Below are 72089 nucleotides of genomic sequence, written 5' to 3'. Positions count from 1 at the left end.
CCATCTGCAGTGATTTTGGAGCCCCCCAAAATAAAGTCAACCACTGTTTCCACTGTTTCCCCATCTATTTGCCATGAAGTGATGGAACCGGATGCCATGATCTTAGTATTCTGAATGTTGAGCTTTAAGCCAACTTTTTCACTCTCCTCTTTCACTTTCATCAAGAGGCTCTTTAGTTCTTCTTCACTTTCTGCCATAAGGGTGGTGTCATCTGCATATCTGAGGTTATTGATATTTCTCCTGGCAATCTTGATTGTAGCTGGTGCTTCCTTCAGCCCAGCATTTCTCATGATGTACTCATGATGGACACATATGTTTATGTATACATAAATTTTTGTAATAAAATATAAATGTACATATACATATATTTTTAATCACCTTGCATGATTATTTCTCTATGATTATGGATATTTTTGTATAATTATATATATACACACACACTCTGCATCATATACAGTGGTATGGGAAAACATATGAGCAACCAGATCTACTAATAACATTGTAAGTGGGCTGAGGGGAAGTTAACATCTCAGATAAAGAGAAGTGATAATTTAAGTTGACTTTTGAAGACTGGATAAGACAGTGCCAGATTGATTGCCAACAGAAGAAATAACATCAAGATCCTGGATGCAGTATTTCTAGCTATGTCTCCAAATTCTGAGCAAGATCTGGGTCTGCCTTGATCCCTAAACATATATATTGAATATAAAAAATTGAGATCCTGCAGTGAGCCATCATCACTGTTCTGTCATGGTAAGATAACATTTACTGAGCAAGTATGTAATGAACAACTATATAACTAGCATACAAAACTGAACAAATAAGAAGATTCATTTTCATAGAGCTTACTGTAGTAGGAAAGTCAAGCAATAAAATAAAAAACTAGTAAACATACAATGTATTCAGGGTTTTTTTAATTTTCTGTTTTACAGATGTATTGATACAAAATTAACATATAATATTACTCTGTACAACATAAGTTTTGACATATATATAGCTATAAAATAAAATCATCATCAAAATCAAGGTAGTGACATTAACCATCATCCCCCAAACTTTCCTCCTGCCCCTCTGTCATTCTTTTCTCCCATCCCTAAGTAATCGCTGATCTGCTTTGTTATTATAGACTAGTTTGCATTTTCTAGAAATCTTACAGAAATAGAATCCTGCTCCATCTACACTTTTTTCATCTAGCTTCTTTCAGTCAACACAATTGTTGTGAGATTCATCCATATTGCTTACTGTATCAATAGTTTGTCTTTATTTATCTGAGTTATTGTACAGAAGAACCATAATGTATCTATTTACAAATTCATGGACATTTAGTTTTTTTTATCCAGGTTTTGTTATTGCAAATAAAGCTGCTATGAATATTTATGCACTAGTGTTTCCATAGACACATGATTTCATTTCTCTTAAATAAATACCTTGGAATGGAACGGATATATCATTTTGTAACTGTATATTTAACTGTTTAAGAAGCCATTAAGTTAAAATAGTTGAATCATTTTACTCTCCTATCAGCAGTGTACCAGTCTTTTTCAATTTTAGCCTTTCTAGAGAGTTTGTAGTGATATCTCACTGTGATTTTAATTTTTATTCTCTTAATGACAAATGATTTTGGATATCATTTTATGAGTTTAGTTACCATCGGTATACTTTCTTGATTAAGGTATATTGTTCAAATTTTGTGTCCATCTTTAAAATTGAGTTATTTGGTTATTCTTACAAATTGGAAGTGTTCTTCATGTATTCTGGTAACAAGCCCTCTGTTAGATACTGTCTGAATCTGACTAATTATGAAGTCATAGTAACACTAAGGTGTTTTCATAAAGATAGGTAACTTGATCATTGGAACACGATAGAGAGTCCTTAAATAAAAGTGGCACATTGTTTGTGTTTTTTCTAATGCAGTCACTTTTTCATAATTTTTTTGCAATTATTTTTTCACAACATCATTTACTTGGAGCTGTCTCTAACATTTTTAAAGGGAGAAACAGTTTCTACCATAGAACATAACACGTTAACATCTTTGAACAATATTATGATGCATAGAATATTTATGGTAAGACTTTTCTTTTTACACTAGACCAAGACAACAAGTTATTCAAGTTAAATGATAATAAAATGAATGAAATGAAAATTCTCATGGAAGTTATCTGAAGATAGTGGAGACAGTCCATTTGCTATTTTTTTTCCACAAAAGTTGATGTGAATCGTGTGTGTGTGTGCCTGCTCAGTCATGTCCGACTCTTAGCAAGTCTATGGACTGTATCCCGCCAGATATTGGGATATCTGTGGAATTCTCTAGGCAAGAATACTTGAGTGAGTTGCCATTTTCTTCTCCAGGGGATCTTGCTGACTCAGGGATGGACTGCTATGGCTCCTGCATTGCAGGCAGATTCTTTACTGCGAGCCATCAGAAAAGCCCCAGTAATGATGGATAAGAAAATATAATACAGTAAGTTTTATAGAATATTTAAGAAGAATAATTCATTCATTGGTGAAAAGGAAAATTAAATTATGTATATGTAATTCTCTTTAATGTCTTAGTCTCCTAATTTGTTAACTATATATATAATTATTAATACATCATATTAATAGTGTATAGAATATAGATAATGTATAGAACATAGATGAGTAATGATGTATAGAATACATATAGAATAAAATGTGTTTATTAATCTATTTTATGTATTTATTTTCATATATTATAAATTCCCTTTGTCATAAACATATAGAAATAGAAAACTTTTAAGAAATCTATGATATCTGAATAAGAAATATCTTTATTTCATAACAGAAAGAGCTGTGGTCACTAAGTATATATTACAATTATGGTACATACCCATCTGCTCCCACTCTAGTTGGAGAGAAATCGGATCTGTCTAGACTCGTTTCTTGTTTGTTATGAAAAGCAAAAAGACTGTGTTTTGGTTAATAATTATCTTTTAAGTGTTTATAATAAGTGAGGTGAAAAAACAGTGGGACAGAGAGGCACAGCATGTTTAATTGACAAAGCTGCATGATCGACAATATTGTGTTATAACCGAAGAAGACTAAAATCAATTAGCAGAAAATTGTCTTCAGTCTGACTGTTCGCAATAAACAATGCAAAAGACTAATATCATAGTAAATAGCATTTCTCAGAAGATGGGAAACAGAATGTTCATCTTTTCATTTCTGTAAAGTTCATAGATGATGAAAATAGGAGCAACAAATGATAAATTATAAAAAAGAAAGCATCACAATGATATTATCAATTTTCTTATTAAAGTGAGAAAAGTCATCTGAATAATACAAATTCATAGGTCTTGGATGCGAAGTTGTTTTTTTTTTTTTTTTTAATGAGACCTTGTCAGGTAATGATCCCTAGCCGATCTTTTTTAGTTAGTCTAAGAATGGTGAAGAAAAATACATGTTGAATGGTGTGTAAGAGTCTATGTGTTGAAGAGTATGGGGAGAAAAGAAAGAGCTTTAAAAAATGACTAAAGTATCACTGAAAACCTATTTTGTACTCATCATTTTTATTTAGGTTCTAGATGAATTAAAACATGTACATTTGCAATGATGATCAGTAAGTAGATAAAGCTGTACATATCCTGTGCAATAACTTATGATTCAGACACATGATAAATTTATGGTTTATAATTGATTTTCCTTTGATATATACAGAACCCAAATTATGACATAATGTGTTGTAATCTTATTTTATAGACAAAGTGAGATTTGAGATTAACTTACTTATAAAAACAGGTATAAGTGGCCTAGTTTTTTATTAATTGTTTTCAAATTATGATGTTTTCTGATCAAGAACTAGCATAGTTATTTCAGAAAACATTATGTTAGACTTCATGAGTTCTTATATTTTAATTTTTATTTTGGTTTGGCTGTTCATTTTGACTAGCATAATCTTATCATTTTGGATAGTACACACACAAACCATATACCCACATACATGCATACACAGTAGTTTATATCTAGTTTTACTAAAGTATTTCATGTTTATTAGAATGTATAATTTAAAGTACTACATATTTTTATTTTAGTTAAAATGACATAACAGCAGTTCAGATTTAAATTTCAAGTATATCAAGAAGAAGTTATTTGACTTAGCATGTGTTTCAATTAAATAAGATAATATGTTTTACAGCTGTATGAGTTCAAGTTATTCTTCCTCTCATTTTCACTGGATTAATCTACCAAATCTAAAAGTATTATAGTCTCTAAACACAAAAATTTTCAACAATGTGTTTATTTTATTTTATTTTTGGCCACACCCTGGGGTTCATGGCATGTTAATTCCCTGACCAGGGGTTGAACCTGTGTCCTCAGCAGTGAAAGAGCCAAGTTCTAACCACTGGACAACTAGGGAATTCCCTTTTTTAGAAAAATAAAATATATTTTAAAGAGAAGCAGTAAGTTCCATGAGGTCAAGAATACTTGTTTCATTTGGCTCTAAATACTGCTGTCATCTGCTCATTTTTTAAATTTTTTTAAATTTTATTATGCATTTATTTTTATTGACATACAGTTATAGTGTTTCAGATGTAAAGTAGTTCAGCTATATATATATATATACATATATATATAGGCTTCCATGGTGGCTCAACAGTAAGGAATCCTAAGGAATCCACTGTTTCAGGTGTACAACAAAGTGATTTAGATATAGATAGATACACATATACAAATATGTATTTATATCTATTCTTCAGAATTTTTCATAGGTTATTACAAGATACTTAATATAGTTCCTTGTGCTATACAATAGGTCATTGCTGTTTATTTTATTCATCTATTCCCTATTGAACTTTCCCTTCCCAATAGGGTAGCAACCATTTAAATCACATATTGGTCTAATTCCATTATTTTCACATAATTTCTGGCAGTCAGAACTGTTTGTTTTTCGTTATTATTGTTCAATTGCTCAGTCATGTCTGACTCTTTGTGACACCATGGACTGCAGGGTGCCAGGGTTCCCTATATTTCACTATCTCCTGGAGTTTGCTCAGACTCATGTCCATTGAGTCAGTGATGCCATCCAACCATTTCTTCCTCCATTGCCCTCTTCTCCTCCTGCCTTCAGTCTTTCCCAGCATCAGGGTCTTTTCCAGTGAGTCGGCTCTTCCATCCGTTTGGCTAAGTTATTGGGGATTCAACTTGAGAATCAGTTCTTCCAATGAATAGCCAGGGTTTATTTCCTTTAAGATTAACTGGTTTGTTCTCCTTGCAGTCCAAGAGACTCTCAAGATTCTTCTCTAGCACCATAATTTGAAAGCATCAATTCTTCAGTGCTCAGCCTTCTTTATGGTCTAAGTCTCACATCCATTGATGACTACTGCAAAAATGCTTTGATAATACAGACTTTTGTCAGCAAAGTGATGTCTCTACTTTTTAATATGTTGTCTAGGTTTTTAATATCTTTTCTTCTTATACAATAATATTGTTCAAGAATACACAAAAGAACAAATTTAGATTATTATGACATATTCTGGTTTATTTTCAAAGTGTAAGTTTTCAAATCATTTCAGGGCTTTATCTTTTCCCTTCTTTCAGCAAAGACTCAAACAGCTTAAAGGAGAGTATATGTGTTGGGAGTAGGGTGTGTGTGGGTGTGGGGTGGGAGTAGGGTTTTGGAAAATGGAATGTGCCTTGTTCTGAGCCTATATTCTATGTTGCTTTTCTCCAACCTGATTTATCTTGAGTGGGAAGCAGGAAAGAAACACGAAGAGAGCAGCAGGTTCCCTTTGAGAATTGTGATTATGAGATAAAGTCACCTTGGCTTGGCTCTGGTCCTGCCTGGTACCTTCTGAGGCTGATAGCCTCTGCATATGTCTTTTTCTTCATCAACATTGCCCCAGAAAGAATACATAATGGGCCCTCTTAAAATACGCACAAAAATCAATTTCTCATCTTCCCTCCCTAATCCACTTTTTATCCAGAGTTCATTATCAGTAGGACAATCTTTATAGTTGTTTTAGCTAGGAAACCTGGGCTATATTCTGCCGCCCACTCACTTATTTTCTCTCAATCTTATACAGGTCTAACAAATCAAGTCATATCTATTGTAATGCATATCACTTAAATTTGTTTATGCTTCTCCATCTCTCTTTTTCTTTTCAAAGTTAGATGTTGTTCTGTATCCAAGTTGTGTCCTATTCTTTGTGTGTATCAGATAAAATGTGTCAAAGTCAGAGAGTTATCATCTCAAATTTTCACAACTTTTCAACCTGAATCCCTGACATCAGAGTAGATCATTTCCTTTCCCTTTTTTGAACTGCAGCCAAAATAATTTTAATAAAATATTTGCATGTCTCAGTTTTTAACACTTCAGGGGGTGTGCTCTCTAGCAGAAGTACAAAAGTAATAAATATAATTTTGTCCCTTATGATCTAGTTCATCTTATTCTCCAACTTCTTATTTTCCCATGTGTGCATGAAAGCTAAGTAACTTCAGTCATGTCTAACTCTTTGTGACTATGTGGACCATAGCCCACCAGGCTTCTCTGTCCATAGGATTCTCCAGGCAAGAATGCTGGATTGAGTTACCATGCCCTCTCCAGGGGATCTTCCTGACCCACGGATCAAATGTGCGTCTCTAACATCTCCTCTTACTGGGTCCCATTGGTTCCCTTTAGTCTCATAAAAGGAAGTCAAGGTTCAATTTTTCCCTCTTGGCCAGATTTTATTTACCCTGGGCTTTGGCTCTGCAGTTTCTTTGCTATGCTGGAAATACTTGATCCTCTCACTTTGTCTAGTTAACATTTACTTCTAGTCAAGTCTTAATTTAGAAATGATTTTCATCAGGTGGTGTTGTTCCGTCGCTGTCGTGTCTGACTCTTTGTGAACCCATGGACTGTAGCACGCCAGGCTTCCCTGTCATTCATTATCTCCCAGAGTTTGCTCAAACTCGTGTCCGTTGAGTCGGTGATGCCATCCAACCATCTCATCCTCTGTTGCCCTTCTCCTGCTGACCTCAAACTTTCACAGCATCAGGGTCTTTTCCAGTGAGTTGGCTCTTTACAGCAGGTGGCCAAAGTATTGGAGCTTCAGTATCAGATTTTCATCAGGGAATATCCTTAACCCTCCCCCTACCACTTGAATCCTGGGTGGATGAGCCCATTGCTCTTCCAGCACCCCATAATCTCCTTTTATTTATCCTTCTTGGCCATAATTTATAGTTTATTTTCTGTAACAATCACTGGACTGCAAGTTCACTGTGGCAGGGCAGAATCAGTTTTGTTCACCACTAAGCCCAGGTATCTAAGTATTTCTTATGTCTTAGGAACTCCTTAAATATTAGTTAAGTGAATGAATAAGTAAATGATTAAATTATACTCATTTGTTTTCTAAATTATTAATATAGTATTTCCTTTGAAGTTTCTTAAAACACGCACACAAACACACACCTTTCCTAACTATATTTTATTTTTACCTGGTTCTGACATATTATGATTTCTAGTTATTATCCTTTCCAGATGCAACTTAGCATTTAATGCTTTAGTGATGATGTACATTTACCTTGAGTGTCTTCTCCAATGCAAATTTGTTTTATATATAATAAAAATATTCTGAAGTGAGATCACTTAATAAATGAATTGAAATATAACATTACAAGGTACAAGTTAAATATGATAATCTACCAAGGAAACAATGTCGCTTGTCTTCTGTTGTATACCTCTTCTGTGAGCTGTTTGTGGAAACGCACTGATAGAAGCTTTAGTGACTGTACATCACAAACTTCTCACACAGCATTGTCAGTTCAATTTTTCATCTTTCTATTTTCATCTACCTTCATTTCAGTGAAATTGCCATAGGCTACTGATCTTGAATCAAATTTGTCTGAAAATAAAATATAATGAAAAAGGGAATTGATAAATGGAAATTAGTCTCAGCCATCAATTTAAATCTTCAGCAAATAAATTCTTCAGGTTATGGAACATCAGCACTTAATGCCTATAGTAACAGGAACAACAAGATAAATGAACATAGTTGTGATTTTCAACTAATTAATATCAATATTGTATTCATTTACTATAGTATTATTTAAATATCGACTGAATTAAGTTGTTGTTATCATTTGGAGTCCTATTTTACCTACTGAAGATTTCAAGTAAATGTCATTGACTCATCTTCAGTGTTTATTATAAACCTAGATTGCAAGATATATGTTATAAATGGGAATCAGTTTGTAAGTATCAAATCAGAGTCACATAAATTAGTGTATATTTTTCTCCCTTTTGGGAGATAGAATGTATATACATTTCTGAATGAGAATGAAAATAAAGAAAAAAAAGAATCACATTTTTCTCAGCCTCTTCTTGGGTCCTAGTCAAGATAAATTCTGAGAGGACCTCTTAAAAGCTGTAATCAGAGGATATAATTTCCAATGAAGACAAATAGCTACAAATATTTTCAAACGTGATGATGGATTTCTTGATTGAATGTACAGGTTTCATAGATACTAAACAAAGTGGGATTATTCCAAATTAAGCTGACACTTATTCAGATCAGAGAAGGTTTATATACAGATGTGATCAATATCATTGAATTCTTTATTATTTACTGATATTGAAAGATGTACTAAGAATTTTGCTAAGATTTTAAACCTTAATTTTCTTATTTAGTACTCCAAAGTACATCTTTACTAGCAAAGTTCATTCATACCAGGTTTTAATGCCAGCTTGCCTGATAGCTCAGCTGGTAAGAATCTGCCTGCAATGCGGGAGACCCTGGTTCGATTCCTGGGTTGGGAAGATCCGCTAGAGAAGAGATGGGCTACCCACTCCAGTATTCTTTCCTGGAGAATTCCATGGGCTGTATAGTTCATGAGGTCACAAAGAGTCAGACACAACAGAGCAACTTTCACTTACATATCATCAGTTTCCATTTAAGAACATACCAGAGGCTTTGATTAACTAATGTGGAAATGTCTTTTAAATCTCTGTTCTTAAATCACTGATTAAGTTAAAAACAGAAATCTCAGAATAGATCATTGGAAAATAGAATTTCCTACTTTATTTTCAAACATTCTCTGAGTCACATCACTCTAGATTTAGGTAGCTATGGAAATACACCAGTATATACCAGCCATTATGTTTAATAATATTTTTGTTGTTTTAAGGTATGTCCACATATCCACATATCCACTAAAACTGTTTGATAAGAAAATTCTAATCTTTAACACTGCTCAAAATTGACTATTAAACAAATCCCAAATTTAATAAATTAATACAATAAAAAGTAAAATAGGGCTTATGTGTTAAACAGAAATAAAACATTTTAATTGTGTGCCTTTTAATGCTCAAAGTTCTTCTCTTCAGCATTTTAAATTACTATTTTCTCAAGTGTATGCCAATTAATAATGTTTTCTGTTCATTGTGGATGCTTTTTGATGGGCTATCAATTTTCAAAAGTACTTTAAAACCTTAGCAAATTTGTGTAATGTTTTGAAGGAACTAATAAAGTTGAGGTTATAAATACAATCCAGCTATTAAATTCCCAAATAAATTAAACAAGGGCAATTTATTTTGATGTGGGCCAAAATTTTAGCATCTTTTATCTCTCTACTTGAAATGATGTTATCATAAGCAGATTTCAGAAAGTAAACATATTTGCTAATTTTCTCTAAAATCAAGAAGATGCTAGCCTTTGTATTTTCTTAAAATAAAATAGTAGTATTTTAAATTGACCTTGCTTACCAATACTCTTATAATAATCTTAGTATAAATTAGTCTCCACTTCTAAATAAACTACCAAACAAAACATTGCATAACTCTTTGAACTTCATCCTGTTAATGTTGAGTTATTTAACACTTTAATTTTTGGCTTATTTTAAACTATGGAAATATGATAAGATCAAAAAATTTCCAAACTTTAAAATCATAAAATGCAGGCCTTGCATTTACTTTATGAATTTGCAATCTAGTAGGTATTAGAAGTGGAGAAGACAATGGCAACCCACTCCAGTACTCTTGCCTGGAAAATCCCATGGATGGAAGAGCCTGGTGGGCTGCAGTCCATGGGGTCCAAAGAGTCAGACACCACTGAGTGACTTCACTTTCACTTTTCACTTTCATGCATTGGAGAAGGAAATGGCAACCCATTCCAGTGTTCTTGCCTGGAGAATCCCAGGGACGGGGGAGCCTGGTGGGCTGCCGTCTGTGGGGTCGCACAGTCGGATATGACTGAAGCAACTTAGCAGCAGCAGCAGCAGGTATTAGAAGAAACCACCTGCAATTCAGGAGACCCTGGTTTGATTCCTAGGTTGGAAAGATCCACTGGAGAAGGGGTAGGCTACCCACTGGAGAAGGAGTAGGCTACCCACTGCGGTATTCTTGGGCTTCCCTTATGGCTCAGCTGGTAAAGAATCCACCTGCAATGTGGGAGACCTGGGTTCAATCCCTGGATTGGAAAAATCCCCTGGAGAAGGGAAAGGCTACCCACTCCAGTATTCTGGCCTGGAGAATTCCATGGATTGTATAGTCCATGGGGTTGCAAAGAGTTGGACACAACTGGGTGACTTTCACTTTCAGGTAAAGAAAATAGTTAAAGACTGTCTACAACAAATCACACGCATGCTTTTAGGGCAAAATTCTGCTTCCTGTGAATATGTATATGTGAATATGTGAACAATTGGTTTGATTACTTGTATTCAGACAGATTAGGGATAAAGAAGCAGGTGCCCTGCCTTATGCAGATTCCAACAGAGAATAATAAATTTACCTTTTCCAGTGGGCTCACCTAAACCAAAGAAGTTTTTTTTTTTTTTGAACGTCTGTCTTCTCATGACTTCAGTGAGGATAATCTGTGAGACAGGGCAGAAAAAGACTTATCATCAACAATGCTAGCAAAGTTTGACACCCTCTCTATTTCTCAGTTTTGTTTAAACTCTGAGAAGATTCTTCAGGGCAGTGGTAGACCATCACAATAGTACTCTGTGCTACTATTCTAAGCTGCTTCAGTCATGTCTGACTCTTTGCAGCCCTATGGTACTACTTCTTTATAGACTATAGAAGAAACATCTAATTCCAATTGTTAGACAGCTTTCTTCAAATACCCCTTAGGAAGATAGGAGTGTTTGTTATCTTCTCATCTCCAAATCTGGGCCCTGGTGTTCAATTGTGGAACAGTATTGTGCTACTTTTTTTATACCTTTTGAGTTGTCCCTTCTATTTTGGTCATGATACACTCTAAGCTGCTATCACCAACCAACCAAAGACACTAAAAAATGTCAGTGATTTAAACAAAATAGAAATTTATTTTTCTATCATGTCATAGAGTGAACAGAAAATAAACCTAGATGTGATGTATCTGACTCCAAAGCTAAATTCCTTTTTCAAACATTTCTCCATTTCTACTAAGAATAGTCATCAGAATTCAGAGTCTGTGAGATATAGTTCAGATACTAGAAAACATACCAAGAGCTTTAATATAATGAATATACTATTGTATTTATTGGAAAAGTCAATTTTGGAAAATTAGAATATGATAGATAAATATGTTTGTCTCAATTTCTGTAATTTCTTTCTCTACTGATATTGAATGTTTATTTAACTCAGAAATAAATATTTATATTAATAATACAAAATTTATATATTCAGTGTATTAATTATCTTTTTATCTTAGTGTTTTATCTTTTTTTTGTATTGCACTAGTCCTAAGAATTCAATTATGAAGGAAGTGAACAAAGTTGTAGCAATTGTGAAGTTTACGGTTAGTGAGGAACTAATAGAAGGACCATCAGGAAGGAGGGAGACAGACATTATAAGAAATATAGGAATAAGGCATCTTTAGACAGTGTTAAGTGATATTTAAAACAATAAAATAAAAATAGAGGGGACTTCCCTGACATTTCAGTGGTTAAGACTCTGAGCTTCTAATGCAGGACCACAGGGCAACTCAGATCCCACACAACATGTAGTATGGCCAAAAAGGAAATTAAAAGAAAAATGAGAAAAATAGCATGATAGAATAGAAATACTGAGGAAAGCATTCAGATTGGGTGGTCAGGAAAAGTCTTTCTGAAGAGGTGACATTTATTTAAGATTCTGGAGCACAAGAGAAATATCTGGGCTTGAGATAAATACCATTTGGAAATACCCATCTGAAGAAAATATGGGCATATATGAATAAAAGAGATAAGAGTTGAAGATTCCAGTTTCTGGTTCAGCAGGAAAAAATACATTTTGCAAAACAACACAAAGGAGTGGCCACTGAAAAGGGGAACAACAATAACTAAAGATTATGAGAACAAGGAAACAAACAAACAAGCAAAACTACTTCCAGAAGGAGGGAGAAGTCAACAGTGAAAAATGCTGCTCAGCAAAAGAATGCAGTAAGGACAGAAACCATACCTCTAGGACCCATACCTTTAGGACAGATGCAAGTTACTCATTGTTGTTCAGTTGCTCAGTCGTGTCCAACTTTGTGACCCCATAGACTGCAGCATGCCAGGCTTCCCTATCCTTCACCATCTCCCGGAGCTTGATCAAACTCATGTCCATTGAGTCAGTGATGCCATCCAACCATCTCATCCTCTGTCATCCCCTTTTCCTCCTGCCTTCAATCTTTCCCAGCTTCAGGGTCTTTTCTAATGAGTTGCCTCTTCACACCAGGTGACCAAAGTATTGGAGCTTCAGCTTCAGCATCAGTCCTTCCAGTGAATATTCAGGACTGATTTCCTTTAGGATGGACTGGTTTGATATCCTTGCTGTCCAAGGGACTCTCAGGGGACTCTTTTTGCAGTCCAAGGGTCAAGTCCAAGTTACTCATGCCATAGATAAAGTTTACTGTAATAACGAGAAGGTTCTCTACTAGAGAAAGTTAAAAAACAAATGGGAGATGAAGACATTGACATAGTGATTTATGGGCAACTCTTCCAGAACTTGTGCTATAAAGAGACTCAGGAAGAGACCTGATATAAAAAAAAGGGATACTTTGCCTCCCCGAACCTCTTTCCTCTCTCTCTGTCTTGTTTTTCTTCCTTTCTGCCACCTTCCCTCCCTCCTGCCTTCCTTTCCTTCCCTCTTTCCTTCGTTTCTTCCTTCCTTTTAAAGAATTATATTTTACTTCATTTTTTTAAGTTTTATATTTACAGAAAAATGGATAAAATTATAGAAAGAGAAAAGTTTTTATACCCCATACAGTTTTTCATGTTAGTAAATCATAGGGACCTTCTCCAATCAATAGAAATCAACTGGAGGCCAGACAAGAAATTCAGGCAAGGTTTTATTAGGATCCCTGTTTCCCTGTTGGTTTAGTGGTAAAGAATCTGTCTGCCAGGTTTGATCCCTGGGTCAGGAAGATCCCCTGGAAAAGGAAATATCAACCCACTTTCAGTATTCTTGCCTGGAAAATCCCATGGACAGAGGATCCTGGAAGGCTATACTCTATGGGGTTGCAAAAGATTTGGACACCACAGTAACTAAACAACCGCGTGGTAGGGAGGAGTGAAAGTACACCACAGATTCCCTTGCTGCTCACTCCCTGGGGGTTGGAAGTTGGTCTTTTTATATTGTCCAGTGTTTGCCCCAACCTCCCATGTATACAGTTATTTTTAATCCCTGATGGTGTTTTTGTATTTTGTTGCTGGAGGAGAGCTTTGTCCAGGTGTAAGCATTTCAATTCTGCAGCAAAGGGTCCCAGTTCCCAGCCTGTCTCATTAGTACGAAAATTTGTTACAATTAATGAGGCAATTATTATTGACTATAGTCAGTACTTTTTACAGATTTTCACATTTTTAATCATCTTATTTCTACTCCAGGATCCTAGGCAGAATACTTTACATGTAGTAGTCTAGTCTCCTTAGGTTTTACTTGGCTGTATTATTTCTCAGTCTTTCCTAGTTTTTAATGACCTTGAATGTTTTGGGATATTGGTCAGGTATATTGTACACTTTCCTTCTGTTGAGATTTGTCTGCTATTTATCTCATGATTCAGATTGGGGGTGGTGGTGGTGGGGTGTGGGTTTTGGGAAGGAGTTTCACAGAAGTAAAGTGCCATTTCCAACACAATCACAGCAAGTACACATAGTGTCAACATGACGTCACTGTGGATGTTAACCTTGAACTCCTGGTTGACGTGATAATTGTCAGGTTTTCTAGTCTAAATTTTCTCCTTTTACCCTGTTTTTATCTGTAGTCTGTGGAATAAATTCACTATGTACAGTCATTTGTATGAACCGCAAGTATGTTCTCTTTGAGAGTGAAACGTCTATATATTTTTAGGGGGAGATGATTTTCCACAAGATTTTTGTCTCTTCTTCTTCATTTGTTTATTCATTTATTCAGTATTTATTTATACTGAATAATAAAATATGTGTTATTTGAATACATGCTGAATATTTATTCAGTATTATTCACTATATAGAATTATGTTTTCTTATATGCTTTTTATAATTATGTTATAAAATTGTGATTTATATTTTTAAGTATAATTATGGATTCAGGGATGTTTTTATTGTGTTTTATAATCCAATTATATTTATTTGGTTGCTTAAATTTTTCCAGCCTTGGCCACTGGAAGCTCTTTTATTTAGATCCTGGGACCATTTGATACCTTCTCGTCATTAAGGGTTGTTTTTGTTTGTTTGTTTGTTTGAGCACTTTCTTACTTTCTGCTCCTGAAAAATATTCTGGCCTCAAATTGTGTATTTCTTGCCCCATTTTTAGAATCAGCCACATTTCCAAATAGCCCTGGCTTCTTTTATTGAAGATGGGATTCTCCAGGCAAGAATACTGGAGTGGGTTGCCATGCCCTTCTCCAGAGTATTTTCCTGACCCAGAGATTGAACCCTGGCATTGAAGGCAGATTCTTTACTGTTTGAGCCATGAGGGAAGCCCACTGAAGAATACCTACTAGAAACCAAAATCTGGTTGCCAAGGATATTCAATGCTAATGATGTAATGTTGCTTCTGCATCCCTTCAGCTAACAGATAGGGGATATACATATATATATATATAGTATCTGTAAGTATTTTTTATATATCACCTACTGTGTCTATATTAACTTAAATATGAGTTTGCCTGAGGTCTCTAACTCTAATCTGTTACTACATGGATCATTCTTTTTTTCTCCCCTTGCTTATCTGTACACTCCCCTCCCCAATAGTAAGAAACCTGGTTCCCATCATTCACCATTTACTTAATTATTCAATTCCAGTATATATAGAGAGTGGTATCAGAATTAAGATAAATCCTCACAGAAAATAGTTTTTCAACCAGAATACAATGTTTATATACATCTTTGGCATTTAAACTTAATTTCCTAACATACTTACTTCAGCACTTTTCCCACCAGCATCACCTATAGTGACATTACTTCACATATTTGTAATACAGTTAAAATATTTTGAAAAAGAAAATGAAAGTGTTAGTCACTCAGTTGTGTCAGACTCTTTTTGTGACCCCATGGACTGTAACTCACCAGGCTCCTCTGTCCATGGAGTTCCCCAAGTAAGAATACTAGTGTGGGTAGCCATTCCCTTCTCCAAGGGATCTTCCCGACCCAACGGTCAAACCCAGGTCACCCACACTGCAGGCAAATTCTTTACTGTAAATTTGATCCTGTAATCCTTCAAATTCCTAATTTTTTTAATTGAGATACAGGAAAGTTATATATGAAATCTAAAATAGTCAAAGCCATAGAAACAGAGAGTAGAATGGTGGTTGCCAGGAGCTGGGGGAGAGGAGGAAATGGTGAGTTAAATCATCTGAAAGTACAGTCAATTGTGCAGCATAGAAAAGTTCTGGATATCTGCTATACAAAATAGTGTCTATAGCTAAAAATACTTGATTACACATAAAATTTCTCAAGAAAATATAATCTTATGTTAAGTGTTTTTAATGCAAAATAATAAGAGAAGGAGAAAAAGGGAATGGGGGAAGGAGAAGAAGAAAATGGGTGGTGGGCATCTTTGGGAAGCACTGGATATGTTTGGGTCCTTAATGATGGTGGTGATTTCATGGATGTATACTTATCCCCAAATTCATCACTAGTATACATGAAATAGTTTTACATATCAATCATTTATTTATAAAATATTTTTGAAGAGATATTTCAGAAGGTTTCTGATTTAGAAAAGAAACCAAGACTTCAAATATAGCCGTGTGTATTATTCTGACCTAATTTTACTTAACTTTAAATGTACAATTGTTTACATGTTCCATTAAAAAAAAGACAGGCAATGGTGCCGTTTGTTTAGAGGCAGAACTGATCACTTACTTATTAAGAATTTGTCTTTATTTTGTCAATTTCTTAAGTATAATTAATGAAATGATACTGAGTTAACATACATAGTATGATCTAGTTCTACAGTTAAACATTATTGGAAAGTAAAGTGCATTTTGGATCTTTGCCTACAAGACTATTCTTTTGCATATACTGCTTTATTGTATAAAAAATGTGAAATATAGAGTCTGACATTGTTCAAATAAAATATTTGGTGCTGATATTTAATGGCTATAGACATAAATGTACTTAACATTCTTGAATTTTGGATTTCTTCTCTATAAGTTATTGAAAATACAAAGTTAGTATACTTTTTATGAGCATTAAATGCAGTAACAGGAACAACTTGAATATGGAAGAATTTCTTATTAATCTCTTTTAAAACTGTAAACATTTTTGAGGTGTAGTTGATTTATAGTATATGTATATAAGTTTCAATTGTACATCATACATTTTTTTAAAGGTTATACTCTATTTAAAAGTTATAAAATATTGGCTCTATCTATTTTCTGTGCTGTGCAATGTACACTTGTAGCTTATATATTTTATATATAGCAGTTTGCAGCTTTTAACACCCCACCCCATGGGGCCCCTTTCCATTTCTCGCTCCCCAATGGTAACCACTAGTTGGTTCTCTATATCTGTAAGTTTGTTTCTTTTTATTATATTCACTCATTTAGATTTTTTAGATAGAGGTGATATCATACAGTATTTGACTCTCTCTGACTTATTTTACTAAGCTACTAAGCATAATAACCTCTAAGTCCATCCATGTTGTTGTAAATGGCAAAATTTCTTTATTTTTATGGCTCAGTAGTATTCCATTCCAAAATAACTGCAGATGGTGATTGCAGCCATGAAATTAAAAGACACTTACTCCTTGGAAGGAAAGTTATGACCAACCTAGACAGCATATTAAAAAGCAGAGATATTACTTTGCCAACAAAGATCCATCTAGTCAAGGCTATGGTTTTTCCAGTGGTCATGTATGGATGTGAGAGTTGGACTATAAAGAAAGCTGAGCACAGAAGAATAGATGTTTTTGAACTGTGATGTTGGAGGAGACTCTTGAGAGTCCCTTGGACTGCAAGGAGATCCAACCAGTCCATGCTAAAGGAGATCAGTCCTGGGTGTTCATTGAAAGGACTGATGTTGAAGCTGAAATTCTAATACTTTGGCCACCAGATGTGAAGAGCTGACTCATTTGAAAAGACCCTGATGTTGGGAAGGATTGAGGGCAGGAGGAGAAGGGGACCACAGAGGATGAGATGGTTGGATGGCATCACCAAATTGATGGACATGGGTTTGGGTGAACTCCGGGGAGTTGGTGATGGACAGGGAGGCCTGGCGTGCTGTGTTTCATAGGGTTGCAAAGAGTCAGACATGACTGAGCAGCTGAACTGACTGAGTATTCTATTATTAATATGTGTGTGTATGTTTGTTTATATGTATATATGTATATGTTTGTTTATGTGTTTGCTTTTCTTTATCAATTGATCTGTTGATGGGCACTTTCATATCTTGACTATTATAAATAATACTGCTATGAACATTGGGGTGTGTATATTTTCTCAAATTAATGTTTTACTTTTCTTAATACATACATATATATATATATATATATATATATATATATATACACACACACACACAGAGGAATGGAATTGCTAGATCATATGGAACTGCTAGTTCTAGGGCTTCCCTGGTGGCTCAGATGGTAAAGAGTCTGCCTGCAATGCAGGATATCCAGGTTTAAACCCTAGGTTGGGAAGATTCCCTGGAGAAGGAAATGGCTACCCACTCCAATATTCTTGCCTGGAAAATTCCGTAGACAGAGTTGTCTGGTGTCCTAAATTGAGTCCATTGAGTTGCAAAGAGTCAGACACAACTGAGCAACTAATGCTTCCACTTTTTCACATGGTAATTATATTTTTAGACTTTTGAAGAAACTTCATACTGTTTTCCACACTGGCTGAACCAATTTATAATCCCACTAGCAGTGTATGAGGGTTTCCTTTTCTCCACATCTTTGTCAACACTTGTTATTTGTGGTCTTTTTGATGATAGCCATTCCGACAGATGTGAGATGATAACCCATTGTGGTTTTGATTTGTATTTCCCTGATGATTAATGATGTTGAGCATCTTATCATGTGCCTGATGCCTTTTGGTATGTCTTCTTTGGAAAAATGTCTCTTCAACTCTTCTGCATATTTCTTAATCTATTTGTTTTATTGGTATTGAGTTGTATGAGCTGTTTGTATATTTTGGATTAATTGCTTATTGGCTGTATTGGCAAGTACATTTTTTTCCCATTCAATAGATTGCCTTTCCATTTTGGCATTGGTTTCTTTCACTGAACAAAAGCTTATAAGTTTAATCCCATTTGTTTAAGTGATGGAAGAATCTATTATTCATTTTGAAAGTATGTTTTTTGCTACCATATATGAAATTCTGTATCATTGTCTTTCTTGCCTTTAGTTTGTTCTGGTACCAGGTGGTAGCTATTTGTGGAGCATCTGTGAGCAGGCAGTGATTGTCACTCTGACTAGGAATCCACTTTGGCCCTTATCTTTACTGACTTTCATCATCACCAATTCCTCCCTTAGGTGATGGTGACAAACAATGTCCCTTTGCTGTCTCTCCCCAACTAGTCAGTCTTCTCCAGATCTTCAACACCAGCCTGCTTTGGTTTTCACACTATTTTTAAGTTATAGGTTAAGTAAATCTGAGAAAATATGTAAAGTCTACAAAAAAAAAAATAAGATGTTATATCACCTTAATCAATTCCTCCGTCTTGTACCCCAACCATTTCTTCCTTCAGAAGATGCTTCTACTCTCCATTTTCAGAGATGTTTTCACATATATATCCTTTTCAGTGTCATGTTAAAAAAGAATGTCCCTCATCTTTGTTCTTCTTCCTTCAGTTGTGTTTAGATTCTTAGAAAGAGTAGATTCAAGATCTATTAGTGTTTTTTAATATAATCCTCTTAGTTTATATATATTGGATAAAATGCATATATAAAATGTTTATATATATTGAGAAAAATCACTATGTGTATAGAATATTTGAGCAATGTCAGTGAACTAGTGAATTTTGTAACATATTACATACAAAGTTCATAAAGTGCAGACTATTTTAAAGCATACCTGGACATTTAATAAGATAGGTCATAAACATGTCCATAATATAATCCTCAATAAATCAAATATTTAAAAATATTGAAATATTAGATAATATATCCTCTGCTGACAAAAAATTAAAGTAGAATTTACAAAATGGTACACTATATAAGAACTTCCCATGTTTTTAGTGTATCCGCCTGCCAGTGCAGCAGACATCAGAGATGTGGCTTCCATCCCTGGGACAGAGGGTTGAGAAGATCCCCTGAAAGAGGGCATGGCATCCCACTGCAGTGTTCTTGCTGGGAAAATCTCATGGACAGAGGAGCCTGGCAGGCTGCAGGCCATAGGGTCACACAGAGTTGGACATGACTGAAGTAACTTAGCATACACACACACCCACCATATAAGCAGTAAGTATAAGAAAGCTTAAATAATATATTAATTTTAGATAAAAAAATATTTCAAATTAAAAAGTATTATTAGAGGACAATAGGAGAACTTCATAATGTTGTAAGGGTTAATTCAACAGGTAGACACAGCAATACTAAATAAACATTTGCCAAAAACATCACTGCAAATTTTACAGACCTGAAAAATATATTAAGGCAATATTATCAGCATCTTTTTGTTACTCTGATCCCCCAAATTTATACACTAATCTTAAGGAGAAAACTATAAGCTAATATCCTTATACAAAAATGCAATAATGTGAAAGTACAATATGAAATCAAGTTGAACAATGTGTGAAAATGATAATATATAATGAGCAAGTAAACTTTATTTTAGAAAGAAATACTGGCTTTATATCTATAATATCAGTCATTGGAATTTGCCATACTAATAGATTCAAAGATCAAAAACTACATAAGAATTTATTTTATGTATATGACTTTTGATAAAAGGCAGAATCCATTAATGATAAAAATTCTCAAAAAGCTAATAATAAATGAGATTTGTGCCTCTTGATAAAAGGCTACTATGAAAAATTGTAGCCAACATTATGATCAGTGGAAAAAGACTGCTTTCTAAGATGAGGATCAAAGCATAGTTGACTAGTCTCATTATTTGATGCAACATTGTACTGCAGGTCTTGTCAGTGAACAATACAAGAAAATTAAGTAAAGTTTAGACACATGAGGAAAAATAGCCTTTATTTATAAATGATGATTGTATATTTAGAAAACTGTAAAACTATAAAATCACTGATAAATCTTAAAAGTGAAATTAGTAAATTTTCAGGATACATGGTCAATATCTAAATTTCTATTATATTTCTCTATATATTAACAATTATGGATACAAGAATTCCATTTATATTATCAACATAAACTAGGCATGAATTTATGGAAAATATGCAAGATGTGTGCACTTAATATATCAAAACCTTGTCAAGAAAAAGTAAAGAAAACTAATAATTCAAAAGATGCACCATGTTCATGCTTTTAAAAAATTCAATATTATTTGTCAGTTTTCCTCAAAATCATCCATAAATTTAATATAAAGCTAATCAAATCTTAAGCTTTTTTAAGAAATTAATCTGCTAACTCTAAAATTTATTTGATGAGGCACAGGAATTGAAGTAATCAAAACTGGATCAAAATTTGAAGATTGGCCTTACCTGATTTCAAGACATATTATAAAGCTATAGTAATCAATATAGTGTGTTCCAGATGTAAGTTAGAAATATAAGGGAGTAAAGGGCTCAATGGCATCATCAACTCGATGGACATGAGTTTGAGCAACTTCCAAGAGATAGCACAGGGTAGGCAAGCCTGGCATGCTGCAGTCTATGGGGTCACAAAGAATCAGACATGACTGAAACTATGGCGCATACAAAGAAAAGTCATGTGAGGATACAGTGAGAAGCCACCATCTGTAAGCCAAGGAGAGAGGCCTGACCAGAAGCCATCTCTCCTGGTACCATGATCATGGCCTTCCGGCTTCCAGAACTATGAGGAAAAAGAAGTGCTAAAGTAGATTTACTTTGTTCAATATTCATAAAGCTGGCTGCAGCCAATTTGAAATCATGAACTTTTGGATCTTGTTCTTTAAACTGACTACCAAGTGATTAATGAAACACAATTTTAACTCACTTGATCATGTGAGTTGCTGAGAACTTCAAAAGCTTAACACAAACCTTACAGTGACCTTGTGGTGAGTGAACCTTGACATTATATCTTGCTAGAACAACAGCAACAAAAACCTTCTCCTGAGCTTCCCAAAATATGATTATATCAATCACAGGTAGAAGACAATAATACCTGTACAGTTTACCAATGTAAATGGAGAAGAAGACTGCATGTAGGTGAGACAAGTAATTCCAGAGCTTGCCTCAGACCTTCTCCAGAGGCCTTAGTGTCCGAAGGAATCAGTATCTCGATACACCCTTCTGCAGGTGTTCATGCATGCATGCTCAGTTGTGTCCAACCCTTTGTGACCCCATGGACTAACCTGGGACAAAATTTAGTGAGTCATGCCTCTTTGGACTGAATTTACTTGTGAGTAGACCAACTGCTATTAGGCAGAACGTTAAGAGCGAGGTTAAGTGTACTTTGTGGAAAAATAAAATTATGCTTTTGCCTACTTGAATTTTTTGAACCTCATTGTTTGTGAAATCAAAATTCAACCCTTGCCTACCATTAGTGATGCAGTCAAAGCAACTGGCCACGATATGGTTGAAATTTGAACTCTACCCTTAGGACAAAAGCTAAGACATCCCTTTCCAAAGACCAAAGTAGTTTCCTGGCTGTGCTGTCAACTTCAGCTTTTCACTGTGAGATTAATTCTTAGTTTTCGTCTTCTATCTGTTTGCAATTATTTATTGCAGTGCATTAGAGAACAATTAAGATAAGAGTAGGAGTCCAAAGAATAAGCATTCAAGGACATGGAAAAAAAAAAAGAGTAATTCAGTGTGAAACAATGCAAATTGACAGGGGAGTTGCACAGTCATTTTGTACTCCGAGAAGAGGAATGGTAGCTAAGTGTGACATGACTTTCAGGATCCTAAAATTTTAAATGTGTTTTGCTGTATCACATTTCTCTTATTGGACAGATTTTAAGTTGATTAGGGTCAAAGGCTAGTGAGCAGCAATGTGGCCTTTAGTTACTGCTTACTTAACACATTGTCAAATTGGCAATTTTTCAAACCAAAATCTGCCATGCAGAAAACAATTTAAATATTTAAACCACTCATTCTTTTCTATTTTTCTGTTCCATCTCAGAACTTAAGTTCTTTTCTTGTCCCTACCAAAATACTTTTTCTGAAGCAGCCCAAGGACATGTACGTTGAAAGCTTGATTCTGATGTTCCAAATATGATTGGTTGGTATGAGACAACCACAGATGTGAGAGAAGCACATATATCTGTGACAATACTTCTTTCCCCTGGCACAAATAAACAATTTATCTCAAGGATTTGGGATTTGTGTTATAATGGAATAATTGCAGCATCACATGAGATGAATTCTGAGTTCTAAGAAGTAATTAAGTGAGGAAATGCATATTATTGGCATTTTGATGTGTGTGTGTGTGTGTGTGTGTGTGTGTGTGTGTGTGTGCTCAGTTGTGTCTGACTCTTTGAAACCCCAAGCACTGTAGCCCACTGGGCTCTTCTGTCCATGGGATTTCCTTGGGGTGGGTTGCTATGCTCTCCTCCAGGGGATCTTCCCAACCCAGGGATTGAACCCATGTCTCTCAAGTCTACTACATTGGCAGTCAGGTGCTTTACCATTAGCACCACCTGGGAAGCCTGGCATTTTGATTGATGATTTATTCACCTTTCATTCACTACATGTGGACTATCTAATGTTTGTTACCTGAAATTGCATTTCTTTCATGTTTGCATTATTAGTGAAAAATAGATGTTTTTCAATCACCCTGGACTCTCCTAAGCTGTCTTTCCCTACCCTTGATAATTATGCTCAGGGAATTAACCTAATTTGAATATTAGCCTGAGCAAAACATAATTAAGAATGTAAATGTGAGGAAAAGCAAAAACTAATGGAATTCAAAATCAAATATACATGCTGTTATCTTATTACTGCTTTTTTTTCACCTCAAAAACTGACTCTGTACTAAAAAGATTGTGTATGAATGTATCCCTTGGTGAATAAACACCAGATATTATAAAGTGTGACCTGAAAACCTGAAGCAATGAAAAATAATATGTTCTTATTGCATATTCACTAAATTCCAGGCAAAAGAAAGAACTGCTTACTTCTGGGGTTTAGTAAACTGAAACAAGTGACTACGAATGAGTGTAAACATCCCCTGGGAGTCTCTAAAGCTATAATGGGCATGGAATAGCCTACCCTACACTGCTTTGAAATTGAGACAAATTAAAGAATCCTTTACCATTTTCATATAATTTTAAGTCAAGGGAAAAGATGATGGAACTTTTACTAGCTATTTACTGAGCATAAAAAGCTTTATACACTTATATTTTATGGCCACCCATGTGGTGAGTACATTTTCATTAGCTTTTATTACAGATGTAGGAAATGAGGCTCAAAGAAATTAAACAGATTATCAAAGATCATACAACTGGTAAGGGAAGAGCTTGGACTTTGATTTATTTTTTTATCCAAATATTATGATTTTTTCCATAATGTTGGGAAAAATTATGAGAATTTTAAAAACTTGTATGCAGTTCTAAGTGTTATTTTTCTACAGAATATTTCAGATGCTTCAAAATGCATTTAAAAATTTATTTCCATGCCACTTTATTGAATTTTCATACAGTTCCTATGGAGCAACTAGAAGCTGATATTGTTCCCATTATCCTTCAAAAGTGAAATCAAAAAAAAAAAAAAAAGGGAAGAGGGGCTTTTATTTAAAATCATCCACGAGGTCTACAGGAGAACGATCAGTTTTCCCAGGACCCTGGAATAACATCTTAGACCAATATCATGCCTTTGACTGCACTAAGCACATAAGAAGTTATAAATTAGCACTTGCTCAATTGAATGACCTTCCTAGATCCATGAAACAAACTGTTTATTCATCCTGGAATCGTTACTTTTCCATTTCTCTTTAAGCAGCAAGAATATATAGGATATATTTTATTTGTTCAGGTTTTTTGGTCTTCTGAAGAAAAGTAAATTTATGATTTTCAGGAATATGGAGACCATGTGACCAAGTCCTATTTTTCAGATAAAATTGCACGAGTTAGTGAAGTAGCCCTATATCTGGAATTCATATCTTATGATTTCATCTTTTTTCTTCCTCTTGTATTCCATTGACTCTCACTTGCCCATGCCATTAATTATTAGCTAGAAAACCTTTTTAATGTTTAAGAGTTTCTTAGGGAAATTCTGTTGTTGTCAAAAGTTTGCAAAAGTGTTCAAAATGCCACCATACTGTGTACACTGCTGAGATAAAAGGCTATATAGTAGAAGTCCTTTATTGTCAATAAAGCAGAACTTTATTGTGAATTTTAAAAACCAGCAGCACAGCCAAATGCAACGAGCTCTGAAATCATGTCATGGAACAAATGGACTACTTAAATGGTTCTCATTATTCCTCCTTGATAGCTTGTAAGAGAGAATTTTGGTATTTCATTTTGTCTTTATTTTACACTTGCAAGATCAGTTCATAGACATTTTACAATTAGTGTATATAAGAAAGTTGGCCACATTCTAAGTAACAGAGAAGTTTATCAGAGAAATGCCCATTTCAATAAAAATTCTACCTAATCTTATACCATGGTTCCTATAGAAAGTTATCAAATAAAAAAAAGAAATTACAAAACTAATCAAAGTACATGTACAGAATGTACAATTTACTATGACAGCAAATACTTCAGGGTTATTTGAAAAAACATCCATGGTGCAGAATTTAAATAGTACAATTTGTGGTAAATGTCAAGGAACATTATTCTGATAAATGTCATTGTAATAATCAGGTGAAAATTGTTCTGAATATTACACACTATATAATCAGTTTTGATAAAAGGATCAAAGGGGTAAATTTCATGAACACTCAGTGAAGGCATTTATCAGAAGCCTTACCAGGGAGGACAGAAGTAGGGAGGATAACAATTTATGGTGAAATCATCCTATTCAGCATATTGGTATGTAGGTTTATTTGAATACAGACTTAATCTGCTCTTAAGAGTACATAAAGCCAAAAATAGAATTCATTAAATTATATTTTCCAATTATGATATAAAACAAGCACAAAAATATGATTTCTAAATTTATAGTGCAGGTACTAACTATGGGGAGCAATGAACGTTTATAATTTGCCCATGAAGCAGAACTGGTTATAGTTACTAAAGGAGTTCATTTAATCTCTCTCTGTTTACTATGGAACCAGCAGTGTATAGGTGAATATGGGAAAAAAACAAAATATGGAGGATGTTCTCAAAAAATATATTGGAGCACTATGTATGAAATAATCTATGCATATTTTGCATTTTTTTAAATCATTTTTCTAAGTCAGAGTTTCTCAAAGTGTGAGATAGTAATCTCTAAGCATCAGAAAAGCCAGGGGACCTCCATTTACCCTACATTTGTTCCGTATGCATAATACGTGTTTTTTGATAGTACAAATGTTGAGAAGGATAGGCCTGGCAACAAATACGGAAAGTCCAAAAAAGGAAACATCATTATGGATTTCAGGACAGAAGGAAGATAGAAGAGGTTTTTGGCAAGACTAGCATAGTATTCAGGAGATATATCTTCTCTCTCTGCTTAGCTCAAAAGAGCCATGGCTGGCTGACATCCTGCGTCTGGCTTCTCAAGGTGTACTTTCTAGCTGCCTGTGTATATGTGGGCGTAAACAAGAGAGAAAGGAAGATTGGGTGGGACGGAGCCAAGGTGATTTTGAAGCACTATAATTGATTCGTCTATTCAGGAGTCCTATAGAAATCAAGGCCAATCTAAATCTAAGGCAGAAAACCCTGATCTATTGTGTAGTGACTGAATGCTTGCACAGTCCAGGCTCATCCACACCCACGTGGGAGAATCTGTGAGATGAGTGAGTTTAGTTTTTGAATCAAGTATATCTTTTAATGTGCACAAAATAACATTTTACTTTTCCCAGAGGTGACAAAATGTGGTTTAATTGAAAATATAAAAAAAAGGTACTTGTCAGTAACTATTCAAAAATGGAAATAAACACAAGACCATCCTTGTTTTAATTCAAAGGTTTTTGCAAACTTATGTTTCATCCTTCATAGAAATTCTAATTTTATTATATTCATTTTAAAAATCCAGTATACAAAAATTAAAATAAATAAGTAAACAAACAAAAATCCAGTATATTTCTAGGTCATAGTTAATAAATTCACACTCCATGATTTTAGGTGATCTAGCCAAATTTATTTTAACTACAAGAAACATAAAGTAGAAGTAAAAATTATACTACTTTGTGTTAGCTGGAATTCAATTAGTTCATCTTACTATTACCTTTGCAACATAAAAAGTTCTTTATTCCAGATCTATTTGATTTATTTATTCAAGAATAAATCAAATTTAAGGAAATGCTCTCATATAAAAAACCTGTAGTGTATTTTTATTTTAATAAAATTGAAACCTTATTTAAAATAAGCTTAAGGAATGTGAAATTTATTATCATACAGTCTCATGTGCAAAGCAGTTACCTATACGCATTTCACAGGAGTCTTTTATATTTAAAATCCTTTTATTTCTCTGAGGCCACTGTTCAAATGGTTGACAGGGGATAATTTGTTTTGTTCAGTGGATTCCTGATTGTTGTACAAGGAAAAGTTCTTTCACCTTTCATTCAACAATTCATCTTCCTGTGGTGATTTATTTTACTATTTCCAGACATGCTTTATAGACATGCACTTTTTTTCTTCCTTTCTGGGAACCAGCTGAGTCTTAAATGAGTATGTAGGTTATAACAAGTTGTAAGTTCCTTGAATTTTACATTATTGTAGATAATTTGTTGTCTTGTTTTGCACATTTTTACAAATATGCCAACATGGTATTGCCTAAAGTTGTGAGGAACATTTAGATCAATTATTTAGAATTATCTTCAGTAAATGAGATGCAATTATAATACATATGAAGTGGCAAAATCAATGGTGAAATAATATTTGAGGGTATAGGAAATATTTGTTGCTATGTCATAAGGCTGTAATTTCTCTCTAACTAGAATGACTCCAAGATAAAAGTGGCATTTATAAGGGAGAGAAGGAGAAAGAAAGAGATCACATCAGATTCATTATATATGCCAATGCTATTTCAATTCTGTTCAAATTACAAATGAAAATATGTACAAGATTCTAGAATTCAACTGCTCAAAGCAGTCATACAGTTCTCTTTTGTATTATACTTCTTTTGCAATAGAATCCACATATAACCTGTCGGTGTATAGCAACTTATAAAATTATACATATTTATTTTATGATAAAATTATCACACTTTTCCTTACTAGTTTACTAGTACATTTTAGCTGTACCAATGTCTAATTTGGAAAAAAAAAAAAAACTTAAATAGAATCAACTTTCATTGCAGCTTGTACAGTAAAATGTAAAACCAACAATTCAAAGTGTGCAAAGTCTCTCAAGTTTTTCATTGTTTCGATAACTATTGAAATTTCTAAAATCTTATAATTGGATCTATATAGTCCTTTCACATAAAATAAAATTTGCTAATGAAATTTTTCAGGAATTTTGTTCCCATTGCATTGTGTTTATCTTGATAAAATAAAGGAGAATAATTGAATACATTGATTAATAAGATTTTAAAAAATGGGGTCCAAGGTATATAAATTTCAGTGCTCTTCAGTTTAAGTGTGGACTTGGCAAGATCATGGTCCTCAATCTTATTCTCTATTAAATGATCCATTCTAGCTCTCAAGTTCTATAAATCTCTGTCACAGGATTTGGTTCTGGATTTCTAGATTAAATTCTCAGCTCTTTCTTCCGCTTTATCCATAAATAGATGCAACATATATTGATTTATTGAGCTTCTCCAGTGGCTCAGTAGTAAAGAATCTACCTGTAATGCAGGAGATGCAGATTCAAACCCTGGGTTGGGAAGATCCCCTGGAGGAGAGCGTGGCAACCCACTCCAGTATTCTTGCCTGGAGACTCTCAAGGACACAGGAGTCTGGTGGGTTAGTCCACGAGTCACAAAGTCTCCAACACTATTGAAGCAACAGAGTACACACACACGTGTTGATTATCAAACAAACCCTTGGATGTGTAAAATTATTTTTTAAACTAACTACTGTTCATTTGGATTCTGCTCCACATATGCACCTGCTTACAATTTCATAAAAAATAAGGCAGTGTTTCAAAAGGCCAAATTTAAGTAAGAAAAAAATTACATTAGAGAGCAGTCAGTTGCTTTTGCACACTGTTTAATCTGTTCCATATCAGAAGCTCTTTAGTGAAGTTGTTCTATAAAGTGGTGCTGTGCATTTGTAGTGTGATAGAAAGGTTGTGGAAAGTCATATCAAAATGATCAATGAAAGTATACACATGGAAAATTTCTCTGCTTTTGCCCCAAAATTAGTTTTACCAAAAAAAACAAAACAAAACAAAACAAAAACCAAACCAGCAAGTCCCCTTCTCTTAGGACACCAACTAATGTATTTTTCCATCTCCAATGTTCCTTTCATAACAAATGGGATCACTTTTTTCTTTCAACATGCTTCATATGCAGTTTGCAACAGTACCCATATAAAGGGTTTACAGAGATCCATCATGAATCTCAATGCTATCATCTTAAGCTCTGCCAAGATATAGGCAAAGATATAATGATCATGGCCATAAAAATTATTGCTGAATTATGGAGGGAGGCAAAATCATAAAGGGAGAGACAGAAAAAGACAGAGAACAGAGAGAGGACCCCTATAGAGGTGTGGTATTCTGATTGGAAAAGGAAGAGAATGTGTTGTATTGAAACATGAGTAATAGGAAAGTCTTGATGATGAAGAGTTAATCCACAATGGCAGATTCTATACATTTCAGTTAAAATCAAGGGTGTCATTCACACTAGGATTAGGCAAGACAGAGAATTAATGTCTGTGATAAAGACAGGTTGTATAGATTTAGGAAAGAAAAATGCAGTGTATTCTGAGTTGAAGAATAAACATGAGTATGAGAACGTCAGAAGGTCTAAAATATTCTCAAAAGATTAACTATGTATTAGTAAGACTCTAGAGCTACATGGTAATAACTGAAAGATGCAGACAGAAAGAGATTGCTTTATTTTGTTTTACTTAGACATTTGTACTAATGGCTTCCCTGTTAGCTCAATGGTAAAGAATCCACCTGCCAACACAGGAGACACGGATTCCATCTCTGATCTGGGAAGATCCCACACGCTGTAGAACAGCTAAGCCCGTGCGCCACAACTACCGAGCCTGGGCTCTAGAGCCCCGGAGCCACAACTCTAGAGCCCTGGGCTATAGCTACTGAAGACCATGTACCCATGCTTCGCAACAAGAGAAGCCACCACAATAAGAAGCCCACGCACTGCAACTAGGGAGTAGCCACTATCCTTCACAACTAGCGAAAAGTCCACCCAGCAATAAAGATGCAGCACAACCAAATATAAAATTAATAAATAAATAAAAAATTTTAAAAACAGATGTACTAAGATAAGGGACTTCTGAATAGATTTAATAATCAAGATATAAGGAGGAAGACACTAAAAATACACGAGAAATAAGGATGGCACTTGGGTCAGGAGAAAAGCATTGCACATGGAATTAACCATTATATGGAGCAAAAAAAAAAGTGGGGGGAGGGAGTGGATGCAGATACAGGAAAGTGAAAATACAGGTGGGAATAGGGGGCTGAGAAACTGCACTCCTACAAGGAGATCCAACTAGTCCATCCTGAAGGAAATCAGTCCTAAATATTCATTGGAAGGACTGATGCTGAAACTGAAACTCCAATATTTTGGCCACCTGATGGGAAGAACTGACTTATTTGAAAAGACCCTGATGCTGGGAAAGATTGAAGGTGGGAGGAGAATGGAATGACAGAGGATGAGATGGTTGGATGGCATCACCGACCCAATGGACATGAGTTTGAGCAAGCTTTGGGAGTTGGTGATGGACAGGGAAGCCTGGTGTGCTGTAGTCCTTGGGGTCACAAAGAGTCAGACACAACTGGGCAACTGAACTGAACTGAATGGATTCCCTTTAGGCAGTGTAATAAGGACTTTCTCTTTTTGCTTAAATCATACATTTTTAGTGATAATGTTATAATTAAAAAAAAATTTGTAATTCTAGTTCGAGTTATATTTGTTTCTACTTCCTCTTCAATGTCTGCTGGCACTGATAAGTGTATATTTAGTCATATGCTCCATCATCTGGATATTAATGAAGAAATTAGTCTCCATTATAGATGTATATGATGTAACATTCTAAATAGAGTAAGGTAGTATCCAAAAACAGATAGATTATTAATGTGCCCTTTTGCAAGTAATTTTATCCTGTTCAAATGTATGTTATTAAACCATCCTGAAAAAAGCCTTTTAAAGTTTGTTAATTCATATTCACTCCTTACAGCTGTGATGTGAATAGCCTTTGGGGTTGCAGTGTAGCAGTCTTTTCTATGACCTGAGGGTCGTGAGTTTTTGTTTGCCCTGTTCACCTTGTTACTTCTTTCTGATTACTAAATGTTAGATTCATGTATAAAGAAAGAACTCTAATTTGGTGTATTAAGTAACAAAAGATGGTAGTTACCTAGTCATAGGCTCAAGATGGCTTTCCTCATTTCCTCTATGCAAATGTTAATAAAAGGATGTAAGATTCTTCTAAAACTATATTTTTACATTCATATAAATGAATCTATTAAAAAGCTCTTTAAACCATAGAATTATCTCATCTTCAAACTCATAATATCTATTTTTGAGATAAATTCCTGAAATATTTTTCTGACAATTTTTAGCTTAATTAAAATAAAACAATACTTAAATATTGAGAATAATTTCATCAGTTTCTGTTCAGTGAAACTCTTCAACAATACTAACCTTAATTATAATAAAATAAATTTCTAGATTTCTAGATTTTTCCTTCCTTTTAACCATTTATTATTTTTCTTGTATTTGCTGAATGCAAAATAATTATAAACGTGTGAGAAGAATGCCAAATAAGCAGGATATATACTTTCTATACTGCCATAGATGATATCATTGCCATTAATTTTGCCTAGAAGAAAAGATCTCATCTTTCTCTTTCCTCTAAAATGCACCAATTTTTTCTAAGACATTATAAGTTTTTTGTATTGGTAAGGAATGCAACCATCCTAGAAATGTCTCATTTGTAAGCAGAGAACCTTAGTAATAGTTTGTAGATTTTCAGATGAGGGTACAGAGCTTAGACACAGGGTTGAAAGATAACTACAGTGTGAACTGGGGCTTAGCAATAGAAAGGAGAGGCCCTAGAAATATAATAAGGGACCTGAATCTGAAGAGAACAATTAGGCAGTGAAAAATCCTCTTCTCTGGGAAATGTATGATGCTGTTCTAGCCAGAGTGATGTCTAACCCTGGATTTACAGCTATTTCAAGCTTTATGTGGTAATTGCATCCTGCTACTTCTTAACCTTTAGAAACATCTGCCAAACAAAACCACCTGGTGTTAGGGTAAATTTAGGGGAATGAAAGAACAGTGATGAAATCTAGCGAAGGACAACACTAGATGAGCAAGTTAAAGCAGAAAAGATATACTGGCCAACTCAGCAATAAATATGATGTAAACAACTTGTCCTCCATATAATAGAGGAAAGAAGGGCAGATAGTGGAATGCTGCTTAAAATCTGTAGAAAATCCTAATGGTGTCTTGCTTCCCTTATTGCCAGAGGAACCTGATACATGACTGAGGCAGTAGAACACAGACACAGGATTCATTCTGACATATTGCATATCACTAATGTCCTCTGAATCTGAAAATTCTCATGCAAGGTGGTTAAATTAATTAATCTTAGGCAAGCTACAATTAAAAAGAGAAACAGATATACTTACAAAGAAGTGAAGGTGTAAAAATGTGTGTCACTGGGAAGAATTAAGTGGTGTCAGCTTTCCAGAAGAGGATAAAAGCTTTGAGAAAGCTTGAAGAAAGTAAATAACTAAGAAGTTACTTCACAAGAAAGAACAATATGTTCCAAAGCATGAGAGAGGGTTAATTTTGAGCCTTTTATACTGTTATCAATTGATGTTTCCTAACGATTTGACTGCTCTAAGAAAAATCCAATGTGTAACAGTAAACAAAAAGAGAGAGACTTTATTTCTAGTATAAATATTTAAGGCATTTTAAAGCTGAAAAGACATTGAGAAACATCCCAACATTCTTGCAAGTTTTGGTGTTGAAACAGCTTAGTCAAAATTCTATTGATTACTTCACTTGATTCCTACTTCGTACATACTATGTCCCAGACGTTGCAGAAGCAGCTGTGAACAAATTTTGTTCTTGCTGCTATAGAGTTTATTTATATACTGGTGGAGCAGAAAAACAATATGAATACTTCTGCTCTATGTTCTAGTTACTATGACTGCATAAACAAGTACCCCAAAACTGAGTGGCTTAAAACGATAACGAACCATGTTGTGCATTAGCCTGATATTTGCACAGGACTGAGGCAGTGAAAAGTTTCAAAGTTGAAATCATCTGAAGGCTCATTCATTTAAGGGTCTAATGTTTGAAGCTGGCTGCGAATCAAAATTTTTCTGGAACTGTTGGCTGGAATATCTATACACAGCCTCTCAGCATGACCAGGATTTCCTTAGAACATGGTATATGGGTTCAGCCCCGGAAAAGAGAGAAAGATAGGGAGAGCAAGAAGGGAGAGGAGGAAGAAGAAGAAGAGAGAGAGAGGTTGGTTTTCAGAATATCTATGTGGCCCTTTTTGATTTAGTCTTGGAAATCACACATTTATCCTTTTCAACCCATCTTATTTTTTGGAATAATCATATCCCACCTAGATTAAAGAGGAGGGGGAAACTGACTCCACTACTTGAAAAGTTGCAACATTCTAAAAGAGGATTTGTGAGTTGAAATATCACTATGGTCATTTTGGGAACATAAAATCTGCCAAATTCTCTTATTTTAGTTTCTGGTTTAATAAATAAAAACTCAAATATGATATTCATGAAACTTTTTTTATTTTAAAATCTTTCCATACCTTTTTTGTGTCTGTTTGGAGTTATTCCTGTTATTGTTGTTGTTTTATTATTACTATTAGCGTTATTAACTTGTGAGCTTCCAAATCCTACTTCCCTTTAACTTTTACTTTTCACCAATCTAATAATTTGAGTGATATGTTTGAAAGTTAGTATTGTAAAATATCCAGTTAAAGTACTATGTTAAACCTTTTGTTTCAGACCATTTAATTGATAATGTTCATTTGAAAGAAAGTAATACTTTACCAAGTCATTTTTAGGATGAGTATATGATTCACAATGGGTTTCCCAGGTAGCTCAATGGTAAAGAATCCACCTGATAATGTAGGAGACACAGGAGATGCAAGTTCAATCCTTGGGTCAGAGAGATTCCTGGAAAAGGAAATGGCAACCCACTCCAGCATCCTTGCCTGGAGAGTTCCATAGACAGAAGAGTCTGGCAATCTACAGTTCATAGTATTGTTGAGTCAGACACAACTGAGCACACACATGCACATGTGATTCACATCAACTTGTGTAGAAAAAAATATCAAATAGACTGTATCCACTATCCACAGATAATCTCCATGAGAATTATAATTTCATTTTATTATGATTTAACCTGAATAACTTATTGACTTGGTCTAATGTAAAAATATGAGAACCATGAACTTCCAGATGTTCAAGCTGGTTTTAGAAAAGGCAGAGGAACCAGAGATCAAATTGCCAACATCCACTGGATCATCAAAAAAGCAAGAGAGTTCCAGAAAAACATCTATTTCTTCTTTATTGACTACACCAAAGCCTTTGACTGTGTGGATCACAATAAACTGTGAAAATTCTGAAAGAGATGGGAATACCAGACCACCTGACCCACCTCTTGAGAAACCTATATGCAGGTCAAGGAAGCAACAGTTAGAACTGGACATGGAACAACAGACTGGTTCCAAATAGGAAAAAGAGTATGTCAAGGCTGTATATTGTCACCCTCCTTATTTAGCTTATATGCAGAGTACATCACGAGAAACACTAGGCTGGAAGAAGCATAAGCTGGAATCAAGATTGTCAGGAGAAATATCAATAACCTCAGATATGCAGATGACACCACCCTTATGGCAGAAAGTGAAGAGGAACTAAAAAGCCTCTTGATGAAAGTGAAAGAGGAGAGTGAAAAAGTTGGCTTAAAGCTCAACATTCAGAAAACGAAGATCATGGCATCTGGTCCCATCACTTCATGGCAAATAGATGGGGAAATAGTGGAAGCAGTGTCAGACTTTATTTTTGGAGGCTCCAAAATCACTGCAGATGGTGACTGCAGCCATGAAATTAAAAGACGCTTACTCCTTGGAAGGAAAGTTATGACCAACCTAGATAACATATTAAAAAGCAGAGACATTACTTTGCCAACAAAGGTCCATCCAGTCAAGGCTATGATTTTTCCAGGAGTCATGTATGGATGTGAGAGTTGGACTGTGAAGAAGGCTGAGCACTGAAGAATTGATGCTTTTGAACTGTGGTGTTGGAGAAGACTCTTGAGAGTCCCTTGGAGTACAAGGAGATCCAACCAGTCCATCCTAAAGGAGATCAGTCCTGAGTGTTCATTGGAAGGACTGATGCTGAAGCTGAAACTCCAATACTTTGGCCACCTCATGTGAAGAGTTGTCTCATTGGAAAAGACCCTGATGCTGGGAGGGACTGGGGACAGGAGGAGAAGGGGACGACAGAGGATAAGATGGCTGGATGGCATCACCGACTCGATGGACATGAGTTTGAGTAAACTCTGGGAATTGATGATGGACAGGGAGGCCTGGCGTGCTGTGTTTCATGGGGTCGCAAAGAGTTGGACATGAATGAGTAACTGAACTGAACTGAACTGAATGTAAAAAAAATTTTACCATAAATAAATACTCATAATATTGGCTCATAATATTGGCTCATAATATTGTTCAAAGATGTTAATATGTTACATTTTGTGGTAGAAACTGTTTCTCCCTTTAAAAATATTGAGACAGTGACAAATAAAGGATGTTATTTTAAAAAGTGGTTGTATTAGAAACAGCACAAGTAATGTGGCACTTTAGTTCAGATAAGGTAAGAGTTCATGAAAATGGAAAGGGTCATTGGTGAAATGATTATACTGCTCATAATGACATCATCAGACTGACACTTCATCATTGTTTTGAACATTAGTAGGCAAAGAACTATTTCTGTTCTTTGAAAATGTCAAATAAAATGCTACATTTCCAAAGTGTGAACCAATGTTAATCTAAACATTACAAGCATAAATGATGTTAAGGAAACAAATTTAATATATACTATTAATCAGACAGAATCACATATTTCTAAAATGTTCAGATGTACTTAGAGAAAATTTGAATAAGATTAAAAGTCCACAGTTATTATTGTTAGAAACATTAACTATACCTTTGTACACTGGAGGAGAAAGAATAATGAAAGGCTTAGAAATTCAAGTAAAAGGAAAATTATCTTACTTAAACTGAAATAATAAGATAGAACTAAATCCCCAATTAATTTGAGAGAAAACAACATGATTTACTGGATTAAGAATAGGTGACTACTAATTAGATAATAGGGTACTACTAATTAGATAGAATTTATCCTACCTCCCTGTACTTCATTGTCTTTGTTGTAATAGTACTTTTTTCCATGGGCCACCTGGCAAGACTACTGTGAACTAACAAGAGACTATCTCTAATACTTTTACATTAATATTGAGACTGTTTCTAAACTTTGTAGATATTCTTATGCATAACCTGGAGAAAGAAATGGCAACCCACTCCAGTATTCTTGCCTGGAAAATCCCATGGATGGAGGAGCCTGGGAGTTTACAGTCTATAGGGTCGCAAAGAGTTGGACATGACTGAGTGACTTCACTTTTATGCATAAATCTTTTATGCATATGCTAATGTATTAATACAATTAATTCTTAATAGTGGAATTGCCAAATCAAAGGTTGTGTGTATTTTATTTTTAGAAGATGTCCAATATATGGTTTATCTTCTGTGATATTTTCAGATGGCTGTCCATGTTCTCCTGATAAAAATCAGTGAAGTCTGTATTTCCAACTCCCTATGTTGTACAAACAAAGAAATATTTCTTGGGCTTTTTCCTCCTGAATCCCCACCAACTACAAGAAATGTAGCATATACACACCTTATCTCACCAAGGGAATGGACCAAGCAGAGGAGAATTAGGGAATCAAGAGATTAAAGATGTTAATCATCTTTTTTTTCCTCATTTATTTTTATTAGTTGGAGGCTAATTACTTTACAATATTGTAGTGGTTTTTGCCATACACTGACATGAATCAGCCATGGATTTACATGTGTTCCCCATCCTGAACCCCCCTCCAACCTCCCTCCCCATGTTAATCATCTTTAATTAAAATTCATGTGCATGGCTAGCACTGAATTATGTCTCAATGAACATGTCTTTTGACAAAACTCTGTTAGCCTTTGCCCTGCTTCATTTTATACAAGCCCAAATTTGCCTGTTACTTCAGGTATCACTTGACTTTCTACTTTTGCATTCCAGTGCCCTATAATGAAAAGGACATCTTTTGGGAGATGTTAGTTCAAGAAGGTCTTGTAAGTCTTGTTCAGCATCATTGGTTGGGGTATAGACTTGGATTACTATGATATTGAATGGTTTGCCTTGGAAACAGAGATCATTCTGTTGTTTTTGAGATTGCATCCAAGTACTGCATTTCAGATTCTTTTGTTGACTATGAGGGCTACTCCATTTCTTCTAAAGGATTCTTGCCCTTAGTAGTAGATATAATGATCATCTGAATTAAATTCACCTATTCCAGGCCATTTAGCTCAGTGATTCCTAAAATGTCGATTTTCTCCCTTCCCAACTCCTGTTTGACCACTTCCAATTTACCTTGATTCATGGCCTAACATTCCAGGTTCCTATGCAATATTATTCTTTACAGCATCAGATTTTACATCCATCACCAGTCAAGTCCACAACTGAGCACTGTTTTTGCTTTGGCTCTGTCTCGTCATTCTTTCTGGAGTTGTTTCTCCAGAATTTATGATTTTGATGAATTGATGCACTGAAGAATTGATGTTTTTGAACTGTGGTGTTGGAGAGGACTCTTGACAGTCCCTTGGACTGCAAGGAGATCAAACCAGTCAATCCTAAAGAAAATCAGTCCTGAATATTCATTGGAAGGACTGATGCTGAAGTTGAAGCTCCAATATTTTGGCCACCTGATGCAAAGAACTGACTCATTGGAAAAGACCCTGATGCTGGGAAAGATTGAAGGCAGGAGGAAAAGGGGAAGATAAATGATGAGATGGTTGGATGGCATCACCAACTCGATGGATATGAATTTGAGTAAGCTCTGGGTGTTGGTGATGGACAGGGAAGTCTGGCTTGCTGCAGTCAATAGGGTCGCAAAGAGTCGGACATGACTGAGTGACTGAACTGAATTGAACATATTCTCACAAAGCATGTTTTTTTCAAATGACATCTTTTTTTTGCATCACAAAACCCATTTATTTTCAAAACCCATATATGCCTTTGTGAAAATGTCATATATAATTACATGGTGTACTTCAATATATAGTACCTTATTCTCATTTCATAGGCAGTTGAAATATATAAATGCACAACCATAATCAAGCAGAAATCCATAGTGATTTTTAGTATTAAAAATGAATCATGGACTTTGAGTTTCCAGTCTGACATGTAAAGAGCATGGAACTCATCACTTCTCTCCTTGCAAGAAGAAAGCAGCTGAACAAATTGAAAATCAACAACTCTTCTTAGATCCACAAAAGAATTGTTTTCACAGGGTAGACTTCTGCCCTCAAAACTAGACAGGCCAGCACAGAAAGCAACCATTTTGAAATACCCTCAGAACTCTCTGCTGTCTTTAGGAAGAGAAGCCTTCTCTCAAAGGAAACTATTTTATCAGAGCCTAAACAACTTGGGTTTTATCAAAGCCTAGCCAACCTGAAAGAAGGGATCTATTTAATTCCAATCCCTTCTGGTCTTTAATTTTTTGTTGTTCAGTTGCTAAGTCATGTCCAACTCTTTGCGACCCCATGGACTGCAGCAAACCAGGCTTCCCTGTCCTTCACAATCTTATGGAATTTGCTCAAACTCATGTCCACTGAGTCAATGATGCCATCCAACCATCTCATCCTCTGTCACTCCTTTCTCCTCCTGCCCTCAATCTTTCCCAGCTTAAGATAACTTTCAGTGAGTTGGCTCTTTGCATCAGGTGGTCAAAATATTGGGGCTTCAGCTTCAGCATCAGTCCTTCCAGTGAATATTCAGGACTGATTTCCTTTAGGATTGACTGGTTTGATCTCCTTGCAGTCCAAGAAACTCTCAAGAGTCTTCTCCAGCCCCACAGTTTGGAAGCACCAATTCTTTGGCATTAAGCCTTCTTATGGTCCAACTATCACATCTGTACATGACTACTGGAAAAACCATAGCTTTGATTACATGGACCTTTGTTAGCAAAGTTATGTCTCTGCTTTTTAATATGCTGTCTAGGTTTGTCATAACTTTTCTTCCAAGGGGCAAGCCTCTTTTAATTTCATGGCTGCAGTTACTATCCACTGTTATTTTGAAGACCAAGAAAATAAGGTCTTTCACTGTTTCCATTTTTCCCCATCCTCTGCCATGAAGTGATGGAACTGGGTGTCATGATCTTAGTCTTGGAATGTTGAGTTTTAAGACAGTTTTTTCACTCTTTTCTTTCATCTTCATCAAGAGGATCTTTAGTTCCTCTTTGCTTTTTGCCATTAGGGTGCTACCACCTGCTTATCTGAGATTGTTGATATTTCTCCCAGAAATCTTGATTCCAGCTTATGATTCATGCCGTCTGACATTTTGCATGATGTATTCTGCGTATAAGTTAAATAGGCATGGTGACAACATACAGCTTTGGTGTATTCCTTTTCCAATTTTAAACCAGTCTGTTTCCATGTCCTGTTCTAATTGTTGTTTCTTAACCTTTGTACAGGTTTCCTAGGAGGCAGGCAAGGTGGACTAGTATTCCCATCTCTAAGAATTTTCCATAGTTTGCTGTGATCCACACAGTCAAAGGATTTAGAGTAGTCAATGAAGTGGAAGTAGATTTTTTTTTTTTTTTCTGAAATCCTCTTGCTTTTTCTATGATCCAATGGATGTTGGCAGTTTGATCTCTAGTTACTCTGGGTCTTTCATAAATCCAGTTTGTTCATCTGAAAGTTCTCAATTCATGTACTGTTGAAGCCTAACTTGCAGGATTTTGAGCATTATCATGCTAGCATGTGAAATCAGTAAAATCGTATGGTAGTTTGAACATTCTTTGGCATTGCCTTTCTTTGGGATAGAAATGAAAACTGACCTTTTCTAGTCCTGTGGCCACTGCCAAGTTTTCCAAATTTGTTGTTATATTGAGTGCAACACTTTCACAGCATCATCTTTTAGGATTTGAAATAGCCCAGCTGGAATTCCACCACTAGCTTTGTTTGTAGTAATGCTTCCTAAGGCTCACTTGACTTCACACTCCAGGATGTGTGGCTCTAGGTGAGCGACCACACCATTTAGGTTATCCGATCATTATGACCTTTTTTGTACAGTTCTTCTGTGTATCCTTTTATTTGGGGTGAGGGAAGTAACCAACTGAGGCTCTTTCTAGAAGATTGAGACCAGATTTTAGGAGTATACAATACTTCCTTCCCTCCCCATACACGCATCTTACCTCCACATCAGCAGAGCCCCTCTGTAATAACAGAGGACAACAGATAAAAGAACTGTGAGCTCACACTTTAAAGAGTCCTAAGGAAAACAAAAAACAGGGGAAACTAAAACAAGGATATGAGGAAACCTTAGTCTCTGACAACAGAGCTACAGCTAATAGTAAATAACAGCCTAACTCCTAGCTAGATAAACATGAAAACTGTCAATGTAAAAATCAGTCACAGACTGAAAGTAGAGAGTATTTTATTCAGTGGGAGAATCTTAGGACTTCAAGCCCAGGAGATAGCATTTCAGGTAGCACTGAGAGACAGCTCCAAGGAGGTGGGGAAGGAGTCAAGATATATTGAAGTTTGCAGCAAAGGAGATAGGCAGTCTAAACATCAAAGATTACTGCTAATTAAGGAAAACCAGATATCTCAAGGAATGTAGCACTCTTCTATATATGGGAAGATGCAAGAGTCTAGGGTTATTGAAGTCATTCCTATTGCATGAATCTCAGCTATCTGGGACCAGCATCCTGTTTGTTTGTTTGTTTGTTTGTTTTTTAACTATCTTTTTTACCACCAACCCCCCAGTTCTTCAGCAATCACTGTGGGAGGGTGGGGCGGGATGGCCTCTGTTGAATCACTGACATTATCTTCCTTTTGGGAGACTTCATTCACATTTGGAGGCCCGAAATCACTGATGGTTATTACATCCTTGTTTATTGATTTGACAGGAGATATTCCATTTCACAAGCCTTACACTAAAGTCACCTTCATTAGTTCACACAGACTTGGATATGGCAGAGCTTTTTGGAATTATCAGACTGTGAATTTAAAATAATCATTATCAATGCACTAATGTCTCTAATAGAAAAGGAAGTGAATTGTATACAAGAGAAGATTGGTAATATAACAGGAAGACCAAAAATCTAACAAGAGATCAAAATACATGACAGAAATGAAAAAGACAATAAGAGGAATGAAGAATGCCTTGATGGGCCCATCAGTGGACTGAAGATAGTGGAGGAAAGAGTCAGCGAGTTTGAAGTTATTTTAGTAGAAACTTCCAAAGCTGAAATGTGAAAGAAAAAAGAATGGAAGCACAGGACAAATATTCAGGAACACTTATAGAATGTATAACATAGATATAATGGGAATATTAGAAGAAGAGAGAAAGGACCAGAAGAAATATTTAAATCATAATTACTGAGAAATTTCCAAATTATGACAGACAACAAACCATAGGTCCAGAAAGCACAGAGAACACCAAGAAGGATATATTCTGAAAAATCTACACACACACACAAACACAAATACACACACACACAAACACAAATACACAGACACACTGCACTTTGAATAATATCATTTTCAAAGTGCAGAATATTAACGCAAACAGAAATCTTTGCTTTGAAAGAAGTTAAAAGAAAAAAAGAGTAAAACTTTACCTATAGAAGAACAAGGATAATAATTACATTTGGACCTTTCTTTAGAAACCAGAAAGCAAAAAGAGTGAAGTGAAGGCATTGAAAAAAAAATGTAATCGAAACCATCAACCTCTTTGATAGAACAGTTGTCCTCTTCTCTCCTCCTTACTTCTGTTTGTTGTTGTTGTTATTTTATCGTATCATGATGTCTGGTGCTATGGTAACCATTTTGCAATCAATCAGGAGACAATCATGAATTTAAAGGCCTTATATGATAATAGAGTCTTCTCTATGAAGATAGAGTCTTCTCTATACATCTTATGAACACACAGAAAGAGCCTGGGGGCCCTGCTGACTTGAAATAATATACCAGTCTAGGCTTCTAATAAAAAGTCAATAGTCTCATGATTTCAGTAATTGCAAATCAGATGATTTTGTCAAAATGCCATACTTCACCCAACTGTTTACTGGAACAAAAGTGTTTAATAGCAAGACTTACACATATTTTGCTGAACAAAAGCACTACAATTTTAAAACAAAAGAGTGAATAAATTGTTGCTTCTTGTATTTCTCTAAAAGAAAAACACAGTACATAACTACTACTCTCTAGAAATGAGGGCCAGAAACAAGTAAGTTTTAAGGAAAAAATAGAGAAGGAAAGCACCAGGAACCCTGAAAATTTTATCTTCTTCATAATTTTATAATTATGCTGGAAACATGAGAGAGGAAGGAATAATTATAGTTAAAATTGATGTTAATCAAGAACCCATGTCCAGGTATCAGACTGTCCAATTTTTTTCTATCAGATTTTTTAGATTTCTCACCACTTATATAGAATTATGTTTGCCCCAAGCATACATGCCTGAAACACAGAATAATTGATTTTAAAAGTAAACTTTACACTGTTCTTTCCTTTCAGCTCCCAGTTGCAATATCAATTTGATATTAACAAGTTTTATCTATGAGTTTTCTATCATAGATGCACATATATAGATGAGATTGATGTAGGTTTAAAAGTATGAAGGGCATGCACAAAATTGAAAAGCAGTGTTCATTAAATCAATGTTTATGAGGTGTTCAGGGATATTCTCTAAATGGTTTTTTCTATTTTCCGTTGTAACAACTGGTTAGTGAAAAGTGAACTATAAAAGAGTGAAATAGAACACAAGGCAGTTTTCCCTGGTGGCAGCTACTATACTATGTCCAGGAATGTACCATCTTACTGACACTAAAAAATCATACACAAAAACACTTAATGTGTTTGGGCTACTGTTGATGATGGATTGTCATTCAGGTCTATCTTCTGTGTAATTTCTCCTCCAAGTTTATCTTCTTAAAAGGCAGATGCTTCAAGTATTTTTGGACTTACAAATTTAATGGGTTACTATTTTTCTGTTGCAATTGGTGTTTCCAGAATGATGGTGTGAGTGTTCAGAATAGCTCATGCGATGGAAATCTCTGAAATTATAATTATGTGCTTTGATTTTGTTTATAAAGAAATGAATTTGGTAGCATCAGTTTCTTAAAATAGACAAAATGTCACAAGACTCTAGTGCATATTTGTTTAGAAATACAGAGAGTATGAGTTTGAGTTGTTTATAGTCAGGAGGACTGGTTAACTTCATGCTCTGTTACTAAAGGACAGTTAACCATCTCTCCTCATGTTTGCCTTACCCATGTACAATTCATCTCAGAAGCACAAGGACCAATGAAATGAAAGACTTAAGGACAAAATGGGGTTTTCCAGGTGCCTCAGTAGTATAGAATTGTCCAGTAATGCAGGGAACACAGGTTCAATCCATAGGTCTCAAAGATCCCCTGGAGAAGGATATGGCAACTTACTCCAATTTTGCTACTTTGGGTTCAATTAGTTTGAACTAATGTTCTGATTATCAAGTTTTATTTAAACTCCCTGTCTTTTCACATATAGTTTGTCATTTCAACACTCCTTCCCAACCCATGTCATAGACTAAAATTTATTCATTCCTTCAGTCCTTATTAATCCCTTCAGTCCTCTTATCCCAGAAGTCTTTTTCTCCACCAAATCCAGGTTAAATGCCCTTCCTCTAGATTCTATACAGCCATTTACTTCTTTTGACCTATTACATTATATATTTAGTTTGTCTATCTCTTTGTGGTCAGTATTCAAAATTATTTGCATTACTATTGTATTCTTAGCACATGATATAAAATATATTTAAATGTTTAAAAGATGTAAAAATGACTTTTAGTCATTGAACATTAGAGAAAAAATTTACTTCCTATGAGAGTTACTACTCAATTTTCTCTATATTAATTTCAAACCAATCCATTATATTAGTTTTCTACAGCTCCCCTAATAAATTACCACAAAGTTAGTGGCTGAAAGCAACACAAATTTATTATCTTAGAGTTATTAGGTCAGAAGTCAGAAGCAGATCTCATTAGGTTAAAATCAATATGTTGACAGGTTTGTTCCTTTCTGGAGATGTGGGGGAGAATCAGTTTCCTTTCTTTTTCCATCTTCTAGAAGCTACCTTCCCACATCTTTAAAGCATAAAATTTGCAGCTCTCTTAACTTTCTTCCATAGTCACATCTCCTAGCGATTTTCTTCTTCTGACTCCTTTTACTTTTAAGGAGCACTGTGGTTACTTTGGGCTGACATGGATAATCCACAACAGTCTCCCTATTTTAGAGTCAGATTTTTAGCTACCTTAGTTCCATCTGAAACCCTCACTTTCTTTTGACACAGTAAACTAACATGGTCACAAGATTCGAAGGATTAAGAGATAGACATGTTTGGGGAGACCATTATTCTGCCTACTACACAGGCTGAATTTGTTTCTTTTGTTTGGTTTGATTTTGTGTTTTCCAAAATGAGACATCTATAGATACTTTTTGTATATATAAATACTAAACAGTATCTTTGTAACTGGAAAACAGTTAGTAGTATATAATTCACAAATGGTCATTTGAGGAGGCCTTACAAATAGCTGAGAAAAGAGATGCAAAAGGCAAAGGAGAAAGGGAAAGATATACCTATCTGAATGCAGAGTTCCCAAGAATAGCAGGGAGAGATAAGAAAGCCTTCCTAAGTGAACAATGAAAAGAAATAGAGGAGAAAAAAAAACAAAACAGAATGGGAAAAACTAGTAGAGATCTCTTCAAGAAAATTAGAGATACCAATGAACATTTCATGCAGAGATGGACACAATAAAGGACAGAAGCAGCAAGGAACTAACAGAAGCAGAAGAGATGAAGAAAAGGTGACAAGAATACACAGAACTGTACAAAAAAGGCCTTAATGACACAGATAACCACGATGGTGTGGTCACCCACCTAGGGCCAGACATCTTGGAGTGTAAAGTCAAATGAACCTTATGAAGAATTACTACAAACAAAGCTAGTGGAGGCGATGGAATTCCAGCTGGGCAATTTCAAATCCTAAAAGATGATGCTGTGAAAGTGTTGCACTCAATATGCCAGCAAATTTGGAAACTCAGCTGTGACCACTGGGTTTCAATGGTCAATTTTCATTCCTATCCCAAAGAAAAGCAATGCCAAAGAATGTTCAAACCACCGTACAATTGCTCTCATTTCACATGCTAGCAAGGTCATGCTGAAAATCCCTCAAGATAAGCCACAGCAGTATGTGAACTGAGAACTTTCAGGTGTACAAGCTGGACTTAGGAAAGACTCAGAGGAACTAGAGATCAAACTGCCAACAACCATTGTGTAATAGAAAAGGCAAGATAATTTAAGAAAAGCATCTACTTCTGCATCATTGACTATACTAAAACCTTTGTGTGGATCACAACAAACTATGGAAAATTCTTAAAGAGAGCAATACCAGACCACCTTGCTTCCTGAGAAACCTCTATGCAGGTCAAGAAGCAACAGTTAGAACTGTACATGGAAAAATGAACTGGTTCAAAATTGGGAAAGCTGTACTTCAAGGCTGTGTATTGTCATCCTGCTTATTTAACTTATATGCAGAATGCATTATGCAAAATGCCAGGCTGGATGAATCACAAGCTGGAATCAAGATTGCCAGGAGAAATATCAACAACCTCAGATATGAAGATGACACCACACATATAGCAGGAAGCAAAGGGGAACTAAAGAGCCTCTTGATGAAAGTGAAAGAGGAGAGTGAAAAAGTTGGCTTAAAACTCAACATTCAAAAAACTAAGATCATGGCATCTTGTCCCATCACTTCATGGCAAATAGATGGGGAAACAATGGAAGCAATGGCATTATTTTCTTGCACTCAAAAATCACAGTGGATAGTGACTGCAGTCATGAAATTAAAAGACACTTGCTCCTTGAAAGAAAAGCAGTGAGAAACCTAGACAGTGTATTAAAAACCTGAGACATTTCTTTGTCTAAAAAGATCTATATTGTCAAAGCTATTGTTTTTCCAGTTGTCACACATAATGTGAGAGCTGGGCAATAAAAAAGCTTAAGTGCTGAAGATTGATGCCTTTGAACTGTGACGCTATAGAAGACTCTTGAGAGTCCCTTGGATTGGAAGATCAAACTGAGATGGGAATCCGAGTTCTTTTCTGTGGAGCTGAAGAGTGGAATCTGCGAATGAACATGCAAATGCTCATGGTAGCAAGCGAATATAATTTATTAAAGAGGAGAAAAATATAAACTCTCAGCATAGACACTGATGAGGGTAAAGAGTTCCTCAAAAATGCAAGGATTACAAGTTTTATATCTTTACCAGTATTAATCTGTACATTTTTTGTTGGCACCTGTTCTTAAGTCACCTTATTTCTAAGCAATCAATTTAAAGGTCAAGATACTTAACAACCTTATGGCTTCTCTTGAACCTCCAGTTAAGTTACCACCCTTTTTCATGTCCCCTGGCCATTTTACAATGGACTAGATGGGTTTAAGATTAATGATCACCAGTTGTTTTTCTCTCAGGCATATGGAAGTTACTGCCCTTCCCTGGATCTGAGTACTGATAAGACCAAAGACATATTCAACGAATTCAGCACAATGGAGCAGAATGTTTACTGAAACCAAGACCAAGGTCTCTGAGTTCTCCCCTGACTGCTAGTAATTTCTACCTCAAAACCAGTCAAGCCTAAAGGAAATCAAGCCTGAATATTCACTGGAAGGATTGATGCTGAAGCACCAATACTCTGGCCACTGATGTGCAGAGCCAGCTCATTGGAGAAGATCCTGATGCTGGGAAAGATTGAGGGCACGAGGAGAAGAGGCAACAGGTGATTGGATGATTGGATGGCATCATTACCTCAGTGGGCCTGAGTTTGAGCAAACTCATGTGTATCTCACTATTTGGGAAATCGTGAAGGACAGAGAAGCCTGGTATGCTGCTGGCCATGGTTTCCCAAAGAGTCAGACAGGGCTGAGCAACTGAACAACAACCACAACAACACATTGAAATGGGAATCTGAGTTCTTGTTAGTGGAACTGAAGAATGAACTTCACAAACAGGCAAACATTCACAGTAGCAAGCAAACGGTATTTATTTCAAGAGAGAAAGAAAGTACAAAGCTCTTAGCATAGAAACTGAGAGAGGGTGAAGTGCCAGAAAAGAGGGGAGTTCCAGCCATTTATACCCTTACTAGTGTTGATTTGTATACTTTTGCCTGTTTCTTACTTTTAACATGTGTCATTTCTAACCAATCAGCTTAAAGGTCACAGTGTTTACCTTGACATCTGTGTGACTTATTTTGATCCTAGGATTCTTAGTTTTCTTAGACATTAAATCACCATCCTGCAACTTTTTCTCAGGACCCCTGGCCATTTTACAATGGGCCAGATGTATGGGCAAAAGATTAGTGATCACCAGTTGCTTTTCCCTCAGGTATATGGAACAGAAGTTAGCTACTACCCTTTCCTGGATCTGAATGCTGATAACTTATCAGACCAAGGTCACATTCCGCTGAGAGCCAGGAATTCAGGACAAAGGATATAGTGTTAAGTTAATGGAGCATAATGATTCTTGAAACACGCCGAGGTCTCAGAGTTCCTACACTAACTGCCTAACCTCAAAACCATCACAGTGGGACTTCCAATGTCAATATATATACATTTTGCCAAATAACTTACATCATATCTTAAGTAAGTAAGAATTACTTATTTCCATTCTACACAGGAGCTTGTTTGTTTTTTCATTATGAATATGAGAGAAAATTTAAGAACAATGTTAACTGAAGTCTATATTTGCAACTAGAAGAAATCCAATGTAATTGTCCTTCAGGTCACTGAAGGACATTATATTAAATATAAGCAACACTATCTGAAATTTTAGAGGCTCTCCTATTTCTCAGAACTGGAATCCAGAACTTAAACAAGGTCAAAACTTACTTCCTGTCTCTCTTTTTCTCTTTGAATCCACTTTATTCTTTTCACTCAAGCTTTCTCCTCATAATAAAGAATGTGTCCTTGGATGGTTTTGGATTTTACATCTCACCACCTTAATTACTAGAAAAAACTTTACCATGTAGTTTTGAATTATGTGAAGTTTAATAAACCTAGACTAGAAACTTTTTTTTTCCCCTTGATGACTCAAATGGAAAGAATCCGCCTGCAATCCAGGAGACCTGGGTTTGATCCCTGGGTTCAGAGGATCCCCTAGAGAAGGGAACAGTTACCCACTCCCAGTATTCTGGCCTGGAGAATCCATGAGCTGTATAGTCCATGGGGTCACAAAGAATTGGACACCACTGAGCGGCTTTCACTTTTGGTTTAGTTATCTTCTGTCAGCCTATCAACTGAAGACATGTGTTAAAACCAAACAGAACCCTGTAGCGCCCTTTCTGGTACAAATCTTTTTCACATCCATGTTTCTGTGGAAGAGGCTTTGTTCACCCTGTTAACCTTCCCTGAGTTCCAAAGTGTAGATTCAAATAATTGCTAGTCAGGGAACAGAAGGAAGGCAGAAGCAAAGGAGGAGAAGTTAAGAAACAATAGTGAAGCCTGGGGCAGGGTCCTGGTTCCTCTAGAAAGAATATACATAACAATACCTTTAAGTTCTTCTGCAGGAAGTAAAGTCTAGTCATATCCTATGATTCCTCAATTCTTAATGTTATGAAAGTAAACCAGCTGATACAGTGTTAAAATGAATATTTAAGGACAAATTCTTTTTAGTAACCATATAAGTAAGATTGGGAAAAATAATTGATAAATAAGCAGTGACAAAAAAATGACCTTGACTATTTCAAGCAATCTCCACTTGCTTCTTGATATTACTTAACTCTTTTTAAGTAGTTACTTCTAAAATTAATATTGGCAGATGTAATAATGTTTTAATTTCATTGATAGATTTCATAAAATATGAAACATCTTATAGATACGCTAAGAGTTCTTTGGCAGGCTTACAGTCCCAAGGGTCACAGAGACAGGACTGAAGTGATATAACATGCAGGCAGCCTATGAAAAACAGTACCATTTTATATTGTTTGAATGAAACTCTGATTTAGATCACTAACAGATGTGTTCTTATTTATGTGGGAGGTAATAGTTATTGTTGATGGGAATGATAACTCAATTTAAAAAATAACTTTCAATCACTGAAAATGACATAATTCCTCAGAGAACATTGAAGAAATTCATTCAATAAGACTCACTGTGGAGTTAATGCTCCACATTGTCATTCACTATTTAGCTCCCTTTGTGTAAATTCTAGAGAATTTTTAAAAAGGATTGCAAAAAGCATATAAAAATCATTACAAACAAAATTAATAATATACTGACTTAAATTGTGATCAACAATAAAATGTCTTCAAGGAGGCAATCAGACAGCTCACTCAACAAGAGTGTATCATGGGCTGTAAGCTGATTTGGAACTCAAGCTGCAAAGTAATTGCACATCTGAGAATCAGAAAAGCTGTTTTCTGTGTCATAGTCCAGAATATTCAAGCAACTGCTTACTGATAATTTGTTCTCCCTAAGTTATTAAAAGTATTCATTTTATATCCAGACCTTACAAATAAAATATAACTATTTCATTACATTTTAAAAAGAACGCTGAAAAGATGTGTGCAGTTGCACACTATTTTTGATAAAGTTAAGTGAATTCTTGGAATACAGAAATCTGTGAATTTTTTTCAACCAAAATTTAATGTGCATGTAAAATCCCTTCTAATCTTTGAGATGTAAGAGGGCTTAGACAATGAGGCACATCTGATTCCAGTGTTTCCGTTGGGAGACCAGAAATCTACTGATTCTAAAGAGAATTTTTACAACCTAGCCATGATTTTTAATTTCATGTGTAAATTTGACTGCCTAAGGGACACCCAGATAGCTGGTAAAATGTTATTTCTGGGGGTGTCTTAATGGTGTTTCAGGAAAAGATTAACATTTGATTCAGTGATTGAGTAAAGCTATCTCCTCACCAACATAGATAGGCATCATCTAATAGAGTAAAGGCCAGATTAGAAAAAAAATTTCATGGAAGAGTAAATTTCCACTCTCTTCTTGAACTGAACGTTCACCTTTTTCTGCCCTTGGACATTGGAACTCTTGGCTCTCAGGCCCTCAGATTCTGGGACTAACTCTGTGGCTTCCTGTTTCTCAGGCCTCAGACTGAATTATACTGCAGCATTTCTGGCTCTTCAGCTTGCAGAGGACAGATTGTGGGACTTCTTAGTCTCCATAGCCATGAGAGCCAATTCCTATAATAAATATCCTCTTGTATATATCTGTATATATTCTATTGGTTCTGTTTCTATGGAGAATTCTAACACAGATTTAGATGAGACTAGGGTTTTTGCCTTAGGTCATTTGAGTTACTATAATAAAATATTGTAGATTAGGTAGCTTAGCTTAGAAGCAACAGAATTTTTTTTGTTCCCACAATTCTGGAAACCAGGAAGTCCAAGATTGGTGTGTTTGCCTGCATACTTAGGTGAGGGTCTTTTTCCTCATTCATAGCCAGTTTCTTTTTGTTGTGCCCTCACATAATGGAGGGGGCCAAAGAATCTCTGTGAAGTCTCTTTTATAAGAAAGACATTATTCATGAGCATTCCACTCTCATGACCTATGTATTTCCCAAAGGCCCTACTTTCTACCATCACATCACATCAGGCTTTAGAATTTCAACCTATGAATTTTTGGGGGGGACAAACATAGTGTAACATTTCATATAATTATAAAGCACTAAAATAAAAATATTTACAAGATTTTAATAGCAATATATAAGATGCAATTATTTTGCAAATAAGAGCAAGCATTTATGGTATATATTTGTGTCACTCTGAGTTATTCCTTGTTTTAAGCATTTCTTTGTATTTTCTTTTAATACCCCAACTTGTAATATGTCATTTATTTTTAATATTAGAGCCTAAATGATATTATAGAGTTAACTTGTTGTATTAAATATTCATGCTATAGAAATAGCAATTAAAATCAGGTTAATTTTGCAGCCACCAATGTAACAATTGATGCAGGGAATAATCAACAATATATATTAAATCCAGTGGTTGAGAGTTTGTTGAGGATGGAATTATAGTCTAAAAATATCACTTAAAATTACATATGAACTGATCTTTGATGAAGGAGCAATGTATTACAATGGAGAAAAAAATAGTCTCTCAACAAATGGTGCTGGAACAACTGGACATCCACATGCAAAGAAATGAATCTAGACACAGACTTTTTATCCTTCACAGAAATTAACTCAAAGTGGAGATGTAAATTGCAAAACAATAAAACCCCTGGGAGATAAAAGACAAAATCTAGATAACCTTGCATTTGGTGATGACATTTTGGATATGATGCCTAAAATTCATATTTTTAGATTAAATGAATATAAAGAGATTCCAAATAGCAAAACAGTCTTGAAAAAGAACAAAGTTGGATATTTCACACTTCATTTCAAAATTTACTTGAAGTTATGGTAATCAAACCCATGTGGTACTGACAGAAAGATAGGCACATAGATTGTTCTTGTTCTGTAGCTCAGACATGTCCAATTCTTTGTGACTCCATGGACTACAGCATGTCAGGCTTCCCTGTCCTTCACCATCTCGGGAAGCTTGCTCAAATTCATGTCTATTGAGTCAGTGATGCCATCTAACCATCTCTTCCTCTGTCATCCCCTTCAACTGACTTGAATCTTCGCCAGCATCAGGGCCTTTTCCAATGAGTCAGCTCTCTGCATTAGGTGGCCAAAGCTTTGGAACTTCAGCTCCAGCATCATTCCTTCCAATGAATATTCAGGATTGAATTCCTTTAGGATTAACTGGTTTGATCTCCTTGCAGTCCAAGGGACTCTCATGAGTCTTCTCTAACACCACAGTTTGAAAGCACCAATTTTTCAACGCTCAGACTTCTTTATGGTCCAACTCTCACATCATACATAACTACTGGTAAAACCTTAGCTTTGACCAAATGGACCTTTGTCAGTGAAGTGATGTCTCTGTTTTTTAATATGCTATCTAGGTTTGTCATAGCTTTTCTTCCAAGGAACAGGCATTTTTTAATTTCATGGTTGCAGTCACTGTCTGTAGTGATTTTGAAATAAAGTAAATATGTTCAACATATACTAACTTAGCTAACAAACATGAAGTAGATGCTTCTACAGGAAAGATTAAAAAATGATTAAGCTACACATTTATAATCAAAAGGAAGTTCAGTTTTGTGAATGAAAAAAATTAATAGGTTATTGTTCTTGTTGCTTGTCACTGTGCTAAGTCATGTCTGACTCCATGGATGGTGCCCTGCCAGGCCCCTCTGTCTGTGGGATATCCTAGGCAAGAATACTGGAGTGGGTTGCCGTGTCCTACTCCACGGAATCATCCCGACCCAAGGATCCAACCCAAGTCTCTTGCATCTCCTACATTGACAGGTGGATACTATACCACTGCCCCACCGGAGTAGCCCAATAGATTATTATATTATAGTATTAAGAGATTAGCCTAGACTAGGGGTGAGACAGGCTTCCAAGAAGACATGTTGCCTGCACATGTAAAAAAATTTTTTAATGAATTGTTTAATTTCACAGTCCCATGCAGCACCCCTCCCCCAACAAGGTTTACAACTAAAATACCTGATTTTTATTTGTACCTGTGCCAAAGGCTTCCCTGCTGGCTCAGATGGTAAAGTGTCTGCCTGCAATGTGGGAGACCGGGTTTGATCCCTGGGTTGGGAAGATTCCCTGGAGATGGAAATGGCAACCCACACCAATACCTTTGCCTAGAAAATCCCATGGACAGAAGAGCCTGGTAGGCTACAGTCCATGGGGTCACAAAGAGTCGGACACGACTGAGAAACTTCACTTTCAGAAGAAAATTTAATTAAATATTCATTTTCTAATAGTAAATTCTAATGTGCCTAGAATAACTTTGAGGACAGTGGCAGATAAAAATATGTATTATCCCTACACAGAAAAGATTGTATTTTAATGTAAGTGGAAAAATGAGAAAGCTATGCAGATGTAATTCAAAACCTTCAGAGCCATTGAGATTCATTGCTTGCTATTTGGCGATAATAGTTTGGCTTAGGGACAAGAATGTAGATACTTAATAAAAGAGCTTTAAAACTTTTTTTTGTTTGTTTTTCTTTATTTGAAGCAGATTGAAGTATTTCAAGTCAGAGGCAGCTTGAATATTATTTCATAAGCAGAAGAAAATATATTTGGTAATAAATTGACATTGGGACTGAATAATCTGATTAAATACTTCTTTGACTATAAAGATAGTGTAATCATATTTCAATTTTTCTGGTTTGATTTATGCTAAACAATTCCCTTGGTTTAAAATAAAAAAAGAAGTGTTATTCAAGGGGAAAACTGAAAAGAATTGCCTAGATCCATACTTTCTAAGTGAAAGGGACCAACTTATTGTGAGTAATTTATTGACAAATACAAAGGCTCATCAATTCAGATATGAAACTCATTGCCAAAAAAATAAACTGCCATTTTGCAAAGCTAGAATCTTTCTAAAGGAAAGCACAAGTCAAACACTTAACAATCTGATTGATTTTCACTTCTGATTTTCAAAAGGCGTAACTTGGAGTACAATGTATATCAACATGCTAGAGTTTGGGGTTTTATTTTTCCTCTGTTGACGGTACATATCTGTTCCAGCCAATTTTACCTAAATCAATCAGCTGAGGCCTGGATACATGATGGTGCAATCAGTGGGGATTTGCAGTGCTAGGCTCTTCAATTTCTGCAACGGAGAAAAACTGCAGTTGAAAGCTATGGCTAAAACAGCTCTAAAGGCATTGTGTTTTGAGAGTCAGTGTGAGTTCCAGAAACTGATTATCATCTCTCACTGATTAAGAAATCCTAATGTGAACCGACTCAGCTTCACCTCCCACCAATCATTGTCTCCATTTTTAGATTTATAAAGTTAAAAAATAAAGAAGCACAGTGATTATGGGAGAAATTTGCATATCATATGTGGCAATTTCTAAATTGATATTTATTTTGTTCTGAACAACATTCAAATCTGACTAGAAATGAATATTGAATATTAATAGACTTTGTTGTAATTTTGTGGGGAACAATGCCTTTGATGTGGTAGGTGTTCAATAAGCAGTTCCAATAAGCAACTAATGTTAAAAATGGACAAAACACATACACAGACAAAACTATAGGGACAGAAAACAGAAAAGTGGTTGCCTCAGACTGTGGATGAGGACAAGCACTGACACCAAAGAACCATCAGCCTGAAGAGATGCAACTGTTTTTATGTTGGTGGTGATGGTTACATGGCTGTACACATTTATATTGTACTTGATTTGTGTGTCTGTGTGTGTGTCAAAACTAAGAACTGAGGTGAACTATTATACATGTAAATTATTTCTCATTGTATCTGACTTTAAAAACAAAAGCTCTAAATATCATGCAAGCTGCTTTATCTAAATGTTTTATATTTTGAGAAGCTTGTAGAGAAGATGCTACGCCTGTCCTTAAAATGTACATTTGCCTCAAAAAAATCTATGAAATTCTACCTCTTTTCTCTTCATTAAAATTGAAGTATAGTTGATTTATAATGTGTTAGTTTCAAGTGTACAGCTAAGTATATATAGATATGTGTGTGTATGTGTATGTATATGTGTGTGTGCAGTGTACACTGCACATATATATATATCTATATATATACACACACAGTATTTTTCAGATTCTATTCCATTATAGGTAATTACAAAATACTGAATTATTGACTATAGCTCCCATAGCATACAGTAGCTCCTTGTGGTTTATATTTATATACTGTATATGTAGTAGTCTGTATCATTTAAACCCCAAATCTTAATTTATACCTCCCCTCCTTTCTCCTTTGGTAATTATGAGTTTGTTTTGTATATATGTGAGTCTAATTCTATTTTGCAAATAAGCTCATTTGTATCATTAATTTTAGATTCCACATATAAATGACATCATATGATATTTGGCTTTCATTGTCTGACTAACTTCACGTAGTATGATAATCTCTGTGTCCATTCATGTTGCTGCAAATGACCTTATTTCATCCATTTTTGTCACTGAGTGATACCCCACAGTGTATACACACCTCACCTTTTGCCCACCCCTCTATCAGTGGGCATTTAGCTTTGCCTCCTTGTCTTTGCTATTGTAAATAGTGCTGCCATGAACTTTGGGGTGTGTGTGTTTTTTTTTTTTTTAATTAGAGCTTATGTCTTTTCAGGATATATGCCCAGGAGTAGTATTACAGGATCATATGGTAGCTCTATTTTTAGCTTTTTAAGGAACATCCAGGAGTTTTATAGTATGTGATTTTACCTTTAAATCTTTAATCTATTTTGTATTTATTTTTGTATATGGCACTAGAGAATGCTCTATTTTCCTTTTTTTTTTTTCACATGTAGCTGTCCCAGCATCACTTATTGAAGAGACTGTATTTTCTCCATTGTATATTCTTGCCCCCTTCATCCTAGATAAATTGAGCATAAATGTGTGAGTTTATGTCTGAACTTTCCATCCAGCTCCATTTAGCTATGTGCTTGTTTGTGTGGCAGTACTGTACTGTTTTGATTAGCGTAGATTTGTAGTAAGATCATGGCATCTGGTCCCATCACTTCATGGCAAATAGATGAGGAAACAGTGGAAACAGTGGCTGACTTTATTTTGGGGGGCTCCAAAATCACTGCAGATGGTGATTGCAGTCATGAAATTAAAAGATGCTTACTCCTAGGAAGGAAAGTTATGACCAACCTAGACAGCATATTGAAAAGCAGAGACACTACTTTGTCAACAAAGGTTCGTCTAGTCAAGGCTATGGTTTTTCCGGTGGTCATGTATGGATGTGAGAGTTGGACTATAAAGAAAACTAAGCACAGAAGAAATGATGCTTTTGAACGTGGTGTTGGAGTAGTCTCTTGAGAGTCCCTTTGACTGCAAGGAGATCCAACCAGTCCATCCTAAAGGATGTCAGTCCTGGGTGTTCATTGGAAGGACTGATGTTGAAGCTGAAACTCCAATACTTTGGCCACCTGATGCAAAGAGCTGACTCACTGGAAAAGACCCTGAAGTTGGGAAGGATTGAAGGTGGGAGGAGAAAGGGACGACAGATGATGAGATGGTTGGATGGCATCACCGACTCGATGGACATGAGTTTGAGTAAACTCCAGGAGTTGGTGATGGACAGGGAGTCCTGGTGTGCTGCGGTTCATGGGGTCGCAAAGAGTCGGACACAACTGAGCAACTGAATTGAATTGAACTGTAGTCAAGGAACAGGAGTCCTTCATCTCCATTCTTATATCTCAAGATTGTTTTGGCTATTTGGGGTGTTTTGTGTTTCTATACAAATTTTTAAATTATTTGTTCAAGTTCTGTGAAAAATGTCATTGGTAATTTGATAAGGATTGCATTGAATCTGTAGATTGCTAAAAGCAATCTACCAACTCTTGTCTAACCTTGATTATAAATATTCCATGATGCAATGTAAGTTTTACTCTTTCTTGTAGCTGTGGCTATGGTGGACTAGAAAGACTGTAGACAGAAAAGAAATGGGACTCCAGCAAGTGTCCTTTAATTAGAGCAAAACAAAGAAAATAACTGAGCAACCACAGGCTAAAACATCATATTGTACACCTCCAGAAACAAAAAACAAAACATAAGACTTAAACTACAGTGAACTCAGATATAAAATGCCAAGATATAAAAGGTTTTCCATACCAGAATGTTCCTCAAGTATATGTTCTTCATGCTATGGAAAACCTCTCCCACTAAAAAGGATTTTGATAAGTATCAAAGATATGAGGAGAAACATGTAAAAGTCCTACTACTGACTAATCCAGTGTCTTACTGGACCTCTGAAACTTGAGTAACCTATATTTGAGTTCCTTTAGGAAGATCTTCCTTCCTTTTCTTGATCATCACTACTGTCTGTCATCATTTGTAAATCTTGCTTAGCTCTTGATGGATTGTGTTTCTCTCCAAAAACAAGAACCCACAAATGCCTGTGCTAATCATTTCTCTCCACACATACACTAATGTCAACCTGACTATATTAGAATGTAACAAAATCTTTAAAAATAGCAGGCATTGAGTAATTTGTATTTAATAAGATAAAATAAATCAATTGGAGAGTTTATTTTTCTGTCAATTTTATCATTCCCTTGCATTCCACACCCTAATTCAGAGAGCAATTTAAATAAAGAAAAATTCCTTTCAGACAAGGCAAGCAAGATGCTTTGTAGATGTTTCAGTAGTTTATTTTGAGTATAGTTTATTTTGAGTGATCCAGAAACTCTTTCTCATTATACATATTGCTTGAAAATGCTAGTAGATTTTAAAATTCCAGGCAAGAAAAGATCATTCTAGGACTTCCTGCAGATTCTATTATGTGTATAGAAATCATGTCCCACTGAAACACTCTGATACAATTACTTCAAATTTGTATCAACTATTCATGTCAGTAGCTAATTTTGTTTTGCTCATAGCAAAATGGTTTATTTTGGGGTGGTAATATTTTACTCGTGATATTATCAAATTTAAAGTAATAGTATTTCTATGTCAGTTTGGAGAACTAGATATTAATAAAGTCCTTTTATTACTAATAGAATGCAACCACCTCTGAGATGTTGCACATACTTTCATGGCATTGCTGAACTCACATGAAAGAGAAGTATACTCTCCATAGACAACCAAAAGTAACTCTGCACTAAAATGGGCACCAACTGAAGCTTCCTGGCTGGCACAAAAGGATGCTCAATAGATGCCAGCAATGGGCATGAAAGCTAATGTTGCACTATGAGCAAACACCAACAAAGAGCACTGAAAAATTTAGAGTTGTATTTTTGCAAAGTTGAGAGAAAAATACTATCAGCTTAGGGTTTTTGAAGTCAGGAAAGAAAAAAAAAAACTTTTCAAAATGAGGGTGGGAACTTCCCAGAAGTCCAGTGATTAAGGCTGTGTGCTTCCGATGCAGAGGGTGCCAGTTTGATCCTGATTGGGAATGAAGACTCAGGCCATACAGTGTCATAAAAAAGAGAGAGAGAGAGAGAGAAAGAAGTATATTTTCAATTTTTCAAGTACGACAACATGGACAGCATATACAACCAAAGGCATCACCAAGGAAATTTCTAAAGAATGTAATTTTGGTGGAAATAAAATGACCCCAGAATTGAAATTATGAGATAAAAAAAGAGAAATGTGAGCCAAATAAAAATAATGTGAACATGAAGTTAAAACTAAACCAAAGTTGCAGAGATAAAATAATACAATAACATTGAAGTGTCTTAGAAAAGAAAAAAAGACAAACTGAACTATTGGACAAAAATAGCATGTTAGTTGGGAAGGGGTGGATAAGAGTTCATGGGTTCTAAAGTTTTTGTATTTTTTGTCAGAAGGAATAAGATGTAGTTTGGTACGCATGTTAAGCATGCAACCAGTTATGATTAAGTACTAAACAAATAAATATCATGACTAAGTTTACTTTATCCAAGAAATATATCATTAACTTTACATTAGATGTTCAATTAATTAATAAAATCACATTAATGATTAAAATTCCTAAATCATATAATCAGCTCAATTAAAGCAGTAATTAGGTTTCATAAAGGTTTTTAAGTTTTTAAATTAGGTTTTTTAAGTTTTTAAAGTTTTTAAGTTTTTAAAAAATTGAACATGCTGCACAAAGAAGAAAAGGTGTAGGATACAAACCAAAATCTGACATATTTTTAATGGAGAAATAAGTATTCTTTCTCTGTTATGAATTCAAAACAAAATAAGTGTAGCCATTATTAACATTTCTATTCAATGTTGTATTTTGTAGATCTTAGCCAGAAATATAAACAGGAAAGGAAAACATTTGTTATTCTCAGAGGTTATGTACATATTTTTAAAATAAACAATGTATATTACTATAAGGTTAAACTAGGGAAAAATCTAACAAAAATATGTGCCAAAACTTTCTTCAATAAATTTAATATATTAAAGAACATCTGAATAAGCAAAGAGAATGCTTGCCACTAAACAGAAACTTCACTGATAACATAGTGCCAGATCAACAAAAATTTATTTAGAGATATAATTGAAAAACCATTTAAAAATGCCCCCAAAATTGGGAGGCTAATTACTTTACAACATTGTAGTGGGTTTTGCCATACATTGACATGAATCAGCCATGGGTGTACATGTGTTCCCCATCCTGAACCCCCTCCCTCCTCCCTCCCCATCCCATCCCTCAGGGTCATCCCAGTGCACCAGCCCCGAGCACTTGTCTCATGCATCCAACCTGGGCTGGCGATCCGTTGCACATATGATAAGATACATGTTTCAGTGCTCTTCTATGAAATCATCCCACCCTTGCCTTCTTCCACAGAGTCCAAAAGACTGTTCTATACATCTGTGTCTCTTTTGCTGTCTCACATATAGGGTCATCGTTACCATCTTTCTAAATTTCACATATATGTGTCAGTATGCTGTAATGTTCTAAAATTTATAAGGCAGATCAGATGATTTAGAATAATGAGGACATTCTGGAAGAATAAGGTAGAGAGATGTCAGAACTTTAATACTTATATCAAGCTATATTAATTATTCTGTATACTATTGACACAAAGATAGACAAATAACAAGTAGAACAGAATAGAAAAATAATATGCAAATAGAGAAACATGCTATATGACACATCTGAAATTTTGAAGCAGTAGTGTAATGAGCATTCAATAAACTATGTTGAGACAGTTGCTTATCGCTACAGTTAAAATGAAATTGAACGCTTAAATCACACTAAACTCAAACATCAAATCTTTTAGAAATTAAATGTGAAAGACAGACTAGAACATTCCTAAAAAATGTGAATGCACATCCTAATGATTCCTGATCTATAAAATGTTTGAATTAAAATGATGCCGAAAGAGCTCACCAAAAAGAAACAGGTAAATTTAATAACTACATTCAATTAAAATTTATTGTTAGTAAAAGAAAGCAAAAAGATAACTTACCTACTGGGAAACTATTTGCAGCATTTTTAACCAATTAATAATCAATATCTAAACAATATTAAGAATTCTTACAATTCAAAAAGACAAACAGCTTAATAAAGAAAATTAAAGACCTGAATAAGCTTTCTTAGAAGAGTAACATACAATGACCAGCAAACAAAAATATACTCATTCTCTTTTGCAAGATGAGTGAGAAAAAAATTTATCCCTATGATACCACTTTAAATCAACTACACTCACAAAAAGTTTTTAAATTCTGAGAATTTAAGAATTGCTTCAGATATGGGGCAATGGGGATTTATACATTTCTAATGGAATTTAAATTGGTAAGTGTTAACTGGAAAGCAGATCTGCATTAACAAGCAAAGAAGAGTATATGAATAACTGATAAAACAGAAATTCTACTCATAGATATAACCTTAGATAATTTCTTATGAGTGTGCACTAGGAGATGGGAACAGAGCAACAGGATGATAAACATAAACTCCAAGTAGTGCTTAACTTCACTGGAAAAGGTAGGAGATGCAACCAGAGAAGTTCAACACTCTTGGTAATGTTCTCTGTAATTGGTTGTGTGATAAATTTACAGAATTAACTTTATAGACATATTCCATAGGTCAATTATTAAGTTACATAAATTCTTCTATGTGTATGAAATAAAAATGAACTAGTGAATAAAATTTGTAAATTAATATATAAGGTACAATTTTTTTTTTTTAACATATTGCTCAGTTGTTCTTTCTGGGGTATGATAAGTCCTGGCCTGATCAGAACAGGACAATGTCCTGAGGGGCTTGGCTGTACTCTTAGAAGAAATTCAAGTATTTCATTTAAGAAGCACATTTGATGGTTATGATATTTGATCCTTATGACACTTGATCCTTATGACACATTTGATCCTTATGACAAAACCACATACCTAAGAAGTTCTGGAGGAATTATGAGATCTTTCACAGAATCAGCAATCCCTACTCATTTTCTCTGTAAAACTTAGAGGAAAATTACAAACATTTATTTGATTTTAAATTTACAGTACAAAAAATTGTTTAAAATGATGAACCTTATCACCCTCTTAAAAATTTTTTTGTTTGTGTAGGCACTAGGGATCTGAATTCTGATGGAAATTTGAGAATTATTCTGCAGTGATGGAACTGGAATATTAATAGTGAAGAATGTTGATTGCTGGTTTTGTTCTGCAACAACCTTCTTATGCCCAATTCTTGTCATCTGTGAGAAGACATTGGACCTCAATAAGCATGATTTTCAACATAAAGAGAGAGTGATTTATTCTCCACTATAAAAATTTTTTGAATTAAAATGTAGTTTTTCATAGCTAAGCTATTCTTAAGAAGGTCTCACCAGGTCTACAATAATATATGCAAATTGTATGTATCTTTCTATGTTTTAGTACTGAGAGAATTATGTATCTGTTTATCTGGAGCAGAAATCTTGTATCTGTTAGCACTATAAATCATAAGGTTTGTCCTAATTGCCATCTTCCAATAATTGTACAATCTTAAGTGGAGAAAAAGGAACATTGATTTTGATTTGTGAGTAAAGCTTTCAGTGACAGCAATTGGATTATTTGCTTTTGAGACTGCACATTTGGTGTGACAATTATCCAAGATTAATGAATATGGAATACCACAGCGCTATTTTCTAATCATAATTACAGCATGATATTTGGTGAATATCAGTTTCAGAAGAGATCCTCAGAATCTTTTAGCAAATGCTGTCATAAGAGTCTTGAAGTATGATGACTTAGCACAAGTTAAAAATATTTCTAGAAATTTTTGGTAAAATTTAGTTTTTGCTGTTTTTCTTATGGATATACCTATCACTCTGTGCTCTTATTGTGCATGGCTGTCCATGTTGATGACTTTTCCTGTTAGGTAAGAGTTAAAGTAATGATCCAGAGGTTTTAAGCTTATTCTTTATTTTACAACCTTAACAACTTGAAAAATAGCCACACCTGAGACTACTTCTGATATAAATAGAATCTGTCCATAAACGTCAGAGATTCTTTCTAAAATTGTTCCTGTTCCAACTGTCATGGAATCCACATTCATTTTTTTGTCCTAAAAAATAGGAGAAGGCACAGAATATGCCATTACTCCTATTTCAGTACTAATCAAGAAGTGCCAGCAGACCAATTGGAAAGAAATGATAACACACGTTATTTATCTTGGTTAGGCAAGCTTTTTATTTATTTATTTATTTAACAGAAAATGGCTTCTAAATCTTACCTACACCAAGCAGCCTAGACATGACCCAGAATTGCAATCACTTCCAATGCAGAAAAGTAATTGGACAGGGTCAAGTTTGCGGCCATGTTTTTAAAATTTATGAGACTCTTGATTTCAGCCTTAAACATTGTCAGTGAATCAGACTCTGTCACAACTTAAATCTCTAGAGTCTCTCTAGAGAGCTATTTGCCAAGTTTTGATGGTTCTAATCATGAGTGGATTTAGCGACTAAGACACAATTGTTTATTCAAGTTTAAGTGAAACTATTTCCCTATTCATTTTCAATATTGCACTGAAAATAAAAATCTAGAACAAACTAATCTGGGCCTGTTTGGAAAAATCTGAAAAAAAGAAATAAAAGAAAAATCAACTTTCTATTTGCCCATAGCGTGTTGTTGACCTGAAACAAGTAGACTGCTAGATATTTCTCCAGAAAAGAATGGTTTATTCAGGATTAGAGGAGAATTGTAGCTTAGGATCTGCAACCGTGGTGAGCCATGTTCAAGTTCCCACATGTCAAGTGGAGGAGAACACTTTTATAAAGAGGAAGAGGAAATTGAAACAGCTGTAGCAAACAGTCCATGGCTTTTCACTGGCTGAGCTTTTGCCAAAGGAAAGAGTCTTTGTTCTTTCTGCTGGGCTCTGCTTCCATCTCAGGGCATAAGAGTTCCCTCTTTCAGTCTTCTAACTCTAAATAAGGTTTATATTTATTAATTTTTTACAATGTTAGTAATAAGTTTAGTCTTCTCTTTAGTACAAACACACACACACACACACACGAACTCTAATAAATGTTTCAATTTCCCTTTTGCCCATCAGAAAAGTAATTCTATTAATACAGTTTAAAAAAACAAAAAAACATTTCATCCAGCTTGTGCCTAATTCCACTTACATGTAATGAAGTAAGTTATTTTCCAGATTATACTCTTTTTATTAGTAGCCTAAACATCTTGAAACCAATAAAAAGAAAATTTTCAAATTTTTTACTTATATTTCTATATGTAATTTATAAAATATGTGTTAATTATGGCACATTTTTTCAGTGGTATGTTGTTATTCAAATTAAAATATTGGCAGAAGCAAAAGATAAAACTATAATACTTGTGTATGAATGCACACAAATACAGAAAAGAACATAAAATATATAAGCAATTCACTTTTGTTTTAATTATATCACATTTATTGATCTTTAATCTGATTTTATCACTCAAATTCTAAAAATTTTCCGAATAATGTATTGGAAAAGCTATTACTAATTACTTTGAACTCTATAATTTTCCATTTTCTTTACATATGCATTAGCTTACCAAGTTTTCAAATTTTAAGTTATTAAAATGCTAAATCAAATAATGTTTGACTGATTAAGAACAGTATTTTAGGAACATAGGCTTCAGCAAGTCTGGAGAAGTAGCTCTTTTACTATAAAATTGGAATTGACTTGATGGACATAGTCCATTATTTGCAACAAGAAATAAGTTAAAAGAAAATGCCCATTTTTACTGTTTTACTTTGCTTTTCGAGAAGTGTCTATAAAGTCTTCTTAGATAGTATGGCAATCACAAATTATTGCCTCACTGGTAAAAGTTGAGACTGAAGGGTGTGATCATTAAAAAGAAAAATATAGCTGAAATAAGCATAAGAGTAGCATGAACTCAAGATGTTTGAATATTGTAAATCATGTTTTTATCAATAGATAAGTACATTATTTAAAGTTCTGATTATCTGTTCTCTTAGAGTCCTGGCATTTACTACCATTACCTAAATTCATTTGAGAAAACTTAGTCAATATCCATACATAGCTGCAAGAGAATTTAGGAAATATAGTCTAGTCATATTCATGGCCATTATTATATATCAATGGGTAGTAGATTTTGATGGACAGCTTAGCTGTTTACCCATCTGTGAGGAATACTATCTTCATCCATTCAATCTGCTATAATAAGAATATCATGAGCTGAATGGCTTATAAACAACATATTTCTAATTGTTCTGGAGATTGGATAGTGACAAATCAAGGCACCAGCAGATTCAGTCATGTGAGAACCTCTTTTCTGGTTCATAGACATCTGTCTTCTTGCTGTGTGTCCTTACAAGGCAGAACAAAGAAGATAGCTCTCAGAGGTCTTTTTATAATGGTGAGTGTATAGTTCATGAGGGCTCTGCTCTTGTGACCTAATCACCTCCCAAAGACCTGCAACTCCTACTACCATCACATCAGGGCTTAGTTTACATGTTCATTTTGGCTGGATATAAACATTGAGGAAATCAACACTGAATATTCATTGGAAGGACTGATGCTGAAACTGAAGCTCCAACACTTTGGGAACTTAATGCAAAGAGCTGACTCATTGGGAAAGACCCTGATGCTAGGAAAGATAGAAGGTAGGAGGAGAAGGAGATGACAGGATGAGACGATTAGATGGTATCACTGACTCAATGGACATGAGTTTGAGTAAACTCCGGGAGATAGTGAAAGGTAGAGAAACCTGGTATGCTGCAGTCCTTGGGATCACAAAGAGTCAGACATGAATTAGCAACTGAACAACAACAAAAAACATTGAGTCATAACAAATATTAAAACATTTCTGACTAGAAATCAGTGTGACAGTTGAAAGGTCTCAACATCTGCCTGCGTACAAAAAATAGAGAAAGAAAAATTAGCTTTTGACTGTGAGGACACAACAAACTCTGGAAAATTCTTCAAGAGATGGAAATACCAGACCACCTGACCTGCCTCTTGAGAAATCTATATGCAGGTCAGGAAGCAACAGGTAGAACCGAACATGGAACAACAGACTGGTCCCAAATCTAGAAAGGAGTACGTCAAGGCTGTATATTGTCACCCTGCTTATTTAACTTAAGCTGGGCTTGATGAAGCACAAGCTAGAATCAAGATTGCCGAGAGAAATATCAATAAGCTCAGATATGCAGGTGATACCATCCTTATGGCAGAAAGCGAAATAGAACTAAAGAGGCTCTTGATGAAAGTGAAAGAGGAGAGTGAAAAAGTTGGCTTAAAACTCAGCATTCAGAAAACTAAGATCATGGCATCTGGTCCCATCACTTCATAGCAAATAGATGGGAAAACAGTGGAAACAGTGACATACTTTATTTTTTGGGACTCTAAAATCACTGCAGATGGTGACTACAGTCATGAAATAAAAAGATGCTTACTCCTTGGAAGAAAAGTTATGACCAACATAGATAGCATATTAAAAAGCAGAGACATTACTTTGCCAACAATGGTCTATCTAGTCAAAGCTATGGTTTTTCCAGTGGTCATGTATGGATGTGAGAGTTGGACTACCAAGAAAGCTGAGTGCCAAAGAATTTATGCTTTTGAATTGTGGTGTTGGAGAAGATTTTTGAGAGTCCTTTGAGACTTGAGACTACAAGGAGACCCAGCCAGTCCATCCTAAAGGAAATCAGTCCTGAATATCCCTTGGAAGGACTGTTGCTAAAGCTGAAACTCCAATACTTTGGCCACCTAATGAGAAGAATTGACTCATTTGAAAAAAAACCCTGTTCCTGAGAAAGATTGAAAGTGGGAGGAAAGGCGATGACAGAGGATAAGATGGTTGGATGGCATCACCAACTCAATGGACATGAGCCTGAGTAAACTCCAGGAGTTAGCGATGGACAGGGTGGCCTGACGTGCCTACAGTTCAAGGGGTCACAAATAGTCGGACACGACTGAGTGGCTGAACTGAACTGAACCGATAGGAGAGAGGATTGTGGAGTGGAAGTTACAAAGTTTCCTCCCTAGTAGTTATCGTTAATGGCTGAGTATTGGAAAAACTTTCTGCAAAAGTATTATTAATCTGACCTCCAAAGAGAAAGACCAGACTGCGAGCAATCAGAAGTTATTTCTAGCAGTTAGGTAAATTCAAAAAGCAAATGATTTATGTTAACAGAGAACAAGTGATTTGTTTGAGTATAAGTTTAAAATCCTTTAATATACCTTCTAAGAAATTGGTGCTGCTGCTGCTAAGTCACTTCAGTTGTATCTGACTCTATGCGACCCCATAGACAGCAGCCCACCAGGTTCCCCCGTCCTTGGGATTATCTAGGCAAGAGTACTGGAGTGGGTTGCCATGTCCTTCTCCAATGCATGAAAGTGAAAAGTGAAAGTGAAGTCCCTCAGTCGTGTCCGACTCGTAGCGACCCCACGGACTGCAGCCTACCAGGTTCCTCTGTCCATGGGATTTTCCAGGCAAGAGTACTGGAGTGGGGTGCTATTTCCTTCTCTGAAGAAATTGGTGCATATAATTGCAAAATTAAATGCTGAAGATAATAAAGAGAAATGCAAAAGTTTTGCCAACTTGCATTAAGAAAATTTTTGAAGCAGACTTTGTAACAATAATTATGTTAACTACTCTCCGTAATGACTATGAGTTATTAGTGCCATGCGGTTATGGCTTTTGATTACATGTAACATAACAGGCCATCTCTGAAAAGTTAAACTAGTAGGTTCAATGTATACATTAGGTTGAAGTATGAGAAATTGCTAACATTCAGCTGTCTTTAATGAACCAAAATAGCAATTTCACATGGTTCAACTTAATACAACTTAATTAACACATTTAAAAAGTACATGCAGGTTTTAAAAAGCAAACAGATTTATTCTTTATTAAATGAATGTATAATAAGTGCTTAATATCTCATTAATATCATCTGATAAATTTATATTTATCTGATTTTTTTGATTCTAGCCTTACTGCTGCAGGGCTATTTAATATCTAGATATGTTAATACATACCAATTACATGTGTACATAGTGCTTTTCCTATCTACATAGTCCTTTTACTATCACATTTGCTCCATAGAACATTATCGGGAAGCAGTTGGAGTCATTACAGCATTCCCTATTTTATAGATAAAGAGACTGAACTCCATTCTTTAAAAGATTCTAGAATCATATTTTCTAAACATCTTTCTTTAGAGTTGTGTAATGTAAATGCTTACATTGTGGTGGTAGTTTAGTCGCTAAGTTGTGTCTGACTCTTGTGACCCCATGGACTGTAGCCCACCAGGCTTCTCGGTCCATAGGATTTTCCAGGCAAGAATACTGGAGTGGATTGCCATTTCCTTCTCCAAGGGATCTTCCCAACCCAGGAATTGAACCCAGGTCTTCTGCATTGCAGGCAGTTTCTTTACCAACTGAGCTATGAGGGAAACCCTATGTGTTTCCATTGTCCATGTATATTTCAATTACAGCACTTGCTTTGGGGCATCTTACTATTTAAATTAAAAGATGCTTGCTGCTTGGAAGAAAAACTATGACAAATATGGACAGCATTTTCAAAGGCAGAGACATTACTTTGCCAACAAAAGTCCATATAGTCAAAGCTATTGTTTTTCCAGTAGTCATGTACGGATGTGAGAGTTGGACCATAAAGAAGACTGAGCCCTGAAGAACTGATGCTTTTGGAGAAGACTCTTGAGAGTCCCTGGGACTGCAAGGAGATCAAACCAGTTCATCCCAAAGGAAATCAGTCCTGAATATTTATTGAAAGGACTGGTGCTGAAGCTGAAACTCCAATATTTTGGCCACCTGATGTGAAGAATTGACTCATTGGAAAACACCCTGATGCTGGGAAGGATTGACGGCAGGAGGAGAAGGGGACAACAGAGGGCGAGATGGTTGGATGGCATCACTGACTCAACGGACATGAGTTTGAGCAAGCTCCAGGAGTTGGTGAAGGACAGAGAAGCCTGGCGTGCTGCAGTCCATGGGGTCACAGAGTCGGACACGAATGAGCACCTGAGAAACAACAAATGGGCACCTTAAATGCTTTGCCCAATTGAATAATAAACTTTCTAAACACCTCTTCCTAAAATGACTGTCTACAGCACTGAGCACAATACCTAACACATAGAAGATACTCAATAAAGGTTTGCAAATGAAGTTTGTTGTTGTTGTTGTTGTTGTTGTTTGCTAATAACAAGACGATCCCATCTCCCTCATTACCCAGAGCATTGGGAGTAAGTTCACGAACTCACTAAAGATAGGTTGATTTAGATGTGGATTTCATCACAGAAATGTAGGCAACTTCAAGTTACACAGGAGAGATTACTCTTTTTTTTTTCATTTTGTATTTGTGTATAGTCGATTAATGGACTTCCCAGGTGATTCAGTGGGTAAAGAATTCACCTGTAATGCAGGAGATGTGGATTCAATCTGTGAGTTGGGAAGATCCTCTGGAGGAGGGTATAGCAACCCACTGCAGTATTCTTGCCTGGAGAATCCCATGGACAGAGGAACCTGGTGGGCTGCAGTCCATAGGGTCTCCCAGAGTCGAACATTGCTGAAGTGACTGAGCACGCACATGTAGCCAAATAGCAATGCTGTGATAGTTTCAAGTGGACTTGTTAAGTATGCTGCGGCTACATGACCTCTGAGAAACTTCCTTTCACAGTCTACTGAGATCTCTCCCCCTCTTCTCTTCTCTTGTTTAAAGCATTTTCTCCATTTCAAATGAAAAGCCAAGTTCCCCTCTTTTCCTTATATATTTCTCTCTCTCTTTAATTGTGTGCCTTCACATATCCATACCCTTAAGGATGAATTCTACTCAAGGACCTTCTGGTAGAATTTTTCTAACCAGAGCTGCCTCATCAGCAGTTCCATCATAGTTCTGAAATCAGTTTTTGAAATAATGTCCTTTTAAGTTTCTCATTTATATAATCTCACAAACCACATAAGAAGAAAAGTGAAGAATCCCAACACACTACTATATTCCACCTTGCAAAAGCAGAACCAGACTCTAGGACAATGAGGTACAGATTGTCAATGACTAGAGCTAAGGTAGTACATAATATTAGCAAGTTGAAAATTGCTCATTTTTGGCCATCCTGAAGGCCAAAAAGAAAGAAAAAAAAAAAAAAATAGGCAAGGTAGCTTGACATCTCCGCTGGATTTAGGCCTGTAGCTCTAGAGCTACTCTTAATTCTGATTGATTATCCCTCATTTAAGCTCCTTGAATGGAATTAATAACTGAATTATGATACTTGCTCTAAGACATGCAGCTGTTAAGTGAGTGTCAGGCCTAAAACCCAAGTGTTCTGACTTCAGGGTCAGGGTACTTCGTGCTACTACTTCACATACCATAACTGTACTTTTTGGGAGAATTTCAGGAGAATAAAGAATTCAGTTTATGCATGTTAAGCACGGCATATGTAAAATTGTATTTCCATCACTTGTTTCATTTCTTCCCACTCAACTCTTCACCTTATGTATAGTGTGGTATTTAGCCTTTCTCAAATTATTTGAACTCAAAGGTTATGCTTTCTTTGGTCTCCATGGAAACACTGACACTATATTTGAGCATTGATGATTTTCTTTGTTATCCATGTTAGCTCAGCAAAATGTACAGTCTTAGATAAATTGAAAATATGGTCTGCTGAAGCAAGTGTTTTAAAATGAAGAGTAGTTTTACTTTCATCTACCTTAAATAAATAGTTTTGTACAGATACTGATTTTCAAGGTAAGTGTTATGTTCTGAGAATCACATCACCTTAGCCTCACATACTAGAAAAGAATTTTTTTTTCTATTTCCTTGTTTCGTATTGTAGTCACTCTCTAGGTAAAGCATTTTAATCAGTAAATGCATTCAGTATATATAAACTCATTTCATCTATTTAACTGGTAAAAAGATACATTTAACAAGTTTACTTAGCAACCAATTCTTACTGTTTTGGAAGGCTTGGATTTGAGTTCTAGTGGCATACACTTGCCATATCTCAGCTTACCACTTTCAAGGGCAGTTTGAGGTCAATTTGCATTTTTGTCAAAATCACCGTAGTGCTAAAGACAGCCATGGCTGAACCAAGGATGATTGCTCGCCACCTTTCCTGAACCTCTAGACTTTGATAAGCACGATCTGTCAACACATATATAAGCAGAAAAGCTATAACCCCAAGCTTTACTATTTATTTTGCAGACTAGGCTGACAAAATTGAACCATGAAAGCAGTGCAAGATTTTTCAGTGTTGCCTATTCTAAAAACAAATTCCAAAGCCTTTGAATGTGTAATTTAACATTTATGTTTCATACTTTCAAATAACTTACACAATCTCATTATTAAAGACAAGAGTTTGTGAAACTAAATTAATTCTTATTCTTTCCTGTAGGGAATGAGATGTAATATCCAGTCAAGTCAATGGAATCTCTAGGCAAAATGATTAAAAGGCAATTCTCATGTTTTCTGGGACTGAGTAATTTTTAAAAAGTTTAAAAAATCAATCCTGTTGTTATCTCAGGTCAGAGCTCTCTGATAAATCAAAACAAACAAATCATAATTTGTCATACTTCTTTGTTTTAAACGGCATGGTTCAAGTTCTCTAGATTCTGCAGATTTCCCTCAGAAAGTCAATTTTTCCAGCATTTCTTTAGGGATGTCAAATAAATTGGGGAAAAAATTATTGCTACAGAAAGCTAAACTGAACTTAAATCCAAAAGTTCAGCTCTTTCTCTGCATAAGAATCACAACAAGAAAGCAATTCTCTAGTGAGAACAGCTCAGCTCCCATGCCATTTTTGATGTTTTTTCAGTTTGATGTCTCTGAGCAGAGCCAGCTAGGGGAAAAAAAAAATATAGACTGGAGGAAGGAAATGAAGGTTTACTTCTTTAAAAAAGAAGCACTGTGTGAAATTATCCTCTAACTCAATGTTAAAGGTAGGAAACTAACCTGTTATATAGTAGAAATTTAGAAATTTATGTTTCAATTTCCTGTAGCTTTGAGCATTATATCCGTCCTGCAGCTGGTTCTACAAAAGCTGTTTGAAAAAAGAATACAAGTTATGTTTCTCCAATTCCCCAAACACAATTATAGTTGGGATATAAATAGAGGCGATCAGTGAGTCCAATGTTGAGACTCCTAGATTTCACTGCAATAGTTTTCATATTAAAATAAGATCTTAAAATGCAATGCATATTTCATGTGGGCTGTTGAGAGAGAACAAACTTACACATTTGGGTTGATACTTGTTTACTTGTATACATCCAGATTCCATTGCATTGAGTTTGAAGAATGTACCTCTCTGTATGTATGAAATCAGTGATGTGAATTTGTTTAAAAAACATTGCACGTGAAAAATGACCATAAATGTAAGCATGTCGCTCTCAATGACATAGATGGGCCTAGAGATTGTAATACTGAGTGAAGTAAGTCAGACAGGGAGACAAATATCATATGATAACACTTGTGTGTGAAATCTAAAAAAAAAAAAAACAAATTGTACAAATCAATTTAATTACAAAGCATAAATAGAGTCACAGTTATAGAAAGCAAACATGGTTACTAAGGGGGAAGAGGGGTTGAGAATACACTGGGAGATTGGAATTGACACATATAAACTATGTGTGTGCGCTCCTTGCTCTGTCGTGTCTGACTCTTTGCAAGCCCATGGTCTGCAGCCCGCCAGACTGCTCTGTCCATGGAATTCTCCAGCAAGAATATTGGAGTGGATAGCCATTTCTTTCTCCAGGGGATCTTCCTAACCTAGGGATCAAACCGCGGTTTCCTGCATTGCGGGCAGATTGTTTGCCATCTGAGTCCCCAGGGAAGCCCCATATACACACTACTTTACATAACATGGATAGAAAGAACCTCCGGTATAGCACAGGGCACTCTCCTCAATACTCTGTAATGACTTATATGGGAAACGAATCTGCAAAGAGTGCATATATGTACATATATAACTGATTCACTTTGTTCTACAGCAGAAATGAATGCAACATTGAAAATAAACTGCACACCAATTAAAATTAATTTTAAAAAGGAATTTACCTCTCTCTATATTAGGGAATCAATGATGAGAATTTGTTTAGATAACATATATTGCACATGTAAAATTACCATAAATATGTCTTATTTTAT

Source organism: Muntiacus reevesi, chromosome 12, assembly GCF_963930625.1.
Source record: "Muntiacus reevesi chromosome 12, mMunRee1.1, whole genome shotgun sequence".
Classification (NCBI taxonomy): domain Eukaryota; kingdom Metazoa; phylum Chordata; class Mammalia; order Artiodactyla; family Cervidae; genus Muntiacus; species Muntiacus reevesi.
Note: the sequence above shows the minus strand (reverse complement) of the source record.